The 72,089-nt window shown below is 38.4% G+C and overlaps 1 pseudogene; it reads left to right on the top strand.

Moving 5' to 3' along the window:
• Positions 1–29,781: 29,781 nt before the first annotated feature.
• LOC149144307 (scarecrow-like protein 6) lies at positions 29,782–70,073 on the top strand (annotated as a pseudogene).
• The last annotated feature ends 2,016 nt before the right edge of the window (positions 70,074–72,089 follow it).

The following is a 72,089-nucleotide window of genomic DNA, read 5'->3' as shown; positions in this document are numbered from 1 at the left end:
AACATGGAAAACACGATGAATATTCAATATTTAAAGGGGAAGGGAGCGAAGACCCCAAGAAATTCTAGTTGGTTGCAAATGTTTTGTGGATAACGTAGCAGATCACTAATGATAATCTAAAGAAAGCGCAACTATTCACAACGTTGCAGGATAGGGCGCTGACTTGGTATATCAAGTTCTGTCAAGACAAACCTGGCACGACGTTGGCAGAGACTCAGCAAGCGTTGAACAGTGAGTTTAAGAAGCCTAAGTCTCAAGCACATTCTGTCACAGAGTTTAAGGAGATACAACAAAGGTTAAATGAATCCTTGTTGGATTTCGATCAGAGGCTAAAATGCCTGATCTGATAGGCTAATATGAACATCACAGATTATCAACATAGAGACTGGTACATTACTTCATTGTTGCCTCAGCTAAGATTACCATTATCACAAAAAAATATAAGAATGCAAGTGGAGGATGTGGAGATCACGATGAGGTTGGAAGCCTCACCAATACAAGATACGCATGTAGGAGTGCAACTGATCCGAATAGAAAATGGCATCAACCCATGGTATTCATCCACCCATGGAATTTACCCATGGTATTGTAAGTGACATCCAACCATGGTATTCATTCACCCATGGTATTGTGACATCCACCCAAGATATTCATTCACCCATGGAATTGACCCGTGGTATTATGACATCCACCCATGGTATTCATTCACACATGGAATTGACTTGTGGTATTGTAATTGAAAAAGACTATAAGTAACAAGTTGCATTTTGTAAAAAGACAAATTGTCTGCCACAATGTAGACTTTATAGTTATTATTGATTTTAATAAAAACTTTCTTTGTGGTTTTATTTACTGTGTGTTCTATAATTTTCTTTCTAGCATTGAAATTCTTCAAATCTTGGGGGCCTCCCCCACAAGATCCATTTCAATCTTTTAGATATTGGGGACCTCTCCCCAAGATTTGGATTAGTGGTATTAGAGTAGGTTTTGATTCCATGTGAATGAGGGTTTGATGCATATTTAATTTTAAAATTTGCAGCAATATTCAACAAACTTCAAGCATGTGCTACGTCCTCCACAGAGCATTTTCTTGGGCCAAGCGGGAAGAATTTTTCTTTTTTCATTTTTTTTTTAGGAATGTTTTTGCCCGGCGATTTTGCAGATCAGATCTGAAATTTTCGATGCAAAGTATATAAAAAAATAACATATCTGGATTCCTTGCGAAAAATACCCAAATTCAAAAAAAACATTGACCAAATCGGAGTCTAGATGAGGGAGATATTGCTGATTTAAAATCAGTTATGTTGCATAAATGTTTTTGATGGCAATTCGTGGACAGAGGCTCTCCTATCTATTTTTCGCAATTTTGGTGCAGAATTTCAGAAAAGTGATTGTATATCTGAGCTCCTCTCGAAAAATTTCTCCATTTCAAAAAGAAAATGGGTCAAATTGGAGTTCGAATGTGGGAGATATCACTGATTTAAAATCCACTATTTTTTCAGAACTTTTGTGACAACAGAAAAGTTGTAGCGTGAATATGAGATTCTATAGTGTCCAGATAAGGATTTAAAACACATGAGAAGATGAAAATTGGTCTTTTGTTTCCAAAAATAGGTTATAATAAATATTCTGAGTTATATTGACCGAGTTATGTCCATTTTAATTCTGGAGCAGCATTCAGAGTGAGTTCCCTTTGGAGACGTGCCCTCACACCCCGCTTTAGTAGGCACCTACTTCACATTCATTAGTTTCATCATAGAAGAATTCGGATTGGGTTCTTAAGAGATGTGTCCTCCCACCCCAGCCTATGTAGGCACCTGCTACTTCATCAACATCAAACATCACGGTTATAGGTCAACCGCACAAAATCCTTGTCATCGAAGTCCATTTTCTAGGCTGCACACTGTTAGCATCACAGTTGGTCACAAGCATTACAGGGTATCTCTATCGTCAAATCTTTGTTTTTCATGGTTATGGGTCATCCAAAAACCCACACTTCATCAAAGTCCATTTGCTGGGCCGCACACTATTAGTATCACAGTTGGTCACAAGCATTACAGGGTATTTCTATCCTCATATCTTCATTCATCATGGTTATGGGTCATCCACAAACCCACACTTAATCGAAGTCCATTCACTAGGCCACACATTGTCAGTATCACAGTTGGTCACAAGCATTACAGGGTATATCTATCCTCGGATCTTTGTTCATCATGGTTATGGGTTAACCACATAAAACCCTTGTCTTTAGTGGCTCTTCATATTCAACAAAGTCTTTGCAGGAGGGAACTTCACACAATGGGGACCATTGCTTCTTAAAGAGGGAGGAATGATACGATTAGAAAATGGCATCAACCCATGGTATTCATCCACCCATGGAATTTACCCATGGTATTGTAAGTGACATCCACCCATGGTATTCATTCACCCATGGAATTGACCCATGGTATTGTGACATCCACCCATGGTATTCATTCACCCATGGAATTGACCAATGGTATTGTAACTAAAAAATAATATAAGTAGCAAGTCGCATTTTGTAAAAGGATAGATTTTCCACCACAATGTAGCATTTATAGTTATTATCAGTTTTAATAAAAAAAATCTTTGTGGTTTTATTTACTTTGTGTTCTGTCATTTTCTTTCTAGCATTGCAATTCTTCAGATATTGGGGGCCTCCCCCACATGATCCATTTCAATATTTTAGATCTTGGGGGCATCCCCCCAAGATCTGGATCAGCAACAGATTTAGTCACAGCTGGCGAGTCTACACATGGAATTGCAGAGTTTGAAGATAGGAAAGGATGCTCAGAATAAGGTGTGCGCGGAAGTCTGGTGTATAAAATGTAAAGACAAGGGACATGAAAAGGATCACTGCCCTGTTTATCATAATTATTTGATTGGAGGAGGTCCTATTCCTTTGAAACCTGAGAATATTACGAGACCAAGCGTGGGAGTAACATTATGGTGCGCTATCTTCCAGATCGCTAGAAAGCACGCAACAAATAATTGTCACCTTTTGCAAAAGTTTGTACAGAAGTTACAAGAATTATTTTGTACCTTCTGTAAATCGGTTGGACATGATGAGAGAAACTACCGAAGTTACGAATTGATGATGGAAAGGACCCCTACCTATTGAATGCAGGTAAAAAATAGGCCTTGAGATCAGGGCGCGAGTGCAGCACATGGAGGATTTCAAGGCCGTGGAAGTGGAAGAGGAGGAGGGGCTGGTAGAGGTCGTGGACAAATTGTTTGTTATAATTGTGGTTAAGCTAGACATTTTTCGTGCGATTGTGAGAACCCAATGCATCCATCTTGTCAATATTGTAGACAATTCGATCATTTGATAGAAGATTGCCAAGTGTTGATTGCCAAGATGCAAGAGAAAAAGACGAAAGAACCTACGTAGAACATCCAAATGATGAGGGTGAAGCCTCGCGAAGAATATCACATTATTAATATCATAACGTGCAGTTGTATGGCCACATGAGAAGATAAAGGAAGGAATCCAGAGACCGAAGGATGGGTGCACAAGGCTGCTGAAAAGGAAGTTGGGTTTGACCTCAACTGGGCTAAAGAAACTTTTATGGAGGCCAAGAATAGTTTTCCTAAAGCTTCTACATTCGGGAGTCAAGAGAGATCAACTAGAAATAGTGAAATGCAGGACATGGATCACTCTCTATTAGCCACTTTTCTAAAAGCTTGTTTGAATTTGTTAAGAGATAAGAAGGCATTGGAAGGGCTCCAAGAGCTAATCAAAATTTGTATAGGAAAAATTAAGATTCCTTCATAACAGTGCGTTGTGAGAAAAATAGGTAAACATAAGAAGCGAACAGGGTGCGAGATGAGGCTGACTGCATAGATTGGAGAATATGAAATGGATCAAGTCATCCTAGATTTGGGTTTTGATGCAAACGTACTACCTAAACAGACATGGGAGAGGATGGGGAGACTTGTGCTACAATGGTCTCCCATACAGCTACGCATGGCCAATCAGGAGAAGATCATTCCTATGGGGTGTCTTTATGGGGTAACAATAGACATTGAAGGAGCAAGTTCTCTAGTCGATTTTGAGGTAATTGAAATAGTGGATGACAACAATCCTTACCCTGCACTACTAAGAATTGATTGGGTCTTTGACATGGATGCAGTAATTAATCTGAAGAAGCAAAGGATGAAATTTTAGAAGAAAGCACTCAGGGTTATTGTGTCACTTGATCTTGCCGAAGGAGCACGCTACACTAAACCGGTATGCGACTATGTGGAAGATGATGACTTGGATCAAATATACAAGATAACTACACACAATGAAGATTGGATCACTCCCACTGTAGATGGGCGGATCACGTGGGACAGAGACAACTCCTGTACCTCAGACTTAGATGAAGAGCTCAAACACTGGAAGAATAGGTTGCATGAAGTCTCTACGTTATGTTGCAATATGATGACAAAATCATTGTGATGCGTATCTATGGAGGTAAGGAATCTTCCACATTATGATGTCTTAAATGATGTTAATTCATTTTTGGATGAGTTTTAAAGGGAGGTGCCCGAAGAGAATTGTTTCCAGGCGCTCGAATTGTCACTACGCGCTACGCCTACCCATTGGTGGGGTATGCATAAGGATAGTTTCGTTGACTGGAAGGAATATAACAAAATGATGAAGCTCAATTTTGGATACGCTAATACTCACATGACTGAAAAATACAGGGGAAGTATGATCTACGTGAACACTTGGCGCAGTGGATTAAAGATGGGGTGAAGATCCATAACATGAATGGGCATAATTCTTCTGTCACACCTTAGATACTATTCCCACGAATTGTTACTTGGAAACTAAGCTACACCATAGGAAAACCGAATGGGATATTTTGAGGGAAAGTTTCTTGTTAACTTCCAGCTTTGAGGATGGGTTTGAGTGCATTGATGAAGTGCTCTAGGAGATTAAGGCCACTATCTTTCAAACGCATGAAGAGTTGGTAGAATGGGTTCAACAGGACTGGAGTACCCAGTTGTGTCATGCACTAGAGTGCTACAATGTGACTGCATAAGAAGAGGAAGAAGACCCGTGAAAAATCAACATTCCGGAGAATAAAGGACAACGCAAGGTTGAAGGTCCTAAAGTAGAGAACATTGATATATCATAACCTTTGAAGACTAGGAAGGTACATTAGGTCTGATGCGCAGCCTAAGTTTGCAAAGATAGGTGATTATTGGGATGAAGGCACCATTGATAGAGTGGTGGAACTATTGCACGAATACCAGGACTTGTTTCCCACCATGTTCTCGGACCTAAAAGGAATAGTAAGGGATCTAGGAGTTATGAAGATCACTTTCAAGACCGATGTGAATCTCGTCAGACAGAGACCTTATCGTTTAAATCCGAAGTATAAGGAGAAGGTGTGCAAAGCACTAGACAAAATTCTTGAAGCTGGAATTATCGAGTCTGTAGAAGAATCTGACTGGGTGAGCCCTATGGTTGTTCAAGAGAAGTAGCAAGGTAAAATTAGGATATATGTAGACCTGAGAAAGCTTAATGATGCATGCATTCATGACCCATTTCCAACACCATTTATAGATGAAGTTTTGGAGAATGTTGGAGGACAGGAAGCTTATTCGTTCACTGATGGGTTCTCAGGGTACCATCAGATTAAGATCGTGCCATAGGATCGCAATAAGACAACCTTCACGATGCAATGGGGATGCTTCCTATACACAATGATGCCATTCAGGTTGAAGAATGCATCCACGATATTTTTAAGGGTTGTAATTGCAACATTCAAATAATTCATCCATAAATTCTTAGAAGTGTATTTTGATGATTGGATTGTGTTTGGATTGGTAAAGCACCACGTTGCAAGTCTGTGCCTTTTGTTAGATACTTGTCGCAGATACCAAATTGCTCTAAACTTGAAGAAGTGTATATTTTGCGTCCCTTATGGGATATTGTTGGGCCATGTGGTATGTAAGCAAGGAATAGTGGTAGACCCTATGAAGATAGCTGTGATTTTCAATTTAGAAGCTCCGAAGAATGTAAAGCTGCTACGAGCAACGTTGGGGCACATTGGTTACTATAGAAAGTTCATAAAATCTTATACATAGATAACCGCATCGATGGAGAAATTACTAAAGTAGGACACGACCTTCTGTTGGGACAAAGAGTGTCAATGCAGTCGAGATGTGTTAAAGGAAAAGATGGTGATTGCGCCTATTTTGGTGTTTCCCGACTAAAGGAAAGAATTTCTTGTGCATGTGGATGCCTCTTGTATTGCGTTGGGTACGGTATTGACCCAACTAGGCAAAGTTGAGATAGATCACCCTATAGCCTTCATGAGTGGGAAATTGTCAAAGGTCGAGAAGAACTATTAAACTACCGAATGTGAAGAATTGGCGATGGTCTACGTGCTACAGAAGTTTTGACATTATTTATTGGACACACATTTCAAAATGTATACAGATCACTCCGCTCTCAAGTACCTGGTCAGCAAGCCTGTGTTGGGGGGGAATATCTGTATATGGTTATTTTTGTTTCAATAATATGATTTTGAAGTGATTGTAAAGCATAGATGGTTGAATATGAGACCAAATAATTTATCCCAGATTAAGACAGGCGAAGAACCAACTAGTTTGGAAGAAGGGTTTCCAGATGCGCAACTCTTTGCTGTACGGGTTGTAAATGATCACTTTGTTGATATAATTAAGTTTCTAACTATTGGAATAGCCCCGTAAGGATATTCTACTCAGCAGAAGAGGGAATTGGTGGTCCGGGCTATTGACTTTTCTGTGATTGTGGGACACTTGTATAAGATGGTTACTAATGAAATACTGTGCCGATATGTTCTGAAATTTGAACGATCTAGTATCCTTGGTGAAGCACATGGAGGAGTGGTGGGAGGACGCTATGCATGTAGAGAGACCACGTAGAAGATTCTACGGGCAATATTATGGTGGCCAACGCTACACAGGGATTCTAAGGCATATTGCAAGGCATGTGATGCATGTCAGAGGATGGAAAAGCCATCGCGAAGGGATGAATTGCCATTGAATCCTCATATTTCATTACAGCTGTTTGAAAAATGGGCTATTGACTTTATGGGTCCATTACAGACCCCAGGGACAACTACTGGCATGCGATATATTATTATTGCGACTCAATACTTAACGAGGTGGGCATAAGCACAACCGGTCCAGGACTGTAGTTCCATTACAATCGCGAAGTTCCTATTTGAGTATGTATTAACAAGGTTTGGGTGTCCCAAAACACTGATGATTAATAGGGGTATGCATTTTTTGAATGAAACTATTGTCAGGTTGCTCGAAGAATTTCAGGTTTGTCATCAAAAGAGTATGCCATATTATCCTCAGGCAAATGGTACAATTGAAGTATTCAATAAAATTTTGGGAAACGCATTGACGAAGGTCTACAATACGCAGAGAAACGATTGGGATGTGCACATACCAACGGTCCTATGGGCATATAGGACGACGTGTAAGAAGTTGACTGGACAAACCCAGTTCGGATTGGTTTATGGGATATAGGTTATGATACCTATGGAGTATATTGTGTCGAGATTGTGAATTACAACATTAACTGATATGGCATACCGTGAAACTATGGAGGAACGTCTCATGCAGTTGATGGAATTAGAAGAAGACCGATTTCTAGCAGGATTTCACCAGCAGGTGCAGAAGGAGCGCGAGAAGGCTTGGCATGATCGACATATTAAGTTGCGCACCTTCAAGGTGAATGATTTAGTGCTACTATATGATAGCAATTTCATGAAGTTCCCTGGTAAGTTTCAAATGCACTGGTTTGGGCCCTATGTAGCCAAGGAAATTACAAATGGTGGCGTTGTTCAGCTTGCGAACTTGAAAGGGGAAATATTTCCGGGAAGAGTCAATGGGAGTTAACTAAAGCTATATTAGGGGGATCTTTCCCCTATGCAATGACTACATGATATAATGAGAGTCTTAGTACTCTAGGTAGCTGCAAGGAAGTACAAGACTATAAACTACACTACTGGAAGAATGGGAATACAAAGTAAATGGGATGTGCGAGGGAAGCCAAAAGTGAGCGGGGAGGAGTTGCGCCAAGAGATTTGTGCCATGAAGGATGGTGTCACAAAAATGAGTCCTAAAATAGTTGTTGTATGCACTGTAGTTTATTGGATGGAGAAAATATCATTAGGAGGAGCGGGTATGCGACATTTATGACGCAAATCTTTAGCAATCTGCTGCCAAAGATGCATTTATGACAGGATTTTAGAGGGAACAGTTGGGTTTGAATTCGAAATTACCTATAAATCTGGCATGTTGGCTTGCAGTAGAATAGCTTTCCTTCTGAAAATTATTTGGAATCTCTATTTTCTGAAGCCTATGAATTGAGAAGATTGGGAGGAACTGCTGTCATAGCCGGCATTCGCAAATTTTCCTGAGTGGAACCGTGAGCTCATCTTCGAGAAAATGTCTACAACTAATCCCGCAGAAGCTGCAAGCTCTAAATCTAATGTCTCTCAAGCCATAGTCCCTAAAATTGCGTTGATGGAAGCTACGCCATATGTGCCTATGATGTCGAGGTCGCCTAGGCCTAAACCATTAGCTGCTAAGGAGAAATAGAAGAAACCATAGGATGTGCCAGTGAGGTAGTCAGTGAGAAAGAAAGCTATGGAGGTTTGACAGAAAGGGAAGTTGGACAAGGAGAAACAACCATATGAACCCCTTGATCTTGATGAATAGGAGCATTAGGAAGGGGTTGAAGAGTTGGATGTTGAGGAGGGCGAGCCTATCACTAGGCTCGCGAAGTATATCCCTCCACAAAAGGGAAAAGTGAAGATACCCAAGGATCCCAATTCTGGCAAATTTATGGTCTCTACACCGTTATTTTCGGAAAAGGTGCCTTTTGAAGGCACGCTCTTAGCGTGCATTTCTGCACTAAAAATGGTGGATTGGGATCTCGCTAATCATGAGAAATTTATGCATTTGGCCAAAAAAATACATGACAAAAATACACTATGAGGAGACTGGGGTCAGGCAATTGGAGACTATGAAGTGGATCACGAGGATTGAAAAGGTCAAGTTACTGAACATGTTGTAGGTACACACTTCAACCGAACCACTATCAACATGGTGTGCATACACCAACTTCTTACATTAGTTCATGATGGGTGTCTCTGGCTAGGAGAACCCATCCCCATCACAGACATGCTAATCCACCACATTACAAGGCTTCCCTATCAAGGGGTGGATACAATTGAGGAGTTTGGAGGAAAGAGAAAGGAGAAGAAACTCGCGGATAGGATGAAGAATGAGTTTGGCTTGATAAAGAAGTCATGTGGATACTCCATTCGCTCCATTATAGACAAGGCAGTGTAGTTTTTCACTCAGATTTTGGCCTGCAAGGTCATGAGAAAGTGTCATGCGGACGAGGTTCTGGCACCCATTATTTCATTGGTTGCAAAGTGCACAAAGGGGGTGTAGTACAACTAGGCGCAATAACTCTGCAAGTAATTCTTGATCAACTTCCACAAAGCACAGGACAATGCCAAGGAATTTCACTATGTCTGGCTGCTATTGTTGATTGCCCTCATCACATGGAGCCTCCCTGAGGATATCCAGTTCCTTCCATCGGACGATGATTTATCGAAGGCCGTGAATTCGCTTTGCTATGGGAAACGAAGGACCTAGAGAGGGTCATGGAGACAAAGGTATTCTGGGTGTTGGTCTAGATGGACCTTCCCATCGTGATCATCCAGAGGCCAAGGATATCACCAACATTGTTTTGGAAATTAGAGGCCTACGGACTTTAAAGAGGATTTTCACAACGTATCCATCTGTGTGAGGCGAGATCCTAAGAAAGTATGGTACAAGTTTCCATACCTAGTCATTGATGCAGATGTACAGGAAGTCATGGGAAAATGGCCAAGTGAGTGGTGACAACTATCAGATCTCGGCATAGGAACCAACACGACAAAGGAAAGTTCCTCTGAACATGCCACAACAACATAGAAGAAAACGGAAGTTGAGCAGACTGCCACTCAAGAAACGGTGGGGAAAAAAAGAAGGAAGTTGCTGCTAAGGCAACTACTGACAAGGAGCGCACTACAAAGGAGGCCACACTGTAAATTGAGGAGTCTGCGTCTCAACATACTGCAGACAAGGAATGGTCCGAGGAGGAAGGAGGCGGTGGGGATAAGTAGAGCACTCCCTTTCAATTTCAGAAGTAGACCAACGAGAAGATTCCTGGATTAGGGAAGAAGAAGAAGTCGGATAAGCATGCACATGTGGATCCAGTGGTCCTCATAGAGGGGGACTTGGATGAAAATGGAGACAAGGTTCACGACACAACAATGGATTTGTGGACATAGCTCGAGCAACATTACATGCAAATTCTAGGGAGTGCATAAAAGGATCTGCCTGAGTTGTAGATTAAAACAAGTTGAATTCAGGCAAGTGGGATTCAAGCAAGCCTCAGCAAGCAAGCTCGTCAGTGCTAGACACAGACAATACTTTAGACCTTAGAGTTATTCCTTTACCAGACGGTTCACTACACATAGAAGCAGATGAAGCAAACACCCAGCTCAGACAAATAAAATATATGGGTGTCAACTTAGTCGCGCTACCTATTTAGACCCTCCACACGCTTCATCAGGTGGTATCAGACGAGCTCAGGACCAGGGAGCAATGCACACTATTAGTTATCAATGAATTCAAGATGAATAATGAGTAGATTTTTGCAAAAAAGGCTAAGGTGCTGAAGGAAAAGGAAGAATTGGTCGCGTGAAGCTAGAGCTTGGATGCAACAATCACATAGGCATGTTAGATGTTGCCAAAACTTCACATTCTAGATGATGTTGCAGTAGCAGTGAAAATTTTGAAGGTGGCTACCGTAGTCAAAGAATCAAAGAATGAGGTCAGTCGAGTAACATTTTAGTTACAAATGAATATCGCAGAGCTCAAGTTGAAATTGCAGCCAAAAAATCCACCAGAAGTCAGGGAACAATGCGGACCAGCTATCAGAGAAATTATGGTCAGTTTGGATGCAACCATCACAGGTTGGATGCACACAGATCTTCGAGTAGGTAATGGAACGATGGATGAATCTGCAGGAGGACCCAAGCCTATAGAAGCTTGGCACAGATATCAGGGAGTTACAACAACAGTTTGATGAACTCAGGGCGTATGCATGCACTTTGGCACCAGTCCAATGCTTCACTCGACTAACAGAAGGAAAACAAATTCAAACACAGATTGAGGAGCTACAAAGGAAAGGGCTTGTCTTAAAGGCTAGAATACAACCATGGAAAAAGGAAGCAAGGTAGCTTACTTTATCAGCCAGGAAAAGTTGAAGACACTCCAAGAGACTCAAAGGATGATGTGCCTCGCGATGGAAGGACTAGCTACAAAAAATATGGTAGAGGAAGTACAATAGGCTGCGGTGCAGGGTGTTATCCTCCACAATATCCCAAGGCTGAAAATGGAAATTGAAGAAGGTAACCTCAAACCACTTGAAGTTTAGAAGCTAGCCCTGCTAAAATAGAGATGGATCTGTCTATGAATTCACAATCGATGACTGGAATGGGAAAGGATTTTAGGCTAGATATGTTAGTCTCAAGTAGGGTTTTGAAAGTTTTAGGTTTTGATGCTGGACAAGGAATGAAAACTAGGTAGATAGGTCAAAGGATCAAAGGGTTAAAACAACAAAGACATAGAGGAGAAAGGTAGAAATAATTTTGTGATGGGTTTACGGTTTGTTAGTGTAGTGTACTGTTTGGAAGCATAAAAGGTCTTAATAAGCATGAGCACATGAATTCATTAAGTTAGAAGGATAATTACACAAAATGACGTTCCCATAAAAAGAGAGATTTATGAAAAGAATTTTATTTATAAACTTTAAGGAAAACCACTAAAGAAATAAGATATGAAAGGAGACATGTATTCATTCAAATAAAACTAAAAGAGGGAAATGCATCATCACAAACTCACTACACATGAATTCCTAGATAATAGTTGCAAACTGCTCCTTTAATTTCCTGAATAAAATGTCCAAGTACAAGCTACAAGTGTTTCTCTTCTCTAGTGTCTAACCTATTCTCCGAATGATAAATTGATACATATACATCAAAACAACATAACCCTTCTCTCAAGGGTCAAATCCATGAGTCTAGGAACTGATACATGAGGTGTTTCAACCAAAACCCTAAAGACTATGGAGTTTAAAACAACTCCTCCAATTAAACTTTGGCTCAAACTACTCTCATTAATGAAGCTTAAATTTACATTAAAAAAATCTTAACAATCCTTTTACCCATAATTACATCATAGTAACAACAAAATCAAATAGTTACATCATCAAAAGTCAAATCCACCTGATAAAACTAAAGAAAAGTTGTCACAAGCAAAAATGTAACGAAATCAGCTAAAACGCAGCGAGCGTGGAGAAAACGCAACGTAGGGAGTAATAGAGGATATGCAACATGAAAATATGGAAATGAAATGATAATAGGTGTACAGAGGGTTGAACTTACTTGTACAAAGTTGATGAAACCTTAATGCCCCTTTGGAAACCCTTTAAAACTGGTTTTGTGACTGTGGGAGAGAAAACACAGTGAAACCCTGGAAAACGCAGTGAAACTATTTGGATTGACTTTTGGAGTGTTTCTACCTGCGAAAATGTTAAGGAAATGATTTGTTTGTGAGTATGAAAGAAAGAAAAGGAATGAGATTGTCTTTATAGCTTGTAAAAATCAATTTCTTAATGGTAGGGTGGCCCACCATACATCTTCAATTTTATTTTGGATATTTTGTAACTTTAAATTTTTTATGAAGCTTTAGAACATTTAACTTACTACATCATTTGAATGAATTAAACTTTGGAACAAAACCTTTTGAGCAGAACCCTATCACTACTCCTTCATTTGTTGGTTTTATGAATGTCATGACAATTTTGATGACCCTAACCCTAATGACCTAATGGTGACACTGAGTTGAATGAAGACCATTGTGATATGACTAAGATGATGGTGAAGTTATTTTAGTGATGGCACATAAAAGTTAGTGATGGCGGTGACTAGACCATGAAAATTTTGAAGGATCAACAATAGACCTAGACACACTAGCTAGTGACCAAATTTTATTCTGAAAACCTAATGAAATGATTAAAATTTGACTTAAGAACCCTAACAAAACCTTGTAAGAGCATATTTGATGACTGGTGACATGAGGAATCGACTGACACTAATGTTGTCTCCAGCTGGGGATGGAAGCTCCTTGGAGGTGTCAAGAACACTGTAGACCAAGTAGCCTTATTCATTGGGCTTGGAGTCAAAATACAAATACCAAACTCAAAATGAAAACTGACTGACTAACTGACTCTGACAAACAATAAACAAAATAAACTAAATCTTTCAAACTAGAAGTTGATCAAAGAAGCCTTATGTCCTTCTCCTCATGCTTAAACTCCCCTGATAACTACTTCACACTCTGACAGGAAAGTAAACTGGTATATACAATGATAACGAAAATTTCCAGAAATTCCTCAAGTAAGGTAGTGCTTGAGAATCCTACCATTGATTTCTCCTCCTGAGTAACTTTGTCCATCCATTTCTTCCAGTAAATAAGAATTCTTACCTCTCAAAGATGAGATTTTGTACGGTCCTTCCCACAGATTTTTGAACTTACCGTTCTTTTCCTTTTCTTCATTTTGTGCATCCCAACGAGGAATTACATCACCCATGTTAAAAATATCTTCTTTGGTCTTGCGGTCATAAATGTTCTTTATTCTTTCTTGAAGTTTGGAAGTGTTCTGCAACACTTCCTCCCTAGTTTTCTGTAAATGGATCATCTAATTTATTCTTCGTTACACATGATTTGGCTCACTATCCACTTCTTGCAAAATCTTCATGACTGGGAAAGCAAGAGATAAGGGAAAGACAATATCAACCCCGTACACCAAATGGAAAGGTGACATGCCTATGGATTTCTTGTTACTTACTATGTCCGCCCATAAAGCATTGATAAGCTTATTTTGGTAGTTATTTTTATTGACCTCCAACACCTTCTTGATTATGTTGATCAATGATTTATTGGAGGCTTTAGCCAACCCATTCCCTTGTTGGTAATAAGTGGTTGAATTCCCCTTTGTGATATGGTAATTCCACAAAATTCCACAATCTTTTTTTACTTAAAAGCAATAGCGTTATTAGTGATTATCTTCTACTGGCAGCCAAATATTGACAAAATATTAGATTCAATAAATTGAATGACAACAAAATTAGTATCTTTCCTGGTGGGGATCACTTCAATCCATTTCGTGAAGTAATCTATCGCTGTTAGGATCCATTTATGTTGGGTTGACAAGGAAGGATGGATCTCACCAAATATTCAAGACCCCATTGTTGGAATGGTATCGCAACTAAAATGGGTAGCAATGGCAATGGTTGCAGCTTCCTTTTCCAATGAAAAATATGTCATTCATGACAGCTCATCACATTTTTATACACATCATAAAAAAGAGTCGGCCAATAAAAACCAACCCTCAGAATCTTGTTGGTTGTAGTTTTCCATAAGAGGTGGCCACCACAATCTCCCTTGTGGAAGTCACTCATCACATACTTTGCTTCAATTTCGACAAGATAATTTAGCAACACACCACCCAAATCTTTCCAAAACAAAACACCATCAATAATACAATGTTTTCAAGCTTTCAATTTTAATGATCTACTCTTACTTCTTGGCACTTTCGGCAGAGGATTTAAATGTTGCAATACATAGACAATGTCAACATACCAAGAAGATGAACTAACCATTTCTGACACCTGTACCTGTGATTCTTCCACTTCTTCTTCAGAGAGTGCAACAATCATATTGATATCTAATGCATGCAAGTTATATTCAACCATGAGAGTTTCCAAACCCTGTCCCTTGATCAACTTTGTCGGTTTTATCTCCAAATCATTTTCCAACATTGTTGCAATCCGTTTTCCTCGCCTGCCTTCTGGATATATCTGCATGAGAACTTCTTTCACTACTGTTGTTGGAACATAAGATAAAATATGTGAGTCCAGAATGTTAACCCAAAAGTCATTAAGAGATTTCACCAAGGCTAAGTTTTCTTCTTAATAATATTGTATTTTAGCACTGCATCTCTTATAGTTCGACAGATAAATTTATGGGTTTTTCATTTTTCTAGTCCCTCTTTTGCATTAGGACAACTGCTAAAGTATGCTTGTAGGTCAAAGAAAATATGATAACATCTGAAGTATAATCGGTACAGATCAAAGTGGGCACAGTAGACAATGAAAATTTAACTGCATTGAATGATTTCTTAGCATCTTCTAACCACCTTACCTCCCTGTATTTCTTCATCATATTGGTCATCTCTCTCAAATGTTCAGCAAGGTTGGGGATGAACCTCCTCAAAATGTTATTTCTTCCATTGAAAGATTGAATTTCTCTTTTGTTTCTTGGGAAATCTAACTATTGGATTGCTTCAACTTGTGCAGGGTCAATGTGACTACCATAGGGTCAATGTGAATACCATAGGGTCGATGTGAATACCATCTTTGGAAATGATGTGTCCCAACAGTTTTCCATCACCATGGTGAATAGGCTCTTCTTTGGATTTAGTGAAATGACGAATTTTCTGCATCTCTAAATAAAAATTCTTAGATGATGCAATTTCTCATCATCAGATTTAATGTGAGATCATCCAAATAAATAACCATAAATGCATCATTTTCATTGGCAAAAGCAATGTCCATTGCTCGCTGAAAAGTGGCCCCTGCATTCTTCAATCCAAATGGCATCTTAGTGTACATAAACGTACCCCGTGGTGTTGTAAAAGTTGTTTTCAACTATTCATCTTCATGCACCAAAATTTGGTTGTAGCCCAAGTATCCATCAAGAAGTGACATCTTGCAAGAACCAACTACCCTCTATAGAATATGTTCCATCTTTGGAAGAGGATAACTGTCCTTTAAAGACACTTTGTTCAAGTTTCTAAAATCAATACAAAGATGAATCTCCCCCGTCTTCTTCCTCATGGAAACAAGATTTGACATCCATTCAGAAAAATGAATAGGAACTATAATACCATATTTGTAAAGTCTATTTACCTCTTTCTCAATGGACGATAGCAATTTTGGATTAATGCTCCTCAACTTCTGGCGGAATGGCTTCTGATTGGGATTGACTAGTACAGTGTGTTGGATGATGTTCTTGTCATACACTTTGAGATCTGAATAATCCCAAGAAAATACATCTGAAAATTCAGTCATCAATGCAATGTACTTACTTTTCACCTTAGGGGATAAAGGCTTCGACAATTTGACCATTTTGGGCTTGTCAACTGTACCAATGTTTATATATTCAACACATTTTTCTTTGAAGACCATGGTGGGATGTTTTGCAAAATCATCACTATCAAATAACTATTCCAGAGACACAAGACCTCGAGGAATGTTATTATCTTTCAACTGCAACATTTCAACTTTAGTAGCCTCAATTTCTAGATCATTCTCATCAGATGCATCATCAATATGGGAATTTAGGAATTCATCCTCCCTCTGTAGAAAATTGTTAATCTGTTCGGCATCCCAAAACAACTGCCAATATCTCAAATTCTCAGGGACAACTTGGTGGTGCTTAACATGAATTGAATACTTCTTACTTGAGTGGATATGAATATTAAACATACTTGTTGCAGTAGTGAGGGAATCAACCATAAAATTTTGAGTTCTAGGAATCAATGACAAAGTATATTTTGAAAAATTCTTGAGAATGTTAAGGACAACATTCTGATAAGCTCACATCCTTGGATGCTTGGCTTGGTACTCCCCTTTTATCTGTTTAATCACCAACTCGGAGTCACCATAAACTGAAATTTTCTTTGCTCCCATCATTTTTAGAATTTTAAGGCTAGCAATTAGTGCTTTGTACTCTGCCTCATTATTCGAGAAATCAAAAGCCAACTTATATGAACTCAATATTACATTTTGAGGAATTTTACATGACTGATGTAAGGGGCCATGAATCCACATGCCAATCCCAACTCCTTCCTTCCCCAATGCACCATCAAACTCCATGGTCCAAATACCATCTTCTTCATCTGGAAACAAAACATTGGAGGGTTGATCTGTCTGACCTTTTGGAGGATGACTCACTCTCTCAATAATCCGTGTTTTTGGCATTGATTCAATAATCACTTTAGGTGAATTTTCCGGCTGCAAACAGTCTGCATCATTTTTCTATTTTTCTGCAATCAAATCTTCCTATACACTACTTATGACATCCAAAACTTCTGAAATTTCTACAATTTGACTATCATCATCAACTGGACTCATATCACTATACAAAATGAAAGACTCTAGGTTGGTATGTACAACATGGATGGGGTGATTATTAGGTTTCTCTTTGCTACTAATCATGAATTTCATCTTCTTCTCCTGGTACAGTTTCCTAAGATGCCCAAATACCATACAGTAGCATATGATAAATCAAGTTGCAAGGATCCTTTCAACTTTTCTCCCCAAGACTGTGAGAGAAACATGCCAAACTATTGAGGTATATCAGCAATAACCACATCCATCAACACATTTTTGGTTGGAATTTGGTCAAGGGACACTATTAAGTCTTTGATAATACCAAGGCATTTAAATTTTCCTGAATCAAAAGAATAGAGGTCATGGTATGGTCGAGTGATATTTAATCCCAGTTTGTCCATAATGGGTTTTGGCATAAGGTTATGTGTGGCCCCGAAATATAACATGGCATTATGGAGGATAAACTCATGGAGTTTCAAACTAAGATAGAAAGATGGGAATTCATTATCTTCAGGACTTCCCTCTATAGTTGGACCAAACAGAATTGTAGGCTCATCATCGGAAACATTTACCGTGTCTGACATCTTATCTACTTTCAACATCTTAGCAATCTGGGATTTGTATTTTCCATTTTTATCTAGTTCAGTTAGAGGAATCGAAACTTTCAACTTTGAAATTTCATTCTATAAACTAAACATATTGGATTGCTTGTCCACCTCTTTTGCAGTGATGTCCTTCTTTTCAAGCTGCCCTTTTGGGATGAGACTCCTTTCTCTGACCTTCACTTTGAGCCTCCTTGTCCTTCCTTACATTGTTGGTGGAAGCTTCATTGTTTTTGTCCCGACTTAGAATGACGATCTCCTTTTCTCTGTTTTGATCTGCAGAAGCTACTTCTTTGTCTTGTGCATCCCTTTGAGAATTTTTCCTTTTCTGATGCAATGTAACAGGAACATTCTTGCTCCTCAAATTGTATTGCTTCTGCAAATGGCTGAGAGCATTATGATATCCCCATTGGTACTCTTCAGTCTGCACTGCCCATGAATCATCATTTGCAAGGACAAGCTGTTGATCACTTGGTGCAAGAGATTCCTGAGAAAACTGATCTTCCTCAGTCAAAAAAGTAGGTAGTTCATCTTCCTCAAAGAAATGATTAGCTTCAGCAATGTCTTCTTCATCTTCTTCCAGACCTTGAGTGTAGTTTTGTTGAAATGGAGTTCTGACTTGTCCTTGAGGATCTTGAGTTTTCTGCTCTTTCTGCTTATTTCTAAATTTGTCCCTATAATTTGGATTCCTTATTGAAGGCTCCTCTTGTCGATCAGTGATGGTCATTCTGTCCATCATTATTTCCATGGTCTTTATGAGAGTGTCCATTTTACCATCAGTAGAAGAGGAGGACTCCTCCTTAATGGTGACTTTCTTCTCTGGTTTCTCAAGTTTTAATTTGGACTTCTTGATCAGTAAATTAGCCTCCACACTCACTGTGTTCTTATGCATTTCTTCTAAAGTTGTAGGATCTCTCTCCCTAAGCTGATAAGCCATGTCTGGGTCAAAGGCATCAAGATAGTGAAGGAGTGCTAAACTAGGGGAGGTTTCATGTCATTAGGGATGGAATTGTACACAAGATTGAACCTTGTTGTAAACTCTTGCACTGTTTCATTCAGATTTCTTTTCATGGAATTGTACTTAGCTAGAATCTGTGATGGATTCTTCTTCTTTTGTCACTGGACTAAGAGCAACTCTATCAGTCGTTGAGAGCTATTAATGGAATTAGCTGCCAAACTACGAAACCACTTCTCACATTCCCATAAAATATTTGTGTTATTATTCTCATTTTGGCATCTTCGTCATCAACCTCTTCAAGATTAATGAAATCCACTAGTTTGTAAATATGCTAATGCACTGTGATTTTAGGACTACCATCAAAAAGAGGAAGTCTTTGGCCATATTTTTGAGGTAGAGCTGCAAGTTAACTAGGCAATACTAAAGCAAAAAACCTTTCCATGACTAGTGGAGGAAGTTGTACGGGAACTACAATGGGTTGTGTTGATTGAGATGATGATGTCAAATGAGGTGGTCGTCGATTAACAATAACAGATTTGGTGGTTGATCCATTTGGAGGTATGGTAGAGGATGTAGCAGCAGACAAAATTTCAATTTGATATTGAATGTAGGCCTTTTCGGTGGTGATTTGAAGTTGGTCAGCTAGGCTTTGGAGCTTATCAAAGTTGGACCAAACCTCGTGATCAAGTTTAGAAAACAAAGATTTAGTAGAAGGTCTAGAAAACAAAGATTTAGAAGTAGGCAAGTAGGAATCAAACTTTATAGGGTCAAAAAATACTTCTGAAAGAAAAGATTTAGACTTTGATTGAAAAAGGGATAACTCGAATTGAATATCAAAAGAAAGATCTTCAACAGTAAACAGTTGACCAGGAAAAGAAGTAGTTCTTACCAGTTTTCAAGTTCCACTTTCAGGAAGAGGGGATTTGAGTTTTCTCAACATTTTCTCTGGATCATCGAGAACTGGAGGTGGAATTGGGTTGGGGTTTGACATCGTGTGTCTTTTAGGAGCTAGAGTTTTACACCTTGAACTTGATGTGATTTTTTAAATCGGCCTTCTTTGAATACTAGAATCTGTCACCCATAGAACCAATCTCGAATACACTCTTAGAACTAATCCTAGGAATAATATATCATTCATTTCCCCAGAAATGACGCCAAAATGTTATCCTCCACAATATCCCAAGGCTGAAAAGGGAAATCGAAGGAGGTATTCTCAAACCAATTGTGTTTCAACAGCTAGCCCTGATAAACCAAAGAGGGGTCTCTCTATGGATTCACAACCAATGACTAGAACGGGAAAGGATTTTAGGCTAGATATGTTAGGCTCAGGTAGGGTTTTGAAATTTTTAGGTTTTGACGCTGGACAAGGAATAAAAACCAGGTAGCTAGGTCAAAGGATCAAAGGGTTACAACAATAAAGATATAGAGGAGCAAGGTAGCAATAATTTTGTGATGGCTTTAGGTTTTGTCGGTTTAGTGTAGTGTTTGGAAGCAGAAAAGGTCTTAATGAGCATGAGCACATGAATTAATTAAGTTAAAAGGAGAATTACACAAAATGACGTACCCATAAAAACAGAGCTTTATGCAAATAATTGTGTTTATAAACTTTAAGGAAAACCACTAAAGAAACAAGATATGAAAGGATAGATGTATATAATTCAAATACAACTGAAAGAGAGAAAATACATCATAACACACTCACTTCACATGAATTCCTAGATAATAGCTGCAAACTGCTCCTTTGATTTCCTTAATAAAATGTCCAAGTACAAGCTACGAGTGTTTCTCTTCTCTGATGTCCAACCTGTTCTCTGATTGCGAAAATGATACATATAGACCAAAAAAACATCTCCCTTCTCTCAGGGGTTGAATCCATGAGTCTAGGAACTGATACATGAGGTGTTTCAACCAAAACCCTAAAGATTAGGGAGGTTAAAACAATTCCTCCAATTAAACTTTGACATAAAATACTCTCATTAATGAAGCCTAATTTTACATTAAAAACATTTAAAAAAGATATTTTCCCATAATTACATCATAGTAACATCAAAATCAAATAACTACATCATCAAAAGTCGAATCAACCTGACAAAACTGACATAAAGTCGTCACAGGCAAAAATGCAGTGAAATCAGCCAAAAACGTAGCGAGCCTGGAGAAAATGCAGCATAGGGAGTAATAGAGGATATGCAACATGAAAATAGGGAAATGAACTGATAGGAGGTGTATAGAGGATTGAACTTACTTGTACAAAGCTGATGGAACCTTAATTTCCCTTTGGAAACCCTTTAAAACTGGTTTTGTGACTGTGGGAGAGAAAACACAGTGAAACCTTGGAAAACGTAGAGAAACTATTTGGATTTCCTTTTCGAGTGTTTCTGCCTGCGAAAATTCTAAGGAAATGATTTCTTGGTGAATGAGATCTCTCTAGATATGAATATGAAAGAGAGAGAAGAAATGATATGGTCTTTATGGCTTGTAGAAATCAATTTCTTAATGGTAGGGTGGCCCACCATATATCTTCACTTTGCTTTTGAAGACTTTGTAACTTTGGAACCTTTATATGAAGCTTTAGAAAATTGAACTTACTACATCATTTGAATAAATTACACTTTGGAACAAACCTTTTTTAGCAGAACCCTATCACTGCTCCTTCAATTGCCAGTGTTATGAATGTCATGACAATTTTGATGACTCTAACCCTAATGACCTAATGGTGACACTAAGACGAATGAAGACCATGGTGATATGAATGAGATGATGGTGAATATATTTCAGTGATGACACATCCAACTGAGAGATGGTGGTGACTGGACCATGAAAATTATGAAGGAGCAGCAATAGACCTAGACACACTAGCTAGTGATCCAATTTTATTATGAAAACCTAATGAAATGATTAAAATTTAACTTAATACCCCTAAAAAAACCTTATAAGAGCATATTTGATCACTAGTGACAAGTAGAATTGACTGACACTAACATAGGGTTATGCTAACATAGATGTGTTAAAGACAGAGTTCAGTGACATCCGTAAATAGATAGAGGCGCCAGCTGAGTGACGCGACGGAGAGTCACCCAATTTGTGTTGGAGGCCTGTTGGGATGGGGCCCCTGGGGTAAATTTTGTATTATCTTTTGTAGCGAATGTAAATTCTCCGTGAAATGTAGAAAGCGGAGCGCGAAGCTAGTAGAAGTCAAAGGGGTTTTAGTCCCTTTGTTGGGTACGTGATAGAATTTTTTTGAGACCTGCCCATGGTCCACGAACCATGGTATTGTAAAGCAAATTCTATATAAATTTGATTCATAGCGAGGATTAGGAGTAATGTTTTGGGAAAAATCATTGTAAGGGCAAGGTGCTAAGGCAGGGAAGGTTTGTTTCCTGTACTTATGCAAAGGGTAAGGCTCCTGCTGCTGAGTGAGTGGAGATGTTGGTAAGTCCGCGAACTGAGTGCGCAAGCCCTTGCAGCTAAGTGCACAGGGATGAGAAGTCTATAATTGAATTTGTATACTTAATAAAGGTTGTTTGAGACAATTCTGATGCATCTATGCCTTGTTATTTACTTCTGCTAAGTTTTATGTATCTTTTCTCTATAATATGTTTTATGTGAATTAATGCTTATTTATTGCACGAAATTGGTAGATATGTAATATTTATGCATGATAAGTACAACTATGTACCTTTGCTAATATCTGTAGGTCGTTTAGATAGATTTGTAGTAGTTATCTGTCGAAAGGAGTAAATCTGTACGAAGGCAGATCTAAGCCGCAAGGGTATCAAGAAACCATCACACATGCCTATAGATGTAGAAACCTGGTTCTAGCATCCCCCAATACTTCTTTGGGTGAGACTGCAACCTACTCTATGCAGGTTGATGCCAAAAGGGCCAGCAGTTAGGGTTTTGTTGGTTAGCACAGTTAAGGCTAAACCTGGGTCAGGCCCCATCAAGCTAATAGAAATCATATGCTATCCCCTTCAAGCTTGCGATAAAAAATAATGGGGTACTCACTAGAAAAAGTGGGAGGAAAATGAAAATGAGAATCTCTTGTATTTTGTGTAAAGGCAGCATGTTGCTCTTGAAAATGAGACACTTATCTATTGCTCGCGTCCAGTTTGGGATATCCTCAATTTGTCACTTGCCTTCCTAGGTTTGGAATCCATTTTGCCTCTCATCTGATTATGCTTCTTCTTCATCATGACCTCTGATCCCATGTTGAGTCAAATGTTGCCGAACTCTGGAGTTGTGTCATCGATATGTTCAAGAGAAGTCTTATCCGTAATTTTTACCACTTATTCATTGTCTGACCTTTCTTCCATAGTCCTGAATCAAACTTACCTACTCTACTATATCCTTTGTTTCATGTCGATGATGTGGGATACATTATGGACCCCCTTCAATGGATCACTTCCTGTCGACTTCAGCTCATTATCCAGGAAGATTATCTAGAAACTCCCTTCGAGTACCTTGGAACTTGCATGCCTCAATGGCAAATTCTTCGCATTCGAAGACAAGTTTACATCATTGGCCTTCAATTGAATGATTCTATTGGTGTTTGACTTCAACTTCATTGTTCACACTCATGGATTGTACCGATTGTACCTTGAGAGCCATTGTCATTATTGGTCGTTTCTCTCATACATGTTAATGGTTTACATCATTGACGATGTTAGAGTCGGTCTTTTCATCCCTCCGTTAGAGATCAAAATCTTGTTTATTGCATTTCATCTTAGGTGTCTCATTCAGTCCTATTAGCTGCATTTTGCTAGGAGCATCAATCATCTGACGGAGGAGGCTTTTCGCTCAAGTTCCTCATGTCTTGTACCTGCTGGTCTAATTTAGTTCATCAAAATCATTTTCAAGTCAGTTGCAGTCATGCTTGGTTTTCTGTTCGCCAAAGAGTCATTTTAAGGTTTTAGGGTTCATTAGGTCTAGGGTGTCGCTTAATTCAGTCTGAAAAATGTCTAATAATGCCAGTAGGCACATGACGGAGTTTCAAATAAGATTTCATTGTAAAAATTTCATCGTAATAATGCTCGATCATGACTTTTCTTCAAAACTCTATTTTGAAGAAAAATCATCAATTTCATCTTTTGTAATAAATGCCATGTAAATTCAAAAAAAATTCAGTTGTCAAATTCTTCAGGCGCAGCCCTAGTCGCCTTTGCCAAATTCCATGTCAGCTATCCCTGCAAAAAATAGACAAGAATTTCGTCATTTAGCTCAAAAAATCAAGTGGAAACAAAATCAGAGTTTGTATTAAAAGTGAAAGTGCCAAAGTTTTGCAAACATTACAAAGTGGGTTATTTGAAATTAAAAATCAAAGTCATTGGGAATATAAGATATTTTTGGTGTTTGAACAATCCATTGGTAAGCCAAAGACATCATTAAGCCGAGTTAAATTGTGGAGGAATGAAAACAGGGTTTTGAAGAACCGACTGTGGGTGAAATTCAGTCGCGGCGCACAGGAAGAAGGTCGTGGCGCATAGTGCTGCACATCACTCTATAAATTACAACGTGCATGGCACACTGGGTTGTGTGCGCGGCGCACAGAGCCACCAAGAAATTTTTTCATTGCCTTCAAAGAAATTTCAAATCTTTCGCTCCCATTTGCCCCGAGTAAGTCCGACTGATCTTGCAATTGTTATTGAATAGTGTTTGGTGTGGTTTCGAAGTTTGATTTGGAGAATTTGAATGTTGAAATTTAAACCCTATCCTCTTATGAAAACTACTCTTAGGGTTTGAATTTGAGTGTTAAAATTTGACTTTGGTGCCAAAATAATCCAACCCCTGTTTCCCTTTCCCATCACTGTAATCATATCATCATTTTCAATCCCCTATTCCCTTATAATCCCAAGTCATTCATTCCCATTTATCCCTATCCCAAAACCCTACAATTTCCCATCACTATCACTTTTCCATATCGTTTGCAAAAAATCCCCGAACCCTAGATTCCTAAATACAGTCAAGTGACTGTTATTACATTTGACTGTAATTACATTTTAAATCTCACTTGACAAAGCTCCACTACGCCTACTGTCCATATTTCCCATAATCCTTTCCTATTTGGCACACATTTGGCAATTGGAAACAAAGCACCAAATTCTCATTTTCAACAAGTCAAAAATTCACTTGGCATAGACTTGTAACAGCATGACAGACACTGAGTCATCATATGAACAAGACATTGATTCTGCCACAGAACTTCATGCACCGAGGAGGCCTCGTAAGGGTGGCAAACATGTGAGAGAAGAGCCCACCTCATTGACTCAATTGCAGGCCTGCCCACTTGATATGGCATGTTTCCAAAAACAGTCATGCGTTTAGTATTGTGAAATGATTGCTCAGATTCATCATCATCAGGAGTTGGCTCGGTTGTTTGTTTTACATTTGCATGATCGTCAAGTAACTCTTGCTGGTGTGAATTTCACCTTGACACCAGAGACCATTTCTCAAGCAACAGGAATACCGAATGTAGGTGAGGAGTGGAACAAACAACAACAGGTAGAAAGAGTACATTATGAACCATACATCAGGCCCAGCTATGTGAGACAACTCAGCAGGGTGTTCCCATTCCGGTTTTTGAAAGAATCCTATGCACCGTTGATGAGACTCATTATCAGATAATTCAGCTGTGAGGGTCACTTCTCATGCCTCTATGAATACCATATCAGATTATTGATGCATTTCACGAGAGTGAAGATGATGAACATTCCATATTTCATGTGCCGAAACATCGAGAGGATGACTACTCTTGTACAAAAGAAGACTCCTTAACATCAGTACAACAACATTTATCATTATGCGCTCATCAAGATCATTGTTGTACATAAGCTTGGCTTGCAGGGTATCACAATGGGAGACTTCATTTCCCGTGAGTTCTTCACAGCTTCAGCAGCTCATCAGGAGGTTTTCCATGATGCAGGTGAACCTTCACATCAGTATGGAGATCAGGGGGCAGAGACTACTAGTGTTTCGACATATGTCACCTATCAGAGAGGCATGAGAGGATTGTTTGCAGCAACCCGACGAGTACTATCTCCACCTGGGGTGGAAGGCGTCTCATTGCCGTCATCAGTAGCACAGGTACAAGTACAGGACAAAGGCAAGAAGCCTATGCAGCATGAGGGCCCTTCAGGAGGCCAAGACACTGATTTCATACTCATTGATAATGATGTGAGCTCTCCTAGCTCAAAGCTGAGGGAGATTATTCAGGAGCAAAAGGCCGAGATAGATGCATTGACCAACAAGTTGTAGAGAGCTCAATGGGTCATAAACTATTTGGAGCAGCGAAACAAACAATTGGAGGATCAGCATACAGTCATGGAGTTGCAAAACATCTGTGAAGACCGGCAGGCTGCCCAAAGAAGCCTAAATGAGATGACACCCATTCAACAGGAGATAGAGGCTGGTCGAGAGATTTGGCTTGAGAGGGTCAACATTCATCTTGAGAAGTTGTTAGCGAAGGCAAACAAAGACAAGGACATGCTCAGGCACACAAAAACCCATTATTGGGAATGAACTCATGTTTGCAAAACGAGTATCAAAATCCTGAAGGCAAGACTATGAAGGGCACTAAAATGATGCAAAATGCATGATAGGATCCAAATCTTGGCTGAAGATTCTTTGGCTGAGCATGATACGTAATGATGGACCTTCAGTCCAAATTTCAGCAAATTTGGAGAAAATTTTGTCAATTTTGAATTTTTTTTGGCTTCAAAACAGATTTTCCTGCCCAACGCGTAGCGCCACTTGGCGCGCGCTTATAATTGGGAGATCCTATGGAGGAAAACTTTGCATTTCTAGATTTTTTATGAAAATTTGTGTATGCTCATGAATTACCTAAGGATCTCATCAAGTTCTGGGTTGCCTAAAGGGTCAAAAACACACAAAAAATGACCTCTCTGCCACCTTTTGCACCCACAGGAAGTAGTGTTGGGAGATTGGATTTTTGGAGGAGCAAATGGACACCAAATCTAGAAATTCCACTTGGGTTGGAAAGTAGACAGGTAGGGCTTTTCAACGAGCTATCATGAGATCAATTTGGACTTTGGGAAGGCCCTCAAAATTAGCCTCAAATTTTTGCTAGGCATATAGGTTTCAGGCGCAACACATAGGGAAATTTGGCCTATTTTTCACTTAGCAGCTCATAATTTCGCCTAGTTTTTACCAGTTTCACCTTTTCATGTAAATCTTGATTTAACTTGATGTAAATTCATGACTTTGATGTAGTTTTGGCACATTGTTACTCATCCATGTAGATTCGTTCACTAAAAAGTGAAAAGATAGTGAATGAATTAGTTTCCTTTTATATAGAGGCAAGTTGTTTCATTGCCTATTTTTCAGTTCCTTGTTTAGATATGGTTGAAACAGCTCCTAGAATGATGAGCTTGACCCCTAGAGGCATGGGAAGGAGTTAGGCTTATCTATGTCATGTAATTTCTCAGTCATTTTCAGGGTTGGACACTTGGGATTGCTTGGCACTCCATTGTACATTTGATTTCTACATTTTTGGCAAAGGGAAGACCAGGGTTTGCAGCACTTTTTGGGATCCATGTGGCTCTGTGTTTTGATGGTGTTCTTTTCTATGTAATATGTAAGTTTACTGATATTTGTGTGTACCATTTCCTTTCTCTTTTTCTTCTGAAATTAAACAAATGAGTGACAAAGGTAGAATTCATTAGCTTGTTGTGCTATGCCTTTCAGTTTTGTTTAACTTTCAATGTTTTATTCAGTTTGAAGAGGATTCTTGATACCCTCTTGCCCTTTTCAGCTTCTCACCGGTCTGAACCCTCCATCTTTACAAATCAAAGCATCAAAATGATTGCCTTTCTTGCCCCAATCAGAACTCTGCAAAATTGGCCTTCATCCCCAGACCCAAATTTGCCTTTCTCTTGATTCCAACAAAACCCCCCAAAAATCAAATCAAATCCTTGCAATTCATACCTAGCCTAAAATCAGAAGATATTTCAGTCATCTCAAGCCCCATAGATCGTCATTTGCTGAGATTGACCTGGATAGAGCCCTCTCCTGACCTGGTAGGGCTAGCTACTAGGCTCAGCGTGGTTTGATGTTGGCCTTGGATCCTACCTTTTCAGCCTGAGGTAAATCTAGGCACTAACATAGTGGCGACCATACCGGGGAACTGAATTATTATTTTTTTGGTATTCTTTGTTTTATAAACTACAGACGGATCATGAAGATTAGCTAGGTAGCCTTCAAAACGCTTTTGCTTTGCATCAACGCAAGTAGATAAACGCTACTTCAGCCAATCTCTGGTCTAGTCTTATAAACAGAGTATCTAACTTGCAGATCACCCCAGTAAATCTGAGAATTATAAGCTTTTGGATGATAAGTTTAGGATTTGATAGGCTGAACAAGTTGTTAATGTCCATTTGATTTCTTGAAATAATAGCACACTAGCTTCCAGAAGACATACCAGAGAAAATCTGGATCCTGATCCTCCTCCTGTCTACGGAAATCCCAATCTTATTCCAAGAATCGTTAAGGAAGTTCTATTATTCCCGTGTTCAAAGCTCAATTGTGTCCTGTTGGTTTTGAGTATATTGAGGATCTTGAATTTGATGAGTAGTTTGAGTTGTCTTTGTTCGAAACCAAATCTGAAAGTGTCGTTGCTTCAACTGCCTTAAATCCTGAGTTTGTTAGAAATCTTGAAACTAAAAGGGCCAATAAATCCATTGATGATTATATTTTGAACCAGCTCTAGACTACAATTGTGGCTTCTAATATTGCTGATTTCCTAGAGACTGCTTCTGCAACCCTTAGGTCACCTGCAATTGCATCTAGTTCAAGAATTCCCACTGAACCTTCTTTCATTCCTACCATTCCTTTGCAGCCTACTATTTCTGATCCAAAATCTGCAGGCGTATCGCCTCCATCTACTCCTTCTACGCCTAAAATAGCCAAGATTGCTTCACTTCCGCATACACCTCCTCATACTCCCCATGCATCAGCTCCACATACTCCCCCAACATCCCCAAGATCAATTGCAAATCCACCAAGAGCAATGGCTGCTCGTTTTGCACCTCTTGCACTGCCTCAAAATATGGATAAGATGTTGGCCGGTTATCAAAGCAAAATTCCTTTGTTTGATGGCACTCCTCATGGTGTCACAACTCAGCAACATGTGGACAGAATGATGGATTTCTTCGATCTTCATGAGATTGATGCAGAAAATGTAACCATGAGACTTTTTGTACAAACATTTGGTGGTGAAGTAAGGAAATGGTTCAGGGCCTTGCCGGCTGCAAGCGTCACTACATTGACTGATCTACAAAGAAAATTGTTAAACCACTGGGAAGTGAAGAAAAATCCCCTTCAGATCCTTTCCGAGTATGAGCACATCAAATGAAATGCTGGTGAGTCTGTTCAAGATTACTGTATTAGATTCAATTCAGTTTACAATGCAATCCTTGATCACATAAAGCCACCCATGGGGCTAGCCTTGATTAAGTTTCCGGACGGTTTCGACACTGATTTGTCTTACCAATTAAGAGAAAGAGATTCGGCTACATTGGAAGACATGCAGAAGATTGTGATCAGCGTTGAAGCAAATTTGTTGGCCAAGAGAGCTAGAGCAAGAGCTGAAAAGAAAGTCACAATAAAAGAAGAGTCTTCCTCGTCAGATCAAGTGCTTCGAATGGTGGAACAAATGCTTGATAGACTGAAACTTGACAAGCCTAAACCACAGATCAGAAATCCTAACTTCTATGGCCAACAGCAGCAGCCCCAATACAGAATCAAACAAAGAGAGCAGCGAGCCCAAGATCAAACAGCGCAGCAGCAAGTGCGGACACCTCTACAATAGAATGTTGTACTTGGTCCGGAATCAGAAGAGGAGGAGAATGTGATTGGAGAAGAAAATTATTTCTTTACGTGTGACGACATGCCAATTTACATCACTAAATATGAGGAGTACTCCGAGAATCCATCTGAACAAGGGGATGAAAATTTTATTTTGGCAAATGAGATGGTGCTTGAGGAAGAGTCCGATGATTACCAAAGAGGACATATGAATGCTTTGTTAGCTCAGCAGCGACAATATTCACTTCAAAACGGAGATGTGCCTGTAAATCCAATTCAGAAAAGGAAAGAGGCAGCAACGTCAAAGAGTGATCCTCCCAATGTGCAGAAAAAGGGAAAAGAGACAGCTGATCCTAGCAGCAGAAAAATGACATTAGCGAGTGAAAGACCAACTCAGCCAAATGTGTCAAAAGAGAAAGCGGAAAAGAAAGATGTTCCAGCGAAAGAGGTAGACAATGTTTCAGTTTTTAACTTAGAAAATGAAATTTCTAAGTTGAAAATATCCATTCCTTTGACCGAGTTGATGAAGAACAACAATTATAAAAGTCAGGTGTCTAAAATTTTGAGTTTAGATCCAACATCAGACATGGTTATTGTGGAGGATGATAGCCCTGAGCTGATCTTTGGGCCAGCTTTGGAAGGTCAGTCCCAAGATAGTGATGTTGCTCCTTTCTATATCAGTCTCAGGGTGCATGACTTTGTTTTACATAATGCTATGTTTGATTCCAGAGCTTCTCATAATCTTATGCCGAAAGCCATCATGGAGAAATTGTGATTGGATATCACCAGGAAATACCATGACCTTTATTCTTTTGATTCCGGTAGAGTAAGGTGCATCGGGCTTATCAAAGATTTGGTGGTCAGTTTGGATTAGATTCCGGCTAAAAATGTTTTGATGGATGTGGTGGTGGTAGATATACCTCCTAGATTTGGCATGCTCCTTTCCAGATCTTGGGGAGCAAAGATTAAAGGGACAGTGCAACTTTATTTCTCCTATGCTACGATTCTCGTGTTCGGTCGGATGAGGAAACTATACCGGGAGCAGAAAATGAAGTACATGATCACTAGCAAGGAGAAACTTGTAAATTATCTTATCAACTATGTACATACTGATCTAGAGTCATTTGTTTTGTATTCAGATAGTTTTAATGATGTAAATATCCAAGTGGTGGAAGTAAAAGACATTCCCGAGATTATTGAAAATTTTAGAGAAGTCTTGAGACAAGAGCGGCAAAGACTTGATGGCACCATTGAAAAATCAGCAGTCCGACAACAACAACATATTGATGGACAACAAAGTAAAGGAAAAGAGTTTCAGCATTTGGAAGAGGATGAAACAGGCCTATGGAGTATGGACTTTGATGGCGCTGTAGGAAGGGAAGGTGCTGGAATTGGTATTTGGATACGCAGCCCAGTTTTCGCCCCAAACAAAGTGCCAAGTAATGTAAGGGTCTGCTCTTATAAATTAGCTTTTGATTGTTCAAACAATGAGGCTGAATATGAAGCTTTGATTGCTAGTTTGAAAATTCTTAGAAAATTAAATGCTAAGAGGATTTCAGTGTATCGCGACCCCAAGTTAGTTATCAAGCAGGTGAAAGGCGAGTACCAAGCAAAGCATCCTCGAAAGTGGGCCTGCTGCAATGCGGTGTTGGATATCTTGAAATTATTTTGTGATTACACTATAACTTGTGTGCCCCATGCTCAGAATGTCATTGCAGATTCACTTGCAACAACAGCAAGCAATTTGAAGATTCCCATGAACTCAAACAACAAGTTTGAGATCCACATGAAGCATCACCCAGCTGTCCCCAACAATCAAAGGTATTGGCAAGTGTTCCAAGATGATGATGAGATCAATGAATTTCTGCAAAATAAAGGTAAATTCAAGGACATTTCTATTGATATGGAATATGATGATGGTGATGAGAATATGGAAGTCAATCAGATGGAAGTTTTGTAGCTCAAAGACAACATCATTCCAAAAGGTCTAATACCTTTAGAGGAGCTCTTCGATCAGGATGATGTGGCTAAAAAACCGACCTTGCTGCCAACCGAAAAGGGAGTTGAAGATGTGAACATTGGATCAGCTGAACATCCCAAGATGGTAAAATTATCGAAGGCGCTGCCCCCACAGGTAAAGGCAAAATATATCAGTTTGTTATCCTCTTTTACTGATGTATTCGCTTGGGATTGTTCCGATTTGAAGGCATCAGACACAAGTATAATTCAGCATGTGATCCTAATCAAGCCAAATCAAAAGCCTTTTCGCCAAAAGCTAAGAAGAATAAATCCAAAGCTGTTGCCCTCAATCGAAAAGGAAGTGAATATGTTGTATAAAGCTGGTATCATAGTCCCCATACAATTTTTAGATTGGATTTCAAACTTGGTGCCCGTCTGCAAGAAAACAAGTGAGATTTGCTTATGCATTGATTTTAGAAATCTGAACAAAGCTTCCTTGAAAGACAATTATCCATTTCCCAAGATGGATCACATACTTCAGCGAGTAGTTGGAGCATCACGAATGTCACTACTCGATGGTTATTTGGGTTATAACCAAATTTTGGTCCATGAGGATGATCGTGACAAGACAACGTTCACCACTTCATGGGGAACTTTTCATTATGCAAAGATGTCGTTTGGATTGAAAAATGTTGGTGCAACCTTTCAACAGGCGATGGATATAGCGTTTGCCAATGAAAAAGATGTTTTTCTAGTTTTTTATCTTGATGACTTAACAGTTTTCTCTAATACAGATGAAGAGCACCTCTATCATTTGAAGATTGTTTTTCAGCGGTGTAGGAAGTATGGCATCTCGCTCAATCCAAAGAAAAGCTTGTTTGCCATGGATGAAGGCAAGCTTCTCGGGCATATTATCTCAAAGGAGGGTATCCGCATCGATCCAGCTCGGGTGGAGGCCATTCAAAAGATTGATCTCCCACGAAGTAAGAAAGAAATCCAATCCTTCAATGGTAAGATAAATTTCCTACGTCGCTTTGTTCCCAATCTTGCAGAACACTTAAGAGAGATCACAAACATGCTGAAAAAGGATAGTGCAGTAAGGTGGACCAAGGAAGCAGTTAAGTCTTTTAATTTGGTGAAATTAGCTCTTTCTTCAGCTCCGGTTTTGATCAACCTGGACTATACTCAGGATTTTATTTTGTTTTCCTTTGCCTCGGATCATACTATGGCAGCGGTCTTGATGCAGAAGAGAGACCAGCTCGAAAAACCAATTTCATTCTTTAGTAGAACCATAAGGGATGCGACATTGAAGTATAATATCATTGAAAAACAGGCCCTTACATTGGTAAAAGCATTGAAATATTTTCGGGTTTATATTTTGCATTATCACATCCTTGCTTATGTGCCTAATGCTGCTGTCAAAGATGTCCTAGTGCAAACAGATCCGGAAGGAAGGAGAGGCAAATGGATTGTTGCCTTGCTGGAATACGATGTAGAAATCAAACCGAAAAAGCTCATTAAAGGACAAGGGCTGGTAAAACTTATGGCTGAGTCAAATCTACATGCCTTGGACATTAATCTAATTGCTGCTATGTCCGAGGAAGATGAAGAAAATCTGCCCACTCAGGTATCAGAAATTTTCCTCCTTTCTCCTTGGTATTCAGACATTGTTTATGTGCTTCAAAATCTGTCATCACCACCCAGCATGGCTAGAAACAAAAGTAGAACTCTGAAATTAAAGGTTGCTAAGTTTTGTATTTTGAATTCTGCACTTTATTGGAAAGATCCCGGTGGTGTTTTGTTGAATTGTTTGGTGGAAGAAGAAGCGAAGCAGGTCATGGAGGATTTCCATAAAGGAGATTGTGGGGGTCACCTTTTTTGGAAAACAACGGCCAACAAGATTTTGAGAGCTAGATATTATTGGCCGACACTTTTTGCTGATGTGTATAAGACTATCAAAAGCTGTCATGAATGTCAGATTTTTGAAGGAAGACAGAAATTGCAACCGTTGCCACTTAAGCCTATTGAGGTAAGCGCCCCTTTTCAGTAGTGGGGTTTGGATTTCATTGGTGAGATCCATCCTCCTTCTTCAGCTCAACACAGGTGGATCCTCACGGCGACAGATTATTTCACGAAATGGATCGAAGCAATTCCCACCAGGCAAGCTACAGATGCGGTAATAATTTCATTCCTTGAGAATAACATTTTGTCTCGTTTTGGTTGCCCAAATAAGTTAATCACTGATCACGCAGCAGCTTTCAAATAAAAAAGGATGGTTGAGTTTTGTAATAAGTATCACATCACTTTGGGATACTCAATCGCTTATCATCCACAAGGCAATGGATTGGCAGAGTCTTCCAACAAATCTTTGGTTAACATCATTAAAAATTTGCTGGAAATAAATAAGAAAGGTTGGCATAAGAAGTTAGTTAATGCACTTTGGGCAGACCGAGTGAGTCAGAAGAAATCCATTGGTATGTCCCCCTTTGAGTTAGTATATGGAGTTGACACAGTGTTCCCTACCTCTCTCGCAGCTCCGGTAGTCAAACTTCTTCAGGAAGCTGGCAGTGAAGAAGATCATATGCAGAGAAGACTAAATCAAATGATTCATTTGCAGCAAATGAGAGAAGATGTTTTCCAAAACACATTCAAGATGCAGGAGAGAATTAAGAAAATCTATGACAGAAAAGCAAAGGCGGACAAATTCCAATTGGAGGAAGTGGTGCTGAAATGGGATGTAAGGAATGAGGAAAAGGGTAAGCACGGTAAGTTCGAAAATATTTGGAAAGTTCCCTTCAAAATTGCTGCATATTGGGGTCAGAATGTTTTTCTTTTGAAGGAGATGAACGAGGAAGACTATCCAGGAGGGCCGGTCAATGGTCGGCTGCTCAAGTGGTACCATTTCTGAGATGTTTTCTATTGTTTACATTGTCACTGTGTATACCATTTTATTTTAGTTTCATTGCAAAAGTGTGTTGTGATCTTTTCTTCAGTTTGGGGCCCGAAGTGAAGGCTATAATTCTGAAGAATGATTTCAACTTTGGTTTGAGTGTGTCGAGTCATGCTTTTCAGTCATTTTGGTTTCAAAATTAAGTCAGTTTGAGTCAAGTTTCAGTCAATAAATGAGTCAAAAGTCTTGTGTCAGTTTGTCAAGTTATCGACCCCATAGCCCAATGGACGAAGGCATTGTCTATCTCTCTTAGATATTTGTAGCTCTTGGCACCTCCAAGGAGCTACCATCCCCATTGGAGCCAATGTTAGAGTCGGTCTTTTCATCCCTCTGTCAGAGATCAAAATCTCGTTTATTGCATTTCATCTTAGGTGTCTCATTCAGTCCTGTCAATTGCATTCCGCTAGGAGCATCAACCATCTTATGAAGGAGGCTTTTTGCTCATGTTCCTCATGTCTTGTACCTGCTGGTCTAGTTTAGTTCATCAAAATCATTTTCAAGTCAGTTGCAGTCATGCTTGGTTTTCTATTCGCCAAAGAGTCATTTTTAGGTTTTAGGGTTCATTAGGTATAGGGTGTCGCTTAATTCATTCTGCAAAATGTCTAATAATGCCAGTAGGAACATGAGGGAGCTTCAAATAAGATTTCATTGTAAATTTCATCGTAATAATGCTCGATCATGACTTTTCTTCAAAACTCTGTTTTGAAGAAAAATCATCAATTTCGTCTTTTGTAATAAATGCCATGTAAATTCAAAAAAAATTCAGTTGTCAAATTCTTCAGGCGCAGCCCTGGTCACCTTTTCCAAATTCCATGTCAGCTATCCCTGCAAAAAATAGACAAGAATTTCGTCATTCAGCTCAAAAAATCAAGTGGAAACAAAATCAGAGTTTGTATTAAAAGTGAAAGTGCCAAAGTTCTGCAAACATTACAAAGTGGGTTATTTGAAATTAAAAATCAAATTAATTGGGCATATAAGATATTTTTGGTGTTTGAACAATCCATTGGTAAGCCAAAGACATCATTAAGCTGAGTCAAATTGTGGAGGAATGAAAACAGGGTTTTGAAGAACTGACTGTGGGTGAAATTCAGTCGCGGTGCATAGGAAGAAGGTCGCGGCGCACTAGGTTGTCCACGCTGCGCACAGAGCGAACAAGCAGTTTTGTCATTGCCTTCAAAGAAATTTCAAATCTTTCGCTCCCATTTGCCCCAAGTAAGTCCGACTGATCTTGCAATTGTTATTGAATAGTGTTTGGTGTGGTTTCGAAGTTTGATTTGGAGAATTTGAATGTTGAAATTTAAACCCTATCCTCTTATGAAAACTACTCTTAGGATTTGAATTTGAGTATTAAAATTTGACTTTGGTGCCAAAATAATCCAACCCCTATTTCCCTTTCCTATCACTGTAATCATGTCATCCTTTTCAATCCCCTATTCCCTTATAATCCCAAGTCACTCATTCCCATTTATCCCTATCCCAAAACCCTACAATTTCCCATCACTATCACTTTTCCATATCGTTTGCAAAAAATCCCCAAACCCCAGATTCCTAAATATAGTCAAGTGACTATTATTACATTTGACTATAATTACATTTTAAATCTCACTTGACAAAGCTCCACTACACCTACTGTCCATATTTCCCACAGTCCTTTCCTATTTGGAACACATTTGGCAATTGGAAACAAAGCACCAAATTCTCATTTTCAACAAGTCAAAGATTCACTCGGCATAGACTTGTAACACCATGATAAACACTGAGTCATCATATGAACAAGACAGTGATTCTACCACAGAGCTTCATGCACCGAGGAGGCCTCGTAAGGGTGGCAAACATGTCAAAGAAGAGCCCACCTCATTGACTCAATTGTAGGCCTGCCCACTTGCTATGGCATGTTTCCAACAACAGTCATGCTTTCAGTATTGTGAAATGATTGCTCAGATTCAGCATCATCAGGAGTTGGCTCGGTTGTTTGTTTTACATTTGCATGATGGTCAGGTAACTCTTGCTGGTGTAAATTTCACCTTGACACCAGAGACCATTTCTCAAGCAACAGGAATATCGAATGTAGGTGAGGAGTGGAACAAAAAACAGCAGGTAGAAAGAGTACATTATGAACCATACATCAGGCCCAGCTATGTGAGACAGCTCAGTAGGGTGTTCCCATTCTGGTTTTTGAAAGAATCCTATGCGCCATTGATGAGACTCATTATCAGATACTTCAGTTGTGAGGGCTGCTTCTCACGCCTCTATGAATACCATATTATATTATTGATGCATTTCACGAGAGTGAAGATGATGAACATTCCATATTTCATGTGTTGAAACATTGAGAGGATGATTACTCTTGTACAGAAGAAGACTCCTGAACAACAGTATGACAGCATTTACCATTATGCGCTCATCAAGATCATTATTGTACATCAGCTTGGCTTGCAGGGTATCACATGGGGAGACTTCATTTCCCATGAGTTCTTCACAGCTTCAACAACTCATCAGGAGGTTGTCCATGATGCGGGTGAACCTTCACATCAGTATGGAGGTCAGGGGGCAGAGACTACTAGTGTGCCAACATATGTCACCTATCAGAGAGGCATGAGAGGATTGTTTACAGTAGCCCGACGAGTACTATCTCCACCTGGGGTGGAAGGGGTCTCATTGCCGTCATCAGCAGCACAGGTACAGGTACAGGACAAAGGCAAGAAGCCTATGCAGGATGAGGGCCCTTCAGGCCAAGACATTGATTTCATACTCATCGATGATGATGTGAGCTCTCCTAGCTCAAAGCTGAGGGAGATTATTCAGGAGCAAAAGGCCGAGATAGATGCATTGACCAACAAGTTTCAGAGTGTTAGGGTCCCACCCTAACCCCCTTATTTATGTAATGGGATCACGTCATAGTCAAGAGTCAATAAAGCCCATATTAATAATTGTAAGTGGTTAATCCGCAATTAATGACGGAACCACAGTTAGTTGCAAATGGGTCGTAGTATTAGATAGATGGTATTAATAAAACCCACGGTATTGGCCCGTGGTATTGCATGTATGAGTCATATATAAAGGATAGAGACTCCCTGCGAGGAGCATTGTGTCTTATTTTGTAATCGAGCTCTGCTCTATTGGAGGTTTCCCCCTCAAAGAGGCAAGTGAACATTACTCTCTGAATAATAAAATCATTGTTATTATGTGTTTTGGGTATCTTTTCTTCGCGTATTCTGTATTTGGGTATCATTTTGCAGGTTAAGAGCATAACAAGTGGTATCAGAGCACTTTCCAGGGCCGGTGGGATCTCAATTTCTTAGCAAATTTTTTTTGGCTAGAGACGTGTTCCGGCGTCTTTAAACCATAGGATCTGTCGTTGAGCGCATAAACCTGCGGATTTGGGGAGGCATGCACGCAGGAAATACAAGAGGTGGTCACGTTTGTTGGACTCCCTTGTAACCCCTGTGGGTACCCCTTCGAGTAGTAGCGCATTAGAAAGAACCGCGCACGGATTTTCTTCCACGTACCCTCTGGGTATATCGGAAGCCCCCTAGGCTCCCTTGAAACCTCGCCATAGATAAGCTGTCGGCCGTCTTGCGGCTACAGTATACCGAGAACAGCACTCGGGGAGATTACTCGCCCGTATGATAGGGTAGTCGGGTTGTACGACTAAGGGTACGGTTGATCCTCCTTAGTTAGAGCCCTGAAACATTGGGCCGAGTACTACTGCCAGACCCTTATGTATATTGCGATCTGTAGCACCTGACACTCCTCAAGACCATAGTTCCCTTTTCTATCAGGGGATCACACAACATCTCTTCCAGATCCGCCTGTGCAAAGCAGTGCAGCAGCAACAGACATCAGTCCCGCAGTCTCGAGTTCACAGATCAACCATTCCGATCTATTAGATCCATCAGATCCGCAGAAGCAGTCTGTTCTGCCATCATATCCGTCATTCAGATCTCTCAGATCCAGCAGATCAGAGTCGTTGTGAAGGGTTCCTATACCGGGGTATAATTTTCGCAGGAATTTTGGTCGCATTGACATTTTGAGGATTTGGCCATTGCAGTATTGATAAGGAAGGAGTAAAACTCCGTTAGGAGTTTTCAAGGAAAATAAAAAATAAAAAAATCTGAGATAGCACGGTGGTACCATTCACTTCTTAGTGAAAAAAATTTTTAGGCGGTCCCAATTTTAAAAAAATCCAGCTGGTGTATGGTAGAAACTAGAGCTCAAGCGATGGCTAATGAAAGGATGGACAAACTTGAAGAATCAATGCACAACCTCCACCTTCAGCTTACCGGACTATGTAGCATGGTCGAGAAAATAGTCCTGAAGGGCAAGGAGCAAGCCCACGAGGAGGAGTATAATGACACTGAACACAATGAGGGTGAGTCTAGCCACTCTCCTCACGTCTGGCACACCCACCCACCACCCAGTCAGCAAACTCCCAAGTTGGATATGCATAAATTTGACGGTTCTCACCCGTTGGCATGGATAGCACAAATGGAGCAGTATTTCAAACTGAATCACATCTTCGATGATGCGACTCAGCTTATGTTGGGGAGCATGTACTTGGACAATGAAATGTGGCAATGGTGGGAATGGCATCAGCATTGCATTGGACCTTTTAGGACTTGGACCAAATTCACCAAAGCTCTTCAAGGCCGCTTTGACCAAGAATCATCTTTTTTGGGTCGTCTTACTAAGCTCCGACAGACTGGTACAGTGGATGAATATATTACAGCTTTTGAAGCCTTAGCCTTCCGCACTTGGAGTCTCTCAAATGTGTTCTACATGGAATGTTTTATCAGCGGTCTTAAAGAAGCTATCAAAGCCCAAGTCCTACTGCACCACCCTCCCACATGGACGGAGGCTTGCAAGGTAGCTCGTAACGTGGAACGTGCATTAGCAGCCCAATACAGTCGCCCAAATTTCTCCGCTAAAGGTCGCCCCCCACAGGCTCACAACACGACTCAAACACTTAAGGTCCAAAAGGTGTCACCTGTGGAAATGGCCGAAAGAAGAAAGCAAGGCCTATGTTACTACTGTGATGAAAAATACCCCCCAGGTCATAAATGCAAGGAGCCCAAATGTTTTCAAATTGATGCCACTGACTACAGCTCAACAACGGAAGATCCACCACTAGAGGAACAGGATCCGCTAGAAGAAGACAACCAAAAGGACAATGTCTCTGACGAACCAGTTATTTCGTTGCATGCTTTGGCAGGGATTTATTCCCCTCAAACTCTCAAAATCAGAGGTTTTATTAAACATCGCCCAGTAGTAGTCTTGATTGATAGTGGAAGTACACATAATTTCATCCATCAAAAAGTCGCAGAAGCAGTGCATTGTTTTGTACGAGCAGTTTCTAACTTCCAAGTTCAAATTGCGGATGGAGGCACAATGAAATGTGAAGGCCGCTGTGAAAATGTCAAACTTCAAATGGGGGATTATCAGTTTAAAACCCACATGTTTGCCATACACATGGGGGGTTGTGACATTGTCCTCGGCGCTGAATGGCTCCGCACTCTTGGGCCAATCACAATGGATTTCCAGGAGTTATATATGAGTTTTAAGCAAAACAACTACACACATACCCTCCATGGACTCCAGGCGGGAGCCCCCTCTATCTTCAGCTCGCATAGGATGGAAAAATTGTTAAAAAAAGGGCAATCATGGAGTTGTAGCTCAATTTAATGCCATCTAGGCAATCAAAACAAAGCCTCTACCATTTCATCCTTAGATGCAATAGATTTTAAATAACCATTTGCCGGTCTTTGACAAGCCTCATGAGCTTCCTCCCTCGCGAGGGGAACATGATCATAGCATCACCTTGGTTCCAGGGGCCCAACCCCCAAATGTGCGCCCATACAGATATCTGTTCACCCAAAAGAATGAAATAGAAAAAATCATCAAGGAACTTTTGGAAGCAGGTGTCATTCGTCCCAGCATTAGTCCTTATTCATCCCTAGTGGTCATGGTGCTCAAGAAAGATGGGGAGTGGCGGATGTGTCCCGACTTCAGGGCCCTCAATAAGTTGACAGTCAAAGATAAATTTCCCATCCCGGTGGTTGATGATTTGCTGGATGAACTCAATGGGGCTCAATTCTTCACTAAGCTAGATCTTCGCTCAGGCTACCACCAAATTCACATGAAGGAAGTCGACATCCCCAAGATTGATTTCAGAACTCATGAAGGCAATTATGAATTCCTGGTCATGCCATTTGGTCGTTGTAATGCCCCCTCTACTTTTCAGAGCCTTATGAACCACATTCTCAAACCATATCTCAGGAAATTTTTCCTTGTTTTCTTCGATGACATCCTCATCTATAGTTGCACTTGGGCCGCACATCTTCAGCATGTAGATCTACTCTTGCAACTGCTCTGCAAGCATAAATTATTTTTCAAGATGTCCAAGTGTTCGTTTGGCATGGCAGAAGTAGAGTATTTGGGCCACATTGTGGGGCGTGAAGGTGTCAAGGTGGACTCCAAAAAGATCCAGGAAATGCAGGAATGGCCTCAACCTAAGACCTTGAAGAGCTTGAGAGGATTTTTGGGTCTCACAGGCTATTATCGTAAATTTGTCCACAACTATGGTCGCATAGCGAAGCCCCTCACCCAACTCCTAAAGAAAAATTCATTCTTTTGGAATGAGGAAGCACAACAGGTCTTTATAGCTCTAAAAAATTCCATGTGTTCTGCTCCAGTCTTAGCACTACCTGACTTCACCAAATCTTTTGTCATTGAAAGTGATGCTTCAGGTACAGGTATTGGGGCAGTCTTAATGCAGGAAGGGCGACCGTTGGCCTTCACAAGCCAACAACTCAGTGGGAGGAATCTGGGCCAATCTACCTACGAGAAGGAAATGATGGCCATCTTACATGCAGTCGAGACCTGGCGACCTTACTTATTGGGGCGACATTTCCAAATCCGCACAGATCATCACAGTCTTAAATATTTTTTGGAGCAACGCCTATCCTCCCCACAACAAATAAATGGCTAGCCAAAATGCTAGGATATGATTATGAGATCATTTACAAGAAAGGGAAAGACAATAGTGTAGCAGATTCATTATCTCGCCAATTTGAGGAGGAAAGTACTCTGCTAGCAATTTCCCTCCCCATTCCAGAATGGATTGAAGAGGCTTGCAGGGAATGGTTTTCACACCCCGGGCTCTCCCAACTCATTTCTCAATTGCAAGTAGATCCAAATTCCACCAAGGGCTACTCGTGGCAGGATGATATTCTTCGCTACAAGGATAGAGTCGTAATATCACCAACATCCACCCTCAAAAGTCGCATTTTGGCAGAATTGCACTCATCTCCCATTACCGGACATTCGGGCTTTCAGAAGACGTATGCTCGCACCAGAAGATCATTTTTTTGGACAGGCATGAAAAAGGCCTTACTTTCGTAGCAGAATGTGATGTCTGTCAACGTCACAAAGGGGAAACCGTCAACACACCAGGTACATTACAACCATTGCCCATTCCGGCATCAATTTGGATGGAGGTTTCTATGGATTTCATTACAGGTCTTCCAAAGTCAGGGAAAAAGTCAGTCATCATGGTGGTTGTGGACCGACTGTTGAAGTGTGTTCATTTCTGCGCCCTACCGCACCTGTTTACACCAACTTTGGTTGCTCAATCTTTCATGGATCAGATCCTCAAATTGCATGGCATGCCCCCTTCTATTGTGTCCGACCGTGACCCGATCTTCACCAGTAATTTTTGGCAGGAACTCTTCAGAATACAAGGCACTCAACTCAAACTCAGTACTTCCTATCATCCGCAAACAGATGGTCAAACCGAAGCCGTCAACAAATGTCTAGAAACCTACCTTAGGTGTTTCACTTCAGAAAAGCAACACCTTTGGGTACAGTGGTTACCTCTGGCTGAATGGTGGTATAACACCAACTATCATGCCACCACCAAAATTACTCCCTATGAAGCAGTATATGGTCAACTCCCGCCTTCACCTACTTCGTATCTCAAGGGATGCTCAAAAGTAAAAGCAGTGGATCAACTCCTACAACACCGTGCAACCATGCTCGCCCATCTTCGAGCGAATCTTCATCAAGCTTAGAACTGCATGAAGCAACAGGTAGACCAGAATCGCTCAGAGCGCCAATTTCAAGAAGGGGATCAGGTCTTTTTACGACTACAACCATATAAGCAAACATCACTCATGGACAAGGGGTGTCAGAAACTCTCTCCCAAATTCTACAGACCATATCAAGTACTTCAGCGCATTGGAGAAGTGGCCTACAAGTTGGCCTTGCCACCTACTACAAAAATCCATCCAGTTTTCCATGTCTCATGCCTCAAGAAAGTGATTGGGAACAATTGTAGAATTCAGACCAGTCTACCTGAATTGGACGAAGAAGGGTCCATCTGGCTTCAACCCGAATAGGTCCTAGACATAGGAGACAAGAAACTACGCGGCCGCATGATTAAGGAAGTCCTCGTCAAATGGAAAGACACCTCTCCGGGAGATGCAACTTGGGAACCAGCCACTATTCTTCAACAGTTTCCGCAGCTTCAGCCTTGAGGACAAGGCTCGTCTTAAGGGGGAGGGCATGTTAGGGTGCCACCCTAACCCCCTTATTTATGTAATGGGATCATGTCATAGTCAAGAGTCAATAAAGCCCATATTAATAAGTGTAAGTGGTTAATCCGCAATTAATGATGGAACCACACTTAGTTGCAAATGGGTCGTAGTATTAGATAGATGGTATTAATAAAACCCACGGTATTGGCCCGTGGTATTGCATGTATGAGTCATATATAAAGGATAGAGACTCCCTACGAGGAGCATTGTGTCTTATTTTGTAATCGAGCTCTACTCTATTGGAGGTTGCCCCCTCGAAGAGGCAAGTGAACATTATTCTCTGAATAATAAAATCATTGTTGTTCTGTGTTCTGGGTATCTTTTCTTCGCATATTCTGTATTTGGGTATCATTTTGCAGGTTAAGAGCATAACACAGAGAGCTCAATGGGTCATAAACTATTTGGAGCAGCGAAACAAACAATTGGAGGATTAACATACAGTCATGGAGTTGCAAAACATCCGTGAAGACCGGCAGGCTGCCCAAAGAAGCCTAAATGAGATGACACCCATTCAGCAGGAGATAGAGGCTGATCGAGAGATTTGGCTTGAGAGGGTCAAAATTCATCTTGAGAAGCTATTGGCGAAGGCAAACAAATACAAGGACATGCTCAGGCACATGAAAAACCATTATTGGGCACGAACTCATGTTTGCAAAACGAGGATCAAAATCCTAAAAGCAAGACTAAGGAGGGCACTAAAATGATGCAAAAGGACTGATAGGCTCCAAATCTTGGCTGAAGCTTCATTGGCTGATCATGATACTTAATGATGGACCTTTAGTCCAAATTTCAGCAAATTTGGAGAAAATTTTGTCAATTTTGAATTTTTTTGGCTTCAAAACAGATCTTCCTGCCCAACGCATAGCGCCACTTGGCGCGCGCTTATAATTGGGAGATCCTCTGGAGGAAAACATTGCATTTCTAGATTTTTTATGAAAATTTGTGCATGCTCATGAATTACCTAAAGATTTCATCAAGTTCTAGGTTGCCTAAAGGGTCAAAAACACACAAAAAATGACCTCTCTGCCACCTTTTGCACCCACAGGAAGCAGTGTTGGGAGATTGGACTTTTGGAGGGGCAAATGGACACCAAATCCAGAAATTCCACTTGGGTTGGAAAGTAGACAGGTAGGGATTTCCAACGAGCTATCATGAGCTCAATTTGGACTTCGGGAAGGCCCTAAAAATTAGCCTCAAATTTGTGCTATGCATACAGGTTTCAGGCGCGACGCATAGGGAAATTTGGCCTATTTTTCACTCAGCAGCTCAGAATTTCGCCTAGTTTTGACTAGTTTCACTTTTTCATGTAACTCTTGATTTATCTTGATGTAAATTCATGACTTTGATGTAATTTTGGCACATTGTTACTCATCCATGTAGATTCATTCACTAAAAAGTGAAAAGATAGTGAATGAATCAGTTTCCTTTTATATAGAGGCAAGTTGTTTCATTGCCTATTTTTCAGTTCCTTGTTTAGATATGGTTGAAACAGCTCCTAGAATGATGAGCTCGACCCCTAGAGGCATGGGAAGGAGTTAGGCTTGTCTATATCATGTAATTTCTCAGTCATTTTCAAGGTTGGACACTTGGGATTGCTTGGCACTCCATTGTACATTTGATTTCTACATTTTTGGCAAAGGAATGACCAGGGTTTGCAGCACTTTTTCGGATCCCTGTGGCTCTGTGTTTTGTGGTGTTCTTCTCTATGTAATTTGTAATTTCATTGATATTTGTGTGTACCATTTCCTTTCTCTTTTGCTTTTGAAATTAAACAAATGAGTGACAAAGGTAGAATTCATTAGCTTGTTGTGCTCTACATTTCAGTTTTCTTTAATTTTCAATGTTTTCTTCAGTTTGAAGAGGATTCTTGATACCCTCTTGCCCTCTTCAACTTCTCATCGGTCTAAACCCTCCATCTTTACAAATCAAAGCATCAAAACGATTGCCTTTCTTGCCCCAATCAGAACTCTGCAAAAATGGCCTTCATCCCCGGACCCAAATTTGCCTTTCCCTTGATTCCAACAAAACCCCCAAAAAATCAAATCAAATCCTTGCACTTCACACCTAGCCTAAAATCAGAACATATTTCAATCATCTCAAGCCCCATAGATCATCATTTGCTGAGATTGACCTAGAGAGAGCCCTCTCCTGACCTGGTAGGGCTAGCTACCAGGCTGAGCGTGGTTTGATGTTGGCCTTGGATCCTACCTTTTCAGCCCAAGGTAAATCTAGGCGCTAACAGACAAGTAATCAGGTGGTTTTCTATCATGTTCGACTTTGACACATCTATTCGCATGCTAGAATTCATACATTGAGTGGATCAGGATAGAGCTCAATACCCTTGGTTTGACTTGATAATACCCAGGTTGCATGGAGTTGAAAGTTATTCATGATTTTACACATGATTATACGGATGTCTTTGACCATACTGTTTGTCTATATATATGATCATTTATATTTGGATGGTTGCGTCCATACCATGGATTCATGCACATGATCCCTTCTATTCAGATGGTTGTGCCCATACCATGGATTCGTGTATTATTAGATGCCTATTCATGTATCATTAGGCATGTTTATATCATAGATGTTATATATGTATATGTCTATGCTTGATTTTCAAGTCTCCTGATGATGCTTTTCCGATCCTTGCCTTGACTTGTAAAGCATTTCACCCATCACTCCCTATCCTTCCTTCATGCTTTAGGGGGCATATGTTACATAATATTTCGTCACACCTCCTATTCACTTCCTATTACACATCCCGAAGTGCCAAATTTTTGACAACTGTGAAGTCTACTCATCATGAAACACATACTGAAACATGCCCGAAGAATGGAAGAAAATTTTCCTTGAGTTAATTCTGTAGAAGGTTGACTGAAACCCTAAATTTTAGGACTAGTGCTCTTTTCTTCACTTCTTGCCCATGCTGATGGTAGGTTGTAGTTATTTTACCTAGCGCTGCCAGCATGGGTTTTGATATAAAAACCTGCGTTGAACCTATTCTGGTAGGTTTTCTCAAAATGGGGGAGAAGCTTCGTATGCTGGACACTTTGAGAAACAGTGAGTTGGATGTTTCTGGGTAGAGATATGGTCGAGCTCTCTCATTTGGAGCCCTTGATCCTACATTTAAGGGCCTTCTCTTTGATATGCAGACCTTCCTCCCTCTTTTGTGGATCTCTAACTCCCTCTCCCTTCCTATAAATCAAATCCCCTCCATTCCCAAATGGTTGGTCATTGATTGCTTGCATTCCTATGTTGAGATTATGCCTAAAGGATTCCCATCGAACTTGGAGAATGGGGGGCTTGAAGAGGCTTAGCTTGGACTTGGACATCCACCAAAAAGGAGGTCTGTAACATCAAGGCAATGCTTATATGCTTCCATTTTTATTCATTAATATATACATGTGATTTTCACTTTCCATAAATGTTTAAATATTTATGCATTTAGCTTGATACTCCTTGATATATCAAGTAGTTTATGTTTGATATATACTATGTATGCTCTTGTATCTTGTATCATCTTTTGATCTCTTTCGCAAGTACTCGGATGTAAGGAACACGCAAGGAGTGAGCCTGGAAGCTAAGGGATCGAATCCATCACCAAAGGATTGAGAAATTAGCATCAGAGCAAGGTAGGTTTCTCTCTCTCTCTCTCTCTGCATTTTAAAACATAAGCTAGGAAATTATGCATTTGTTTGTTCAGTTTGTTGCTATACTCACTCATTGGGCTAGAGAGACCGCCTTTGTCCCTAGAGGGGATTTATCTTCACCACACCCTATTTCCTTGTGCAATTTTGTCTCCTAAACAATAGGGAAAGCTCTTATTTTCATGTGCAAATCCCAAGACAATAAGCTCACCTGAATGCACAAACTCGGTAAACTCAAAAAATAGTATACAATACAATCACAAATGTGCCTTTTCCCTCAACTTCACTAGGAAATTTGAATTCCAAGCATGAGTAGGGATATTTTTAGTAAATTAACTAGTTAACTGAGATTTCAATGAGTTACCAATAGTTACAACTACTCAATTGAACTCATATTGACTCTCTTCTAGACTAGATCTCAGCTAACTAACTTTCACTAAAGATAACACCTTTATATAGCTAGATTTTAGCCACCAACTTGCACACAACTCTACTACTAGCCCACCAACTTAAATTGACTGACTTAATTGAGTGATTTGGCCATGTCACTCTTGCTAACTACCTGTTAACTCATCCCGATGAAGTAGAAATTAAAATTTATTTATTTGACTAAGGCACAAGTCAAATGAAGCCTTTTCTTGCTATAATTTAACACTCCATCTTAGCGAGAAAATTATTTTCAACATACCCAATCCTGCTCCTTTGGAACTCAAACTTGCCTCTTGACAAAGCCTTTCTCAAGGCGTTTGCATCCTTCTCCTCTATAGGAATGTATTGTAACATAATATTCCTCCTCTACGCACAATCTCTTAGGTGATGGTACCTCATGTCTATATTCTTGGACCTATCACAAAACATTGGATTTTCATAGAGTTTTTTACAACTATGATTGTCACAGTGGATCAATGTAGGCTCCATCCCATGACTGAAGAGACCAACCAAGATATTCTACATCCAAATAGCCTCACATGTTTCTTAACTAGAAGCCATATACTCAGCCTCTACTGAGTTGAGTGCTACATATATTTGTTTCCTGCTATACCAAGAAATTGTTGTTGACCCAACACTAAAGATTGCTCCTGATGTGCTCTTCCTAGTTGAGGGACCCACTACCCAATATACATTTGTGAATCATAGGAGCTTCACTCCATGAGTCTTCTTATACCATAAACCAAAGTCTGTTGTTCCTCTTATGTATCTTGGAACATGTTTTGCTACTTTCCAGTGAATCTTAGTAGGCTCCACCATGAATTGACTAAGCTTGTTCACTACAAAACAAATATTGATCCTTGTCTTCACCAAGTACATCAAAGACCCCAGTAATTGTATATAGATAGATCCATATACTCCATCCCCTATACAAACATACTCTTTAATCTAGTTAATACATACATGAGTATCCATGGGTTTGCAATCCTGCATGTGGAATATTTGAAGGATATCATAGTGTAATTCCCCTCTCTAACAAATATCTCTCCATCTCACTACCACACCTCCAAGCTAAGGAAGTAGTGAATCAAAACCATATCCCTCATCTTAAAATCTCTTGCAAGGTCCTCCTTACAAGACTGGATCAACCTGTCATCTCCTATTAGTTTAAATTATCCACATAGAGAACTAAGATGAGCAGACTTACATCTACCATAATCTAGTAAAGATTGACATATGCTTCCCTCTTAGTGAAGCCCAATCCACTGAGAGAAGAATATATGTGAGTGTACTAAGCATGAGGTGCATGCTTTACCATACACACAGGTGTCGCCCTGCTAATGATCTCAAACCCCTCAGGTTGTTTAATGTAGATATCTTCCTCAACCACTCTATTAAGGAAGGTTGTTTTAACATCCATTTGGTGGATCCTCCAACCCAACTGTGTTGCTAATGCAAGTATGGTTTTGATAGATGAGTATCTTTCCACAGGGGAAAATGTCTCTTCATTATCAATCCCCTCCACCTATGAGAATCCTTTGGCCACAAGTCTAAACTTGTACTTTTCAACTTTGCCATCAGTTACATGTTTCACCTTATACAACCACTTGGAACCAACAATTGACTTCTTCTTAGGTATGGGCACCACCTCCCAAATAGTGGTCTTCATGATGGAGTTATAATCCTCCACTATGGAATCTACCTACACCTGTTGGGAAACAACCTCTTCAAAAGAATATGGTTCATAATCAATCAACTCTGACATGAGTTCCATATAACTTGTACATCTATTTGGTGATCTCCTCTGTCTGTGCAAGGAGCTGGGAGATCCAACATGCTCCTAAGCATCTTGCACTGACCTATTAACCATCTTGGTCCTCTTCCTCCCTTCTCTAAAAGGCTCTCTATGAGTGGGAGCCTCCACTCGTTCTACTCTCAGCCTCCTCCACATATGGCTACTCCACATCATCCTCCAAGAATGTTCTCTTCCCCTTGAGAAAGATCTAACTCTATGTATCTAACGGAGTCTCCTCCTTTAGAGCTAGAAGCTCCTCCTCTAGTGGTATGCTTAGCTCTCACTTTATAAAGATCCTCATGGATTTATCCTCATTAAATTTCACATTCCTCCTCATAACACTCATCCTAAGTGAGGGCATGTACACCTGGTAAATATGAGGTGTCTCTAAGTAGCCCACAAATATCCCCCTCTCTATAGCGGGCTCCAACCTTTTCCTATTATATTTTGAGACATGAAAATAGACTATGGATCCAAAAATGCGACAATGGGACACATCTAGCTTCCTCCCAGTGAAATCCTCTTCAGGTGTAATCATTCTAAGAAATTTTTTAGGGCTCATGTTCTACTAGTGAACAACTCTATTGCAAGATTCTTCCCTCATGGACAGTAGAAATCCATAGTCATGCAACATTTCTCTAGTAGCTCCTATAATACTTCTATTTTTCCTTTTTGCAACACTATTTTGTTGTGGGTTGTGGGGTGCGATCAAATAACTTCTAATACCCTCCTTGGTACATAATTCTTTGAAGGCATTATACACATACTCTCCTCCATTATCACTTCTCGTGGATTTAATTTTATTTCAAGACTCATTTTCAACTAAGGCATTAAATTCAACAAACTTTGAATAAACGTCATATTTCTTCTTCATGAAATAGATCCAAAATTTGCATGAAAAATTATCTATGAAGATCACATAATACATGTGCTTCACAGTTGAGACTATGGAAAATGGTCCACACACATCTGAGTGAACTCACTCTAAGATGGCTCCAGCTTTCCTATCTCAACCTTGGAAAGAAGATTTAACATATTTTCTAAGTGTATCCCTTACAAACATAATGTTGATCAAGGGCGCATTTTTGAATTCCAGTGGTGATCTGTTGCATTATTTTTAAAGCTCCATGGTGTAGGTGTCCCATGCGCCTATGCCAGAGCTCTCCAAAATCTTAGCCCTGAACATGTTCTGCCTTTCTACTCAATGCATCATATGCTATAGAATTTTTATCCTGACAACAATTTGTTTAAGCTATCCAGTAGAAACATACTTCAAGTAGGCCTTCCCTCTATTGAACACCACATCATATCCTTATCTTCAAGTACATCTATAGAAACTATATTTTTCTTCAAACCAGACACATACATTACATTCTTTAGGTGAATATGGGAACCCAACTCCTTCTTAAAGGTGACAATGCCAATCCCTTTAGCACTATAAATTCCATCATCTCCAAGCTCTATCTGTAATTACGGTTCTTTCTCCTCTAAGATGTTGAAGAAATCCTTATTTCTTGTCATATGAAATGAAGCATCAGAGCCTAAGTACCATACATTACCTCATACAATACATTCCATAAAATAAATGAGGATGAAAACCAACTTGAATTGTGATGTGAGAGCATCTCCTCCTCCTGTTTTTGCAAGTTTCTTACTGGATTTCTTATGTGGACACTTGGTTGCATAATGTCCATACTCATGGCAGCGAAAGCATATAATTTTACAGAGGTATTTCTTCTTGCCATGGTTTTGGATGGATTTTTCCATGGCTTAGGCATTCTTTCCTTTGCTAGCTAAAGAAACTTTTTCTTCCTCATCAGTTCTAGATGAGACTCCATCTCTAGTGTTTCCTCTAATATCCCCCTGCATCAAGTCAGACCAAAGTCTCTCCCAATCAGGGAGCTTGTCTCTTCCATTAATAACATCCTAATATTTGTGCTAGGATTTTGGAATATCAAGGAGTGCTAAGCTCACAACATGAGAGGGTTGCACAGTCTTTCCAACTCCTCCAAGTTCATGTCTCACCTAAGTGAATCTAGATAGGTATGGAACTAAAGTTTCATTTTTATTCATTCAAATGTTCCTAATTTTATCTTTCAACAAAAGCTTCCTAGCATCACTACTGCTTTCAAATTGCTCCGTAAGATTTTCCCACATTGTAAAGGTAATCTCCTTTCCATGCAAATTCAAAACCACATGGTCTTTGACTCTCTCCACGATAATCCTCTTGGCTTTTGTAGTATTCTTCTTCCACTGAGCCAGTTGTTGTGCATCTGATGTTGCTAATTTTAGAATCTTTTTTTTTGTTTACTTTAATACTCCATTTTCATTTAACAAAACTTCCATTATATCTTTCCAAGCATAGAAATTTTAAGTTCTCTCCAATGCATACTCAAGCCTCAATCCATTGAAATATAATGTTCCCTCTCTAAATAAATACTTGCACCATAAACTCTTATATTTGAAATTTCTTTAAAAGATGATCAGGAACCTAATTTCTATGTAGTTTTCAATACCTAATCTGATACCATGTAGAAATAACTCAAAATTTGCAGCGGCTAAAGAAATCACATCAAAACAATAAACGCAAATTTCTTCTACTAAATTTTGCAGATGGAAAACTAACAATAGAATCACATGCAATCATTCAATCACTATGCAATTTTTTTTTTAATGAGGAACCCAACTGGTAAAAACCCCTCATTTGTTTGTATTATATCAAATGAGAACAATTATCAATTACAATGACTACTTCAATACTTGAAGCTCAATCTGCAATGCAATCCTGATCTCCTCTTGACTCTGCTCTAGCCATCCTAGCCAAAATAGGCCTCCTACTTCCTCTTATTTCCTTGTGCAATTCTTGCTCCTAAATAATAGGGAAAGATCCTATTTTCACATGAAAATCCAAAGAGAATAAGTTCACTTAAATGCACAAACTCTGTACACTCGGAAAATAATATACAATACAATTACAATTGTGACTTTTCCCTCCAGTTCACTAGGCTATTCGAATTGCATGCATGACTAGGGCTATTTTTAGTAAATTGACTAGTTAACTAATATTTCAAGGAGTTAACAATAGTTACAGCTACTCAATTGAACTCATACTGACTATATTCTAGACTAGAGCTGAACTAACTAACTTTCACTAAAGATAGCACCTCTATACAACTAGATCTTAGCCACCAACTTGCACACAACTCTACTACTAGCCCACGAACTCAAATTGACTAACTTAATTGAGTGATTTCGCCATGTCACTCCTACTAACTGCCTACCAACTCATCCTGTTGAAGTGGAAACTCGAATTTCTTCATTTGACTAAGGCACAAGTCAAATGAAGCATTTTCTTGCTACAATTTAACAAATTTATGATAAATTTAAATTACTAATGAAATGTTATTAAATTCAACCTTACGCTCATTCATATATTAATTAATGAAAATTGCTCCTCAAAATTATGTCTAATAAATGAAATTGTGAATTTCTAGTTTTTTTTTTCTTTTCTTTTCAGGAGAAAAAAAACAACTTGCATTTATTAATGAATTCCTAGTTTTCCTACCCACCAAATGCCAAATCTATTATTAGAAAGAAGCATCGAAGATGAATTACATAAATTTCATCAACTTCCTCGAGATGTTATAATATTCACATAAATTTGGTCTCCTTCCTTAGTATAACATATATGCACTTCCTCAATATAATATTACTAACATTAAGGTTTAATATTGATATTAGGATTTATTAGGATTAATATTAACTTTGGTATTAATGTTAATATTAATTTAGTATCGACGTGAACATTAATGTATTATTTAAATTAAAATTAGGGTTTAATATTAATATTAATATTAGAGTATTAATAACATTACCATTAATGTTAATATTAATTTTATTAAAATCAATGTTAATATTTTTTTATGTTAATAATAGTATTATAAAATTAATATGATTGTTAACATAAATATTAAATATGGTGATGTTCTAAGTTTTTATAATAATACTAGCAGAACCACGTTTATTAGTGTGGTTTATATAGAAAAATTGATATTATTTTCACAAACCCATTAATTTATATAAAAAATGAAAAACGATGTCGATGTATATTAACCACATTAATAAATATGGTTGTCTAGAATTTTAATCCCTACATATTTCAACACGCCAAGATTTTCATCTGTTAATAAATCTATTCCACTTCTTTTATATTCTAATTTGGGTTCTTGATCTGAATAAGAAATCTGTTAGTTACATTCGATCTATATGGATTTTGTGCAAACAAGAGATAATTATGAAATATGTAAATCGACACAATAGTGAATTATTTATAATTAAGAGGTGCAGGAAAAGGACTTGGATTCTTAGATAGTTATCCTATAATTACACGCCTTGGAACATGAAATATGCATGAATGTCCACAATAGTTGAACTCAATTGCATAAGTATGTCAATTAAAGTACGTTTAACATCCTTGCTTTACCATCCCCATAAGCGCCAATGTGCAACGTTGGTAGCTTGGGATCCTAGCAAATTGACAGCCTCCAAAAGGATGACCTACCCAGCCACACCTGAAATCAAGAACGTAAATACATAGCCGATACAAAGTTGAATGAGTAATATGGATCCAAACGAGAGCGTTAATGTCCAATCGAAATGGGTTTATGTGTCCACTGAAATTGTCACATAATTCATAACATGGCCATCTTGGGCAGGTGAGAGGCCACCCTGTGTGTCAGATACAACCTCCTTGAGCGAGGACAAATAAATTTAATATTTAAATTTGTATTAAAATATTTTTAATGTGTAAGATGAAATGGGTAAGTGAAATCAACCCTCTAATTCTTTATAAGATGAAGAATAATCCACTGTCATGAAATCTTGTTGATTCATTTAAATATATATATCTAGAAGATGGCATCCATAAGTTGAAATAGCTACGCCTAGTAATGTAATTATTACATGAAAAATAAATATAAAAAATAATGGTGAATTAATCCAATTTAATAGTTAAAATGTTAGTATAACAAATTTGGTGATATTTTATAAAAAAATTAAATTGGTTTTTAAAATTAAATAATATTATTTAATGTTTCCATGAAGCATTTTAAATGGTGATTATCGTGACATGAAGTCTTTTTGAAGTATGTGGTTCAAGTCTCAAATCCCTCTGACTAGCCATGTCAATCATGCATTGGGATGCACATGGGTTCACCTAAATATATAGTGGTAGCAGTCATAATCAACCTCATGTCATATGAGTATGAACCTGGTCGAGTTGTGATTCTTCCACATACAAAATAATAATAATAATAATTTAAGGGATTTTGTTTAGAAAAATAAAAATTAACATTTTGTTTTGGACAAAATGGAAAATTAGTCATCGAGACCCTAGAGAATTCGCACAGTTTTAGGAACCCAGTGATCTCTAGTCATGTGGCTTTGACATTTTTCCTCATGAGGGTATGAATAACTTCATCCTACTCAACTGACACTATGCCTCTAATTATCTCTTTCACTTAAGTGTTACCAAAATTTTAAATTATGAAATTTATCATATACAATGTGCAACAATAAATATGCATCATCCACAAGTACAAGATATATGTGTAACAAGTAGCTTTTATCCCAACACCCGATATGTAACACAGTATAAATAAAAGTACAATGTTCAACCTAGCACTTGGCTAATACAACAATTTGGCTTGCAACTGTGTAGAAAGATTAATCACAACATAAATTATGTGATACCATGTTTGTATATCATTGCAAGAGTCCAAGTATAAATTTCAAACCCTCTTTTCTCATCCCTATATACTTTGCACAGTACTAAGTGCCCCTTGATCTCTAGTTGTGTCACATATGATTGGGATTTTGCGGGGAGGCCCCTGAGATCTAAAAAAATTAAATGCCAGTAGAAAAGGGGTGAACACACAGTGAAAAAACCACAAAACAATTTTTTTTCATTAAAACATAGAATAACTGTAAAATCTACATTGTGGTGGACAAATTGTCCTTTTACAAAGTGTGACTTATTACTTATAGTCTTTTTTAGTTACAATACCACGGGAAAATTCCATGGGTGGGTAAATACCATGGGTGAATGAATACCATGGGTAGATGTCACTTACAATACCATGGGTAATTACCATGGGTGGATGAATATCATGGGTGGATGCCACTTATAATACCATGGGTAAATTCCAGGTGTGGATGAATACCATGGGTGGATAAATACCATGGGTGAATGAATACCATGGATAGATGCCACTTACAATACCATGGTGGATAAATACTATGTGTTGATGAATACCATGGGTGTGTGGCACTTTCCATTTGGATCATTCCTCCCCCTTAAGAAGAAATGGTTCCCATTGCGTGAAGTTCCCTCCTCATAAACTTTTTTTGAATATGAAGAGTCATTGAAGAGAAGGGTTTTGTGTGGTTAACCCATAATTGTGATGAACGAAGATATGAGGATAGAGATGCCTTGTAATTCTTGTAACCAACTATGATATTGACAGTGTGCATCCTAGCAAATGAACTTGAATGAAGCGGGGGTTTGTGGATGACCCATAACCATGAAAATTGAAGATCTGAGGATAGAGATACCTTGTAATGCTTGTGACCAACTGTGATACTAACAGTGTGAGACCTAGCAAATGGACTTCGATGACAATGGTTTTGTGTGATTGACCCATAAAATTTGGTTTTTGGGTGACCCATAATTGTTATGCTCGATAGGCTGCTTAATAAAATCATGGTGGCTTGTTTGGTAGATTCTCCTATCCAATGAGATGTTGTAAAGGCTTCTTTCACATTATAGACTTCTTTTGTTGATAACTTCTGCTATAGGTGATGAAATCAAATTCCGTCAAAGACCCAAATTTCCATTGATATAAGACAATTGAACTTTAATGACATGTGGAGTGAGGAAATGATTCCAGAAACTCATGGTACGCGTAGTCATGCAACATTCCAGACATGTGTAACTTTAATTGCTCATATATCTCAAACCGGAAAACAAAATCAAATTCCGTAAAAAACCCATTTTATATAACAGAAAATAATTTCAAATAAGATATGTTTCACCTTCTAAAATTCTCTTTGGAGGTTGTCTAACTTTCATGAAGTCTTATGAAAATTGATGCAAAACTTTGAAACTGAAATATGCTTCAAACCCTCATTCCCATGGGGTTGTAACATAAATTTGATACCACTGATCTGGATCTTGTGGGGAGGCCCCCAAGATCTAAAAAATTTAAATTCCAAAAGAAAATGGGAGAAAACACATTAAACAAAACCACAAAGAATTTTTTTTATTATTATTAAAATGGAGAATAACTGTAAAAGCTACATTGTGGTAGACAATCTGTCCTTTTACAAAATGTGGCTTGTTACTTATAGCCTTTTTTAGTTACAATACTACATGTAAATTCCATAGGTGGATGAATACCAATGGTGAATTAATACTGTGGGTAGATGTCACTTACAATACCATGGGTGGATAAATACCATGGGTGGATGAATACCATAGGTGGATGCCACTTACAATACCATGGGTGAATTCCATGTGTGGATGAATACCATGGGTTGATAAATATCATGGGTGAATGAATACCATGTATATATGCCACTTACAATACCATGGGGTGGATAAATACTATGGGTGGATGAATACCATGGGTGGATATATACTATAGGTGAATGAATACTATGGGTGGATTCCACTTTCCATTCGGATCAACACCAACACATTTCTCACTGATGGCTTGACCACCTCGACAATACTTCACTTGGACTACATCTCACAAATTAACACTTGTTTTAAAATATCTTAAACATGTTACATAGCATAATATCAAACTCAATCTAAGTTCCAAATGTGTTCTTATCCTCCACCATATCATTCACATGCATGTGCATTCATAGGTTATTTGTAACATTGACCTCTTCACACTATGATTGACATCAACATCATTTAACACATGTAAAATCCATCACATAATGTACACAAAATGTATAAGGAGTTGCTTTCATCCTATCTCCAAAATAATATATAAAAATACAATATTTCAATGGTTACAACAACTCATAATGATCTTCCAATTGATTCACATGACTAGCACCAAAATACAACACCAAATTTTATCACCTCAAGTTGTTTCCATTTGTCTCACTCACACTGCATAGGTTGTGAGCGCACAATATCTCTATGACATTACAAATAACCCTTTTAATGTGCCTTCCAACCATCCTAGTTGAGAGAGTGACCACGCCCCCCATTAGACACCACAATCCTTGACCTGTAGTCCCTTTCATCTTCGTTACAATACAACTCCATTACTTCTTATGAGACTTTAGTTTTGTAGTTCTATTTCATCTTACAAGTGTGCTTTTTCACATGTTGTTGTGATATTTTCATGTCGCTAAAGACTTCACATGGTTTTAGGAACCCCATAATCTCTAGCCATGTGGAACCAATGTGTTTCTCAGCATTGTCTTGACCACCTTGGCAATGTTGCACCTGGACGATGCGTCACAAATCAATACTTGTTTTTAAAACATCTTCGACAATATAGTGGAATATCAAACTCAATCTAAAATACAAGTGTATTATTTTCCTCCACAATACCATTCACATTCATTTACATTCAAAGGTTATTTACAACATTAACCTCATCAAAATATTATTTCCATCATCATCATTTAACACGTGTAAAACCATCAAATAAATGTACACAAAATAAATGAGGAATAGCCCACATCCTATCACCAAAATAAACTATAAAACCATAATTTTTCAATGGTTACAACAACATGGAATGGGCCTGTAGTTGAGTTACCCAACTCATACCAAAACACCAAAATACAACACAAAATTTTATCACCTTAGGTTTTTTCCACTCGTCTCACTCACATGGAATGGGTTGTGCTAACAAAACAACTCTAGTCCATTCCAAACAAGCCTTTCAGACCACCTTATAATTGTATCTATTTGAAGAGCAACCACACACCCCTAGAGACAACCTGACCCTCAACCTGCAGTTCCCTTCATCTCAGTTGCAGTAGGAATCCCCTTCTTTGTTATGCAACCTTGATCCTTTGGTTTTGTTCCATATTTTGAATGTGCGTTGTGGTGTGTTGTGTTTTTGAATATATATAGGTCATGAGGGAATTCCAAGGGGTGTGACACTTGGTGTTCCACAAATAATCACAACTCATCATCCAAGCCCACCCATCTCATGGCATGACGTGTCTTAGAACTCATCCTAAGATGTCATGTCTCATGGTAAGTTGGTAAGACTCCTCCCATTCAATTGTTCTAAACATTGACTTGTTCCATCAGTTGGGCATGCATATTCATTATTGTGCTACTCATCTAGGCTAGCTAGACCATATGCACCCACACTCTAAGACCATATCATATTGTCTTAGGTATGCACATGCTTTTTCATGCCCCAACACACTAAGTCGTATAACACAATTTTTTTTTGTGATGGCAATGTGATTGTTCCCACACTGCTTCGATTATATGTGTTCTTTCCTTGAGGGCTTGACATACTTCCCCACTCAAAATAATTTCCATCCTCAACAATGCTCTAATCTACAACTACCAAAGTCATAAACTAAAGTCTCACATCATGAAGTCTCACTCCTCTAGATTATGCATATGTCTACATCTACCAAAAATAGTATTGCATGTCATCCATGTGTTAGATCCCCTTGTGGCTTCTAGTGAATCAAGGTGCTAATTTGATCATCACATCGAGATCCACTACAATTTTGTTGTTTGTGTTAGATACATGGAAGTAGCATTCACCTTAACCTCACATGAGGCATCACTCATTTTTTCCAAGTATTACTCCACATCCTCAAATAAATTCCTAAGCATATTGGTACTTTTGGTCCCATCATATAAGTATAGTTCCTTTATCTTCACCCTTACCAAAGTCACTCAACAATACCTGTTAATATGGAAATCATTTCTACTTTCTCTTAGTTCAAAGCTACAAGAGAAGTCACCTCATCATGTAAGTACTTCAAATGATCTCCCCATGCATCATCTTAGGCTTGCTACATTTTTTGTACAATCCCCTCAAACTCACTAATGCCATGAAGGAAAGATTCCCTCATATTCCCATGTCCATCCTTATCTCTCTAGACTCATTCCCACATGTCTTCATAGAATCCAATATCTGGACCATACATTCTTCCATGGTGATAACTCTCTCTACCAACTTGGAACAACCTTGAATACCACTTCTTAGAGTTTTCCATCTGAACCTTAGTTTCACTATACTCTGCTATATGTCTTTATATATCACCTATCTCAGATAGCAGTGTAGAGAACCAAATTTTCTTTACCTCAATTCAACTTTTAACCACCTTAGAGGTGACCCGATATAATACCACCTATCACACCCCTAGAGACTTTGCATGTTTTTAGGCACCTCATAATCTATAATTGTGTGGCACCAACATGTTTCTCACTAATGTCCCAACCATGTTAGAAATAATTCACTTGGACTACACCTCAAAAATCAACACATGCATTTAAAATGTCTTAGACAAGTCATATAGTAAAATATCAAACTCAATCTAAAACCAAAGTGTATCTTTTTTCTCCATAATAACATTCACATTCATGCACATTCATAGGTTATTTACAACATTAACATCATCACAATATTATTGCCATAATAATCATTTAACACATGAAAATCCATCAGATTAATGTTCAAAAAATTTATGATGATTGTCCCAAGGTATCTCTCCAAAAGAATATATAAAACTATCATTTTTCCATGGCTACGACAACTCGAAACGGGACTCTAATTGAGTCACCCAACTAGCACCAAACTACAACACCAAATTTTATCACCTCGGGTCGCTACCACCCGTCTCACTCAAACAACATGGTTCATGCACAACAATAGTTCTAGGATATTCCAAGAAATCCTTTCATTCTTCCTTCCAACCATCCTAATTAGAAGAGTGATCATGCTTCCCAGGAGACACCACAATCCCCAACCTGTAATTCCCTTCAACTTAGCTATGTTATGACTCCCCTTATTAGCTATGTGTCTTCGATTTTGTGATTTTGTTCCATCTTGAAAATGTTTGTTGTGGTGTATTATGTTGTTCTTTCCATCTATGTCATTTTATTTTAATATATATGGGTCATAGGGGAATTCCAAGGGGTGTGACCCTTGTTGTTCCACCACCCATTGCAACCCATCATCTAATTTGACTCATCTTGTGACATGACACATCTTACAACTTGTTCCAATCCAACCCATTTCATGGTAACACTCACCTCATAACTCATTCCAAATCGACATGACTCATCCCATGTGATCATTCCAAATGTCAGCTTCTTCCATTGCTAGGGCATTCATGCATGTCTCCATACCACTTGTCTTGCCCAACTAGACCATATTCACCCACATGTTAAGGCCACATTATGTCATCTTGAGCATGTATGCACCTTGTCATGCACCAACATACCACTTCATCTCATACATGTCATATTAGTTGGGAATGTGTGCCCTCCACTATTCCCAAACATCTAAGTCAATTCATGTTTCCATCATGTTCCCAAGCCACCAATCCCACATAGAAACCCAAAACCTCATACAAATTTTGTAAGAAACATTTCATTTCTTGTGATGGTGATGTCATTGCACTCGCACCACTTTGGTTATGTGTGCAATCAACTTGAGGCTTGACAACTCTCCATCTGTCTCACATCCTTTGAATATATATGGTTCATAGGGGAATACTAAGGGGTTCAACCCTCAATTTTCTAACACTCATCACAACTCTTCATCCCAAGATGATCAATGTCATGGCATGAATCTTCTAATAATTTTTTCCAAGCTAACCCATCTCAAGGCATGACTTATCTCATAACTTGTCCCAATCTTACTCATCTCATGGCATGAATTATCTCACACAATTGTTCCAAACATTGGCTCATTCTTTTGGTTAGGTGTGCATGTATGTTGCCATGTCACTTGTCTTACTTGGCTAGAACATATGCACCCACATGGTAAGGACACATTATCTCATATTGGGCATGTGTGCACCTTGTCACACCCTAACACAGCAAGTCATATTCGGTTATGTGCATGATAACCTTGAGGGCCTAACATTCTCGCCTGCTCAAAATATTTTTCATCCTTGACAATGCTCTAATATATAACTTCCCTAGTAATAAACTGAAGTCTCACTCGTAGATGTGGTTTTGAACACCCTATGTCCATGTCAACCACTTGCATCAATGAACTACCACCCTCATGACATACTTCAGTTATCATAGTTGACGATATTATGACATATCTTTGCACACTTAGCTCACCCATCTCACATGCTAACTAGGTAGCTAATCCAATCATCACTCCCAATGAATGTGAATGTATCTACATTCATTTACCTCCTCTTCTATCAGTGGTTTTACTTGTAGTTGCATCCATTTCACATGATTGATTCCTTCTCCTAGGAACCATAGGTGAAATTCCCCTTTTTATAGGGCATCACATGGTCCTTATATCTCTTTTATAAGCTAAGGTCTCGAAGATACCCTCCAAGGCTCTAAGAAACAAAACGATAGTATTGATGATTCATCTCCAAATATATCTTGACAACATGTATCTCTCTTATTGAATAACTCAATTTCATAAGCTTCTCCATCATCAAATGTAAGTCATATATACCCATAACATACCTACAAAAATAAACAATTGTAATGGGATCTCTAACACTTTTTCCAGCCTCCTCATCCTCTAGCCAACACTAGATTCACAACTCTCTCCTCCCCATGACCTTCCTTGATGACAAAGACAACTAAGTGAACCATCCATATTCCCAAACCCTTTATCTATGGAAGGACCTCCTCCTCCTTCCTAACTCCTCATGTGACCCAATATACCAATCAAGTCACCTATCGCTACTATGGAGTGTTTATCCACACTATACTAGATGTGTTAGATGAGATTTGCTACTTGTCATGCTATTTTCATATGAGGAGCCTCCTCATATAATTTGATCATCGATATCCTATATAATTAGACCAATCTACTCTTCTTTCTTAAAGGAACATGTATGATTGTGTACCCATCTCAAAATACAAATTGCCTTGCTATCAACAATAGTACTACCTTGGTAGCCTCAAAGAATTCCTTCACTAGTATCATCGCATAATCATCCAAAGGAACAACTATGAAATCTATATTCTATAACCAATGTGAAACTCAAGTCAGTGCTACTCAAGCTACCCATATATTTGGCTTCATCCCATAATTCATTTCCTTATATACACTTGTATTTCTCGCTCATATTAAAGAGTCTTTGTTTTCTTCTCACTAATGAAACTATGTTTCACTCTGGTGTCTATTAGAGCTTCCAGTTTCTTCCCCATCACTGTCACCTAAGTGAAACAAAGACCCATTACTTTTCTCAGTGTTGAGAGATCCTACTATCCCTCTTGTACTACTGTTACAGTCCTCCTAGTTATATCAACCATTCCCCCTAAGGTCTCTTCAAGTGAATTCTTCTCTACCACTGAAGGTCAAAGTGTATTCCTTCTTGGTAATTGTATTCCTCATATGTACTTGCATATAGTTACTCTTATCCATCATATAGGAAAGCTTCCCAAGATGTGATTCTTTCCTTGAACAACATCCCCTTTTCTCTTCCTTCTCTCCCTATGTCTGGCCTACTCCTTACCTCTTTTGAGGTTGTTGTTTCCTTCATCATAGCTTTCATATGGCTTATCTTCTCCACATTAGACCTACAAAATTGTTCCATGAATATATCCTCTCATGGCTACAAGATATGTTGTCTCATCATTTGGATGCATAGCTCTATTCAAATTCCCTGAACCTATCTCATCCTTCTCATCTTGGATCTATACTAATTAGTCAAGGAAACCCTTCTCCTCTAGAAAAAAATCCACAAAGTGTTCTCTGATACACCTACTACATCTAAGTTCTCAATCTATGGTAGGATTCTCTTTAATAATTCCATCCAAATCTTTTAGGAATATATAGATATCAACAAGAACACTTCCCAGTTGTTCCAATCTAGAAATCCATATCCCTAAGATATCTTGAATGTTATGCAAGAATTGTTGAGCAGCTCCTAAGTCCACTTCACACTAGTACATATGGGTGGAAAATCCATTACCATACTCTGAAAGTTTGGTTATACTATCAGTTTTTACTTACATTTTTGTAATTTTTTTAAAATCATGGCCTTTTATTAGATATCTAACAAACACAATTATCGTTGAATATTCAACAATATGTTAGTCAGATATCCAATGATAATTGTGTTCATCAGATATCCAACAACAATTGAATGTTCGTTGGATATCCAAAAAACATTCAATTTTCATCAAATATTTGAAGTTTGACCAGGTCAATTATCTATTTCTTGAAATATCAACGTTTAATGAAGTCAATACCTAAGATCTTTGTGTTTGTGCCTTTTTCTTTGTTGCCTTTGTTTTTCTATATTATGTTTGTATCATTTCAATATTTGTTATATACACTAATATTACTTGACTGCTTGTAATCATAAAGGAATGCCCCTTAGGGCACTACACGTGGAGGAAGGTGTGGTTGTACAAGTACATGTTCAATAACATGGATTGAATATTTAATATCAAGTTAATGATCCTATGGAAGAAGATGATGATGCTAATAACATAGTTGAAGAATACGAGACAAATATATTGATTGAGGAGACATTTTATAATGTTGGAATGAATGATGATGATGACAATCTTGATGGTTTTTTTTATATACTTGCACTTGATACGAAGATAAAACCTCTTTATGAAGGCTCAAAAATAATTATTCCTTCTACTATATTGTTTTTGGTGAACGTAAAGGTTATGAATGGTTTGTTAGGAACTTGTATCACACAACTCAAAGCTTAAATGAAAATCAAAGCTTAGAATTTGATGAAATTTATATCATTGGAAATCTCTCGACGAGCAGATGACAATGGTGACCTCAAAAAGGAGGTTTTTGGATGTTTAAAAGAATATAAAATTTGGTACCTTGCCTCCATAAAGTGAATTTGGGGGTTGGTCATGTGTACTTCATACCCTAAAAATGGCTCGAGGGGTTGGACATGTTACATTGTGATCACATGCTACTATTATAAAGCCACTACACTGCTTCTTCTCTCACAAATATTTACACCCAAATATATGTGATATTGAGCTATAACAACCCTCCACATGCACATTATGCTAAACTTATTTATTCAGTCAACTTTATAAAACTCACATGTAGGGAATACCAATAAATCAAGTCGAATTTATGAGTTTAGGATAGTTGCATCATATTTCAAACATTAGTTCCACCATCTTAATCTATGTTATTGAGAGTAAAACAACCTATCAACCTCCCTTTAATGACTGTGGCTCAGCCAAACTCAACAAAAATTCTAATTATAAAGAATGGGGTCAAGTTAGATTTTTTGAAAGATAGTGCAAATCAAGGTAAGGTTTTAGTTGGCCAAATATAGTAAGTTGAATTAGGGTTTCAAATGTCCAAAATAGCATAAATAAAAAGGTGAACTAGGTTTTCCAAAATTGGTAAAGGACCATACACTATTAAATTTACAACTCAAGCCATGAGAAGAGGATATAGTAAGTTTAACAAGTTTAACAATTTTCCAAATATACCAAAGGAGGTTGAAATAGGTTTGGAGTTTGAGGTGCTTAACATAGAATTCAACCTAGGGTTTACCTCAAGTGACCCCCCCGGAATGGTTGTCGCATGTCACATCAAGAACGCCTCCACTTGTTGAAGTATTACACACTATAAACGTGAGATAAGACCCCATATCTACCACAAACATAAATCATAAATATAGTCATTCCAAAAATAGAAACCCAACTCCAAGAAAATAGGAAAGACAAAAATTAATGGAAAGTAATATGAGATTTCTATCAAATATAGCATACATAAAATTAGGAACAACTAAAAACAAAAACAATTTGCATGTCGATGAAAATAGCCTCATCTTAATCATTTTTCTATAAGGAACTCAAATATTTTATCAAAGTCAATACTCAAGCCCTAACAACTTAAATAATAAAAATAAAAGTGTCATGAAAATTCTTGCATTTCACTTGGAAAAATCTCATTGAAATCATGAACTCTCAAGGACTGGTAATATGTGTTCAACTTTGACGTGTGTACTTGGAACTCTGGCTCATAGAAAATAGGAAAATTACTAAAAATAACAATTTACTCAAAAATATGGTGAAATTTCCCATGACATGAACTACAATCAATGTGAACTTGATGCAATTTCCATTCAATTCCAACATGATGAAAACTAGCCAGATCTTAACCTTATAATTATGTAGGAAAATATGGGGGTCAACACACCATCCAACATATTCTTGAGAACTTACTACAAGTGTATATTTTTATCCCAAATGGGTTGTATAAAAACCTCCTTTCTTATCACGTTCCTATGTAAGGGACTTCTCCTCTTACAACCTAATATACCCCTCCTAAGACTTGCTACAACGTTATCCTAATGGATAGCTCAATCAACTTCAAAATTTGGATTCTATGCATTCATATAGCCTTGATTCAATATATTTGTAGAATGAGGATATCATACTTGGTTGAGGGTGTAAAATCCTCTCTCTTGTAGGAATCTAATCATTTTTTATGATAATTTTATTCTCGCTACAACCCAAAACGAAATATGCACCAATATAGACTTGCTCACTAGAACATACTTTCTGAGATAAGTGCTCCCTAGTTATTGGAAAAGCTTGAATAAGGGCTTTCCATTAGAATGAGACATTTTTCTTGGGTTCCCAATCCAATCCAAAATATCTCTAAACTTATAGTCTTTTTTCCAGGATACTTTCCCAATGAAAACCCCCAAGTACTTCCCCTCATTTTAGGGATGGTTCCTAGACTCTTTGGGACACGACACCAGTCAACAACAATGCTTGAAGCTATAGATACACTCTTTATGATCTCAACATGTCACTTGTGGGATTTGAACCTAGACAAGGAGGAAAACAACCATTTCTCCCAACCACCCAAGTTTTACACAATAGGGAATCCCTAAACTTATCTTTTCTACTCAATAATAGTTTTCCATATATCACATTCTCCACAAACTATTTTCTACCAAATAAGCCCCAAAAAGGTAAATGTAAATCAAAGTTAATAAAAATGCATAAAAAATGGACTTAATAATGAAGGAATTTGGTAAACATAAGAGACAACATCTATTCAAAGAAATAATGTCACACGCATACATAATTTAAAACATTTTTTATCAAATAAAAATTTAATTATTTTAGACTTGTGTTTACTTTTGATCAATTTAGAGTTGAGATGGACCATGGAACATAAAATTTAATTACACTATAAGGTGTTCCTTGTGGAATAACCCCCCTGTGACATAGTGTGCCTTCATAGATATCCAAATTATCAATTATGACATATGCAAATTATCAATTATATGTAATTTGAATCGCCTCTTTGGTTACTTAGTCAAATGTCTAAGCAATTTTTCTCTCTTCCCTCTTGTTTTTCAATAGCTAATCTAGTATTATTTCACATAAATCTTGAGCTTGTGTTTAAAATCCTTTAGGTATTTACGATGGAACATATATCATAAAGAATAACTAGGTATTTTTACATTAGGATAAAATTGTTCTCTATTTTGGTCATATAACAAGATTTGTATGGACTGTGTACCTGTTTCTATGTTTTTATAGGAACTTTACTAAGATGTAATCTCTCCCGTAGCATTTGTCACAACATTTTTCTAATACATATTACCTAGCTAATATTTAAAAAAAAGAGCATTCTAGAACCAAGGGAGATTTTCCATGCACTCTAAAGGTTGCCACGAAATTTTGTATGAGGGATGCATTTCTCCCAAAATTGTTCCAAAAGCACCTATCCTTGGCATGTTCTTATCTTTGGTTATAATGCTATATCAAGGAAATCATATCTACAAATTATCAATTATGACATATGCCCTTATGAATTTGGATAAATTTGTGGTTGGAACATAAAATTTAATTACACTATAAGGTGTTCCTTGTGGAAGAACTACCCATGACATGGTGTGCCTTCATGCGCCATTCATGTTGTGCGTTAAGAAATTTGAACATTTTGCGTCATTGTATCATTATATGGTGGGTTGCGCTACAAAATAGGTTCAAGTCAAGGAGAGGTTGAATTTCTTCAACTGTTCACTGAATCCAAATTCGACGTCTTCCGAGGGACACATGTTACTTCAAAGACGAACTTGATGGCCTTCGATCACTGCAACAAAATAACTCAAAGTCATACCTTTCTCCTCGCCAATTGGTTCACAAGATTAATGCATGTAAGAAATTTTCTGAAATCTCTCCTATCCCTTACTTTGCAAATTTTACTTCCAATTAAGTTCTTCTAGAGGCTTTCGAATCCGTGGAAAAAATAAATATTATTGACTTTGATATGGGCTTAGAGGACTATGGGCTTATTTATTACAAGAGATTGCATTAAGGCCTGGAGGGCCTCTAGCACTCAAGTTGACAGCAATAGGATATGAATCAATGGAAATGCATTTGATAAGGGATAATCAGTGTACTTTTCTAGAAAACTTGAATATACCGTTCACATTTCAGATGGTTGAAATCCCACAGAATGAAGATTTGAATAATTCAATGTTAAACCTGAAAGAAGGAAAAACCATAGTAGTGAATTATTCTCTTGGATTGCAAGGATTACTCTCGAAGGACTCAATAGCTTCTATTTTGCACCTTATTAATCGAATCTTCCCTAAGATAGTTGTGATTGTCGACCATGAGAACGAGCAAGCTGGAAGCTCATTTGCACAAAATTTTCTAGAGACTCTTCAGTTTTATGCAATTTTGTTTGAATCTCTCAAGGTTGTACACATGAATATGGACATAATTAAGATGATAGAAAAGTTTGTCATGGCACCTAGAATTTGTAACGTGGTAGAAGTGGCCTATAGAAGGTATAGGGAAGGAGAAAATATCCCTAATCAAAGAAGTATGTTCTAGGTTGCAGGTTTCACTCCAATGAAAATATCCCTAAGGTATAGGGAAGGAGAAAATATCCCTAATCAGAGAATTATGTTCCAGGCTGCAGGTTTCACTCCAATGATGATGAACAACTTCACACACAAGCAGGCAGAATCCCTTAGTAGGAGTAGGTAGCAAAGCTTTGGGCTTTGTTTTGAAGTAGTGACGAAGCAGCAGGAACAAATTCTCCTCCTCAGTTGGCAACGAAAAATTCTTGTCTCGATATATACTTGGATAGCTAATAATGTTGTCTAATCATGTATTAACTATGTAAGTTTTCAGATTCGTTGGCTCATGCTTCGACTTCTAACAGTGTTGATCTAATATAGGAGCTTGAAATCACTTGTAGGTTGTTACTATGATTTGAATGAAAATATCAATCCAAATTAATGGTTTTTGACAATCTCATGTTAATGAAATTTTTCTTTTTATTTTAAATATTCATTGAATGGAACCAATGAATGACAATTTGGTCACAAAATCTTAACAATTTATACACATTATGAACTTTTATCATGTCTTGTTTGTGTTGTGTTTGCATGAGAGAGAGACTGCTTGATACAAGGCATATGGAAATATTTAGGAAGATGGGTTGGTTATAAATCTTTTACCTGAGGTAGCTCTACTTAGATAAGGTTTTTCCAATCTACTTGGGAAGAACATTTGAGACCTTACGACTGGTCACCACTACAGGGTATTCTAGTAGTGGAATACACACCTTGCCTCAATGGATGGCATCTCTTAAAGGAACGACGAGAGGAAATTGTGGAGACAAGTAGCATACGCAAAATTTTATTTCCTAGATTAATGCATTCAAAAATTTTATGCTACTAGCATGTGGGAATGGCCCTAAAAGGCCAATCTTAACTTTCAAGTCAAAATGACAAAAATTCATAAGATCATCACAACAATCTTATTCACACAATGTTATTTCAACAAAAACATATTACAGTGGAACAAAATGTTTGTGCCGTATTTTGCTTGAGCATTGTATCAGTATATACTTCTAAGAGCTTCCAAGTATCTGTTATTATGCCATCATTTTTTTAACATTAAACTAGTATCTTGTTGTTATGCCATTTTTTTTTCTTGTCAAGTTTGTGAATGACTAGTGATTTACAAAATGCAGGTGCCTCATCAACTCAAATTCTTTGGTAGCATCTAACCAAATTCTACATCCCAGATAAAGAATCATGGCCAAGTTATGCAAGCTCATCATGTAAATGGTGAGGGTGATTTAGTCATACAATTTGTTTAGTTGTATCGAGGGATGCTTCTTGGTTAAGACATACAATCTTCTCTTGATTCTGATATTTTTATTTTTTTTGCTGAGACTTTTTGTATCATGATTTCCTATTATTATTCACAGGTTTCAATCATGTATGCTTTACTATACTGTATTTCCCAAAACGATTTCTACATGAAAAAACTTTGTAAACTTCTCTCACTATAGGCCAATTACCAGACCTCCTCTTTTACCTTAAATGATTTCCATGAGAGGAAAAATCCCTTGGTAGGACTAGGTAAGGAGAAAAATCACCCTAATTGGAGTTGTATTTTCCAGATTATAGGTTTCACTCCAATGATGATGATCAACTTCCCACACAAGCAAGAAAAATCCCTTAGTAGGAGTAGGCTGACATATGGATGGATAAAAACTCCCTAATTCGAGGAGTATGTTCCAACCTACAGGTTTCACTCCAATGATGATGAGAAACTTCACACAAAAGAAAGAAGAATCCCTTAGTAGGAGTAGGCAACAATCCTTTGGGTTTTGTTTTGAAGTAGTGAAGAAGCAGCAGGAACAAATTCTCCTCCTCAATTGGCAACGACAAATTCTTGTCTTGGTCTCTGCTTGGATTGTTAATAATGTTTTTAAATCATGTATTAACTAACTAAGTTTTCAGAGTCGTTAGCTCATGCTTTAGCTTCTAACAATGTTGATCTAATCTAGGAGCTTGAAATAAACTTTAAATTGTTACTAAGATTTGAGGAAAATATTAATCCAAACTAATGGTTTTTGATAATCTCATATTCATGAAAGTTTGTTTTTTATTTTAAATATTCATTTAATGGCACCATGAATGACAATTTAGTCACAAAATCTTAACAATTTCTACACATTATGAACTTTTGTCATGTCTTATCTGTGTTGTGTTGTGTGTGTGAGTGAGAGAGAGACTGCTTGATGCATTGCTTGAGAAAATTTATATGGAAATATTTACCTGAGGTATCTTTGCTTCGGTAAGGTCATTCCAATATACCTGGAAAGACATTTTGAGAAATTACGACTAGTTACAACTACAGGGTATTTTGGCAGTGTAATACACCCACTGCCTTAATGGATGACATCTCTTAAAGGAACAACTAGTGGGAAGGAAAATGTGGAGACAAGTAGCACACACCACATGTTATTGCCTAGATTAATGCATTCAATGTAGAAATTTTGAATAATATAACACTTATTCACAGAGATTATCCTGATTATACACTATTTTCGGAATGCATGCATAATACATAACCTCCTCTACCATTGATCATCAATTTGCGGAATTAAAAACAATCGCATGCGCACATTGAAACATCAATCACACATATCAACGAAGTATGTAATGGGGAAAGCATACAGCTGAAAACCCCCAACTATCTGTATATTATAATGATAGAGAACATGTAACAATACATAGTACAATACTCCTCACAAGTACTCAGTACTATCTCCACCTGCTACACACAAACTAGCTCAGATCTGAACAAGTCACAGGTTCAAATCTCCTCCACTGTTTGCCTGCCTCTACTGCGCAATCCAAGTTGAGAATAGATTTGATCCAAGTTCGAATTCCCTTGGCTTGTACTGCGCAATCCTCATTGGAAATCTCAATCAATGATTGTGCAAATCTCATGCACAGTTATAGTCACAACTGATAGTAGTCTCACCCTTTCACCCACCTCTAACACTTGTCTCCACTGAACTGTCCATGCACTGAGTTAACTGATGTATTCTTTAGTTGATTTATGAGTCAATAATTAGTGAATTAATTAATAATTAATTCACATCACTCATCACTAGTGTATTTGGCAGTTAGACTAAATACAACTAGTTCAACTACGTCAAACTGAATACAACTCCATCAACTCCTCAATCAACTCCACCAAACTCAATCACTTGAGTTCTAACTGAAGTCCATCATGTAATAGCTCAACTAACCCATAGGAAAAGCGTATTTCCTTTTGGCAGTTGCATGTGCCACATCCATAGCTTGAACTAAAGTGCTGCAAGAGGATAAGATAATGTTTATAGTCCAAATATTATTAAGAGCTAATAATATTCGATTGTTCTATTTTTAGACTGGTAGTCTAAAAATTGACTCTGCTCATATGTCTAAAAATAGAATTCCATCTATTTTTACCAACATGACCAATCATCCATAAATAGCATCCTGCAACTCATAGACCATGATCCATATGTCTAAAAATAGACATAGTCTAAAAATAGACTTTGCATCAAAAATAGCTTGCGGGCCCACTTAGTGAAGGCAACTTCTTTTCACTAAGCTCCATCATCTTGTTGCATTTTCAACACTCCCTCTCAACAAGATATGGATTATCTGCAACCCCTATCCTGCCTCTATGGTATTCAAATTTTCTCCTGGTGAGCGCCTTTGTCAAGATATCAACATCCTGATCCTCCGTGGGAATGTATGAAAGTAAAGTGATTCTCCGTTGCACACAATATATGATATGATGGTACCTGATGTCAATGTGCTTGGATTTATCATGAAATACTGGATTAGCCGAGAGTTTAATGCAACTCTAGTTATCACAATAAATCACAGTAGGCTCCAAGTGTGACCCGAACAACCTGACCAGGATCTTCCTCATACATATAGCCTCGCATGCAACCAAACTTG

This window comes from Pinus tabuliformis, chromosome X, assembly GCF_031772625.1.
Source record: "Pinus tabuliformis cultivar Carrire ecotype Pingquan chromosome X, CPIR1, whole genome shotgun sequence".
Classification (NCBI taxonomy): domain Eukaryota; kingdom Viridiplantae; phylum Streptophyta; class Pinopsida; order Pinales; family Pinaceae; genus Pinus; species Pinus tabuliformis.
This window is presented reverse-complemented; position numbering and strand designations above follow the sequence as displayed.